At 36.3% G+C, this 66725-nt stretch overlaps 1 protein-coding gene and 1 long non-coding RNA gene across 3 annotated transcripts; one reads left to right on the top strand and one right to left on the bottom strand.

The window, feature by feature from the left end:
* Positions 1–18174: 18174 nt before the first annotated feature.
* Positions 18175–23073, top strand: LOC145576527 (uncharacterized). Of its 2 annotated transcripts, XR_014098421.1 has the most exons (4): positions 18175–18685; positions 21027–21476; positions 21947–22320; positions 22407–23073. XR_014098421.1 is itself a non-coding variant. In XM_081634273.1 (2 exons), exons 1-2 carry the CDS (start codon positions 18356–18358, stop codon positions 21498–21500), a joined length of 804 nt encoding a protein of 267 aa, XP_081490399.1. In that variant the 5' UTR covers positions 18175–18355; the 3' UTR covers positions 21501–21770. The 2 variants fall into 2 exon arrangements, 1 of the variants encoding a protein (XP_081490399.1); XM_081634273.1 differs by lacking the exons at positions 21947–22320; positions 22407–23073 and having other exon boundaries at positions 21027–21770.
* Positions 23074–39734: 16661 nt separating this feature from the next.
* On the bottom strand, positions 39735–48735 carry LOC145576526 (uncharacterized). Its single transcript, XR_014098420.1, has 4 exons — positions 48433–48735; positions 45986–48289; positions 45650–45724; positions 39735–40100 (listed from the first exon to the last, which is right to left on the bottom strand). It is a non-coding gene; the product is annotated as an uncharacterized LOC145576526 (long non-coding RNA).
* Between the last annotated feature and the right edge of the window lie 17990 nt (positions 48736–66725).

Here is a 66725-nt window from a genome sequence, read left to right as displayed (position 1 = left end):
TAACCTTGTATATGCATGATAATGAGTACACTTAGGCAATTTCAAACTACAAACATGTTAGTTTATATACAAAACAAAGGATTTGGGTCAAATACAAGCTCATTTATGTCATTTATGGTCATTTTCTCCTACTTATGCTCCTATATACATGATAACTAAACTATATTTGCAATGAAACCATTACTAACTTTTAATCATACTACCTCAATATGAAATTCCTTCGTTGTGGTCTGATCGCATATAACCTGCTTCGTTGTCTATGTCATTTCGTACAACAGGTCTAGGAACAGTGAAAGGTGCAGAATCATCAAACGCATCATATTCTTCCTCATCCTCTCCAATGCCTAGGATTCTTCTTTTACCAGCTAGCACTATAGACCATTTTGAATCGACTGGGTCAGTTACGTAGAACACTTGCTTAGCTTGAGATGCAAGGATAAATGGTTCAACACTATCATTCAAGTGGCCAAGATCTACAAGAGTAAAGTCCTCATATTTGACGTTACACCTGATATTATCAACCCACTTACACTTGAAAAGAGCAACCGTGAAGTTACAATAATCAAGCTCCCATATTTCTTGAATTCGACCATAGTATGACAACTCTGCATCGACAGGTGATTTATCCTTAGCACTTGCAAACTCCCTTGACGATGCCACAAGCGTTACACCGCTATTTTGGGTGGAGGAAGATTTCAAATCACGACCCTCGGTCCAAATAGTGTACCCATTGATGTCATACCCCTCAAATGAACGAACATCATCCCTAGGACCGTACGCAAGCCACCGTACTATATCGATCACATTAGTATCATCCAATCGACTCATTACTCGATCACGAAACCAATTAACAAACCTCTTATTATGCAACTGCATAAGTGCCCTTTCACCTTTCGATGGAAATTCGTCACGCAAACTAGCCATGTGCTCGTCTAAATATGGGTGCACATCTGAAACATGGTGCAACACATAAAGGTGTGCTTGTAAGAACTGATCTCGGTCAGGTGACATTCGTTTCGACCCAATTGTGCCATGACCATCAAGTCTACCTTCATGTCGAGAAGTAGGAAGACCAATAGGTTGAGCAAAGGCTATGTAGTCCGCCACAAAGTTACCTATCAAGTCTATCTTGTAATGTACTCATGTGTCTTTCAAAAGGGTAGCACCACCTCATGAACACTGGACCGCACAACTTAATCCCACGCACCAAATGAAGAACCAGATGAACCATTATGTCAAAAAATGAGGGTGGGAAATACATCTCAAATTTGCACAAAGTCACAACCACATCTGCTTGCAAAGCATCTAGTGTACAAGGATCAGGCACTTTGCTACAAATTGTATTGAAAAACGAACAAAGGCTTGTAATCGCTTCCCTCACGTGCTTCGGTAGAATACCACGGATTGCAATCGGTAGGAATACTTGCATCATAATGTGACAATCATGGGATTTCATACTTGTTAGCTTCAATTCTCCATTCAAGGTTACAAATCTTTTCATGTTAGATGAGTATCCTGATGGAACCTTAATTCCGTACAGACATGCACAAAACATACATTTCTCTACCCTTGACAATGTACAGCAAGCCGGGGGTAAATAATTATTTTCATCCTTCCCTTTACCCTCAACTGTCTTCTTTGACGCATCTGTGGCCTTTCCCTTTCCCTTTCCCTTGCTCTTCTCCTTCCCTTTTTTCGAAACATTTTCATCTTCTTTTCTCGGTTCCTTCCCTTTTCTAACTTTTCCCGAGGCCACAATTCTGGACGAATCCCCATCTCTTTCAAATCTAACCGTGCACCCTTTCCGTCCTTTGTTTTGCCTTGGATATTCATAAGCGTTCCCAAAAGAGCATCACACACATTCTTCTCTATATGCATCACATCAAGACAGTGCCTAACGTCATGTTCTCTCCAATGCGGAAGCTTCCAAAAGATTGATTCTTTCTTAAACAGAGCAGCTGAGACCACAGTTTTTTCTGAATTTCCAAACACCGTTCGTATCCCTTTCACCCGAGCACAAATCTCAGCACCAGTCAATGGTCTAGGCGCAGTATCCTCTTCCACTGTTCCATCGAAAGCCTTTTTCTGCCTACGGTACGGGTGATCACGCCTAAGGAACCTTTGAGTCCGCAAGTAGACATCATTGCGAGAATGAGTAAGGTATACGCTTGATGTGTCATCAATACATATGGGGCATGCTTTTTTCCCTTTGACCTTGTACCCACACAAGTTGCCATATGCAGGGAAGTCATTCATGGTCCACATAAGGGCTGCACGCAATGTGAACATCTCGTTCTGATGAGCATCGAAAACGGAAACCCCTTCGTCCCACATCTTTCTCAAGTCGTCAATAAGCGGCGCAAGATAAACATCTATGTCGTTTCCAGATTGCCTAGGCCCCATTATTAGCAATGAAAGCATTACATACTTACGTTTCATGCACAGCCAAGGAGGCAAATTATAAATCACTAAAAGTACCGGCCATGTGCTGTGTTGGGTACTAAGAGTGCCAAATGGATTCATCCCGTCCGTGCACAACCCAAGCCTTAAATTTCTGACTTCATCACCAAATTTCTCAAACTTCAAATCAATGTTCTTCCACTGTGGAGAGTCAGCTGGATGCTTCAGCATTCTGTTTTTCTTTCTTCCCTCTGCATGCCACCTCAAGTTTTTAGCGTCTTTTGGTATTGAGAACAGACGCTTAAACCTTGGAATAATGGGAAGATACCACAACACCTTAGCAGGAGGTCCCTCCGTACCAGGATTGCAACTCATGCGCTTGTAGCACGACCGCTTGCATCGTGGACACTCCTACAATTGTTCATACTCATTTCGATACAGAATACAGTCATTAGGACATGCATGTATCTTCTTATACTCCAAACCAAAGGGACACATGAGCTTCTTTGCGTAATAGTAAGACTTAGGAATTTCATTCCCATCAGGCAACATATCACTTAATGCGGTCAACAAAGAAGTAAAACTAATGTCCGTCCACCCATGCTTCGACTTAATGTTGAAAAGTGTTAGCACGGCCGATAGTTTGGAATATTTTTTGCACCCAGGATACAAAGGCTTTTTGGAAGCCTCCGATAATAACTCAAACACTCCACCTTCAACACCATGCAACATCTCATCCACTTGTTCATCCTCGGCCTCATCCGCCTGATCATCATCGGCTCCATCCTCACCATTATCAACAATATAGTCATCATTCTCATAGTCCTCGTCCACATGAATCTCATTGCTTCTAACACACACATCATTCCGATCAAGATCCCCACTGTATTCTCCACTTTCTCCGTGCCAAATCCACACATGGTATTTATGCCTAAACCCACGTCATAATACATGATCTCTAATGATTTCAACACTATCGACCACATTCACATTATTACAATCAGCACAAGGACAATAAAGGCCTTTGCCACCCAGTTTGCGTTGATAAGCTAAAGCCCTCTCGTAAAACTCTTGAACCCCATTCCAAAATTCCAATGTGCGTCTACCATACATCCAACCACGATCCTTCTCCATTTAGTAAATTGTCTCTAAACATATATAGCAACATATAATGAATAATGTGTAATTGCTACATATTTTATGTAAATCAAATTCAAGTACAAAACGTGAATATACCATTCATATAGTGAAAAAATGCATGTTTCCAAAGGGTCCTTATCACTCCAACCTAACCCATCCTTGAATGTCTACTCTCACTAGTGAATGTATGTCAACTTTCCAATTTTAAGGAAAATCCGGCTGCATTTCCCCCTAGTTCTCCAAGTACACGATGTAGATAATTAATTACCCACATATGTACCCAGAGAACATAGTGAGGAAATGGTAAGCCAAGATGTTCCTTAAAATCGAAAAGAAAACATACATTCACCACCTAAGTGAGAGTACACATTCAAGAACAGTCCCAACCGGGGACTATTCAAGACTTTCTCCTAATGAGAAAGCCTTGAACGGGTATCTAGGCATATGTTGATGTAAGTATTCTATATATTGTTGTATTTATTTGCAATTAAACAATACACAAGTTGCAATATCATGAATAAAATTTTATTAAATGGATAAATAGAAAGAAATATAGCTTAGTAAAGTTTATAAGTCATACTAATATAACAAGTACAATGAATGTACAGTTATGAACTACCCACTTGAGCTCAATATGTAGTCCTCAAGCTAAACTCGTGCTTCAATTCACATATGAATCTATTAAAAAAAACACAAAAATTAGCAACGTCACTAATTCTCTAATATATTCGCAATTCTCTAATGTATTCACAATTCTCTAATTTATTCACAACTAATTAAGTGGCAATGTCACTATTTCTCTAATTTATGCACAATTCTCTAATGTAATCACAATTCTCTAAATTATTCACAATTCTCTAATGTAATCACAATTCTCTAATTTATTCACAATTCTCTAATTTATTCACAACTAATTAGTAGCAAGGTCACTAATTCTCTAACATATTCACAATTACCCATTAAAACAACCTAAACTTACACATTAAAACATACCAAAATTAAACTAATTAAGTAACATTTTTACTAATCTCTATTATATTAAAAATTACTCATTAAATCAACCTCAAAATAACCCATTAAAACATACAAAATTTTCAACTAAGGAACAAGGTAACGCAAAATTACTTTAATCTATAATATGTATTCACAATTACTCTAAACATACAAAATTACTCTAATCTATAATATGTATTAAAAATTTCTCAATAAACAACCAATGCAAAAATTAAAAAAATTAGGGTAAAATTATATTCAATCCTTGACTTTAATTTGCTTAACAATAATTGTTCAAAATGCTATTGAAAATAATAGAATTACATATTTCAAAATAATTGTTTAATTTTTAACAAAAAAATAAAAACTTACCCTAAAGTAGTTGGAGGTGGAAGAAGCTAAGGGGAGAAGAGATTGAGGACGACCCTTGGTGGTGGAGGCAGCGCGGCGGTGGAGTAGTGGAGGCGGTGCGCACTGGTGGAGGCAGCAGCTGTTGTTTTCGAACAACGCTGGTGGAGGTAGCAGCTGTGAAAGAGAAAGAAAGGGGAAAGAGAAGGGCAAGGGAGACTTGAAAGAGAAGGGCAGTGGTTTTCGACAATGCTGGTGGCCGGTGAAGGTGGCAGCTGTGGTGGAGGGAAAAAGGGGAAGGGTTCGTTTCTGAGTTGATGAAACAGTGAAGGAAGTCGAAGAAGAGAAATGAAAGAGAAAGAGAGGAAGGAGAAGGTAAAGGCGGGTTTTTTTTTTTTGAAAAGGCACCGGTTCAAACCGGTGGTGTTTTGGGTAAAATTACCCTGCCGCATGGTGGCCTGAGATTAGGACACTTGTCCGCCCAGCATTGGTTTAAACAAGACCAATTAAATGTTGACAGGTGGACCCCACTGTCATGTCATGGAATGGCGGCTTTCAGGCCCAATTCCCCATAAACTTGTCATAGCCCACCAAATTTAGGTCACCTGACCTAGAATAAGGGCACATTTTCCCATGACCCTATAAATAGGGAGAGATTCCCCATTATGGGGGGGGATTCAATCATTTATTACCTCACCTACATTTCTCTCACATCAGAGAAAACACCTGATCTCGGGATCTGTAAAGATCTCATCTTTATCTTTTTCCGCACCTTTTACTCACTCCAACACGTTCTAACTTGATCGTCGAAGGCGAAACTCCAACCAACAGCAGTTTCCGTTGTTTTGCAGGTACAGGCCGCACCGGACCAATCTTCGAGCTGTAACTCTCCCGAGGGACTAAAAACACCAAAAACATTTGGCGCCGTCTGTGGGGAGAGTACCTCAAGATGGTTCAAGAGTCTGTACCACCTCCTGATCCTAGCAATCTACCACCGGTTATCCAACCGGTAACCCAAGAAAATCCTCAACCGGTTACTCAACCAGGAAGCTCTAGTATTCCTCAGTTAGTCAGCCAGCCTCAGCCATAGGTCGTCACTGAGGATGAAACTGATGATGATGATGATGTGGAGACGTATGTAGCCAAGGACGGCTTCTTCATCTCCAAGTACAGACGTTCTAGGGACCAGCTGGAACGGAATATCGACCATGCGGGTCCAAGCAAACGGCCCCCTGGAAGGTCAGAAGGGAAAGCCCCTAAAAGCAGAGGAGACACACCAGTCACTCGGGAGGAGCTCATGAAGTTCATGAACTCCTTCAAGGGTGAAATCAAAGAAATGATCAGTAAGCACAAGGTTGGTTCTGGCAAGAGCCAACTGGCTAGAAAGACTCCTCCCTCTGCGAAGAAGAAGCCAGTCAAGGATAGGCAGCCAACTCCCCATCCCAAGGAGAAGGCAACCGCACGACTTGACTGGACTAAGATCCTCCTGCCCATTGGGCCTCAGAGGAACCTCCGGCATGATCAGCCGGAAACCAGTAAGAAGTCATCTCATGACGCTCGGCGCATTATCGAGCGGAGAAGAAATCAGCAGCTGTCTGAGTCAGCCTCAACCTCGAGCTTTCCAGACAGCTTCAAGAAAACCTCTGTAAGGAACTCTCTTTCCTTACATGAGAGTAGAACTGGTGGCAAATCCGCTCAGCTTGGTCCCTAACTGATCGGACACGCCCCGCATGCGTCTCAGGCGCAATATGGTCAGTATGACCTTCAGTTCATGCAGCCGGCCCCCTTTGGAGGTCAGGCGGCATACGTCCAGCCTCTAGACTGGCAGCTCCGTCTGCTAAGACTTGGTGAACAACCTTCTGCGTTCACTAGGGATATAACCGAGGTGGTTCAACCTGCCAAGGTTAAGAATGTGTTGGTGGGTACTTATGATGGTACTGCCAACCCAGAAGACCACCTCATGGCGTACACCAACCTCATGTATTTGCAGGGGTTGGATGATGCCACTTGGTGCCGTTGCTTCCCGGCCACATTGAAGGGCATCGCCCAGCAATGGTTTGGCAATCTGTCAGCCGGATCCATTGATAGCTTCAAGAAGCTAGCCTTCTTGTTCGCTTCCAACTTCTCAATGAACATCCCTGCAAAGAAAACAAGTCTAGACTTGAGCACCATTAAGTAGGGTGAGAAGGAGGGCCTTCGCTCGTATGTCAGGCGGTTCAACCTGACCCGGATTCAAATCCAGGGGTTGTCTGACGACGTAGCTTTCACGGACTTTTTTAAAGGTCTGAAAGACGGGTCAACGTTTAAGTTCGACCTAGTCAAGAAAGGGGCATTCACTCTACAGGCGGTATTGAGGGAGGCCGAAAGCTTTATACAGGCGACCGACCTCTGCTCGTCTGGCAATCAGCCGGACTCTAAGAAGTCCGACAAACCAAAAGACAGCCGGCCTAGCCAGCCGGCAAAAAAGAAGGAAGAGAACAAGAAAAGAAAGGAAGTCTGGGCGGTGGATGACTCTGATCAACCGTCCCAGAAGAAAAAGAAGGAGTTTAAACCGTACGTCCCCAAGTACGAGTTTAACAAAGATTGCAACTCCATTTTCATGGAGATCAAGGATCGGCTAACCCTTGAGAAGCCGAATCCTATGAAGAGTTCCCTGTAGAAGCGGAACAAGAACAAATTTTGCCAATTTCACGAAGAAGTTGGCTACGATACCAACGACTGCTTTTGTCTTTAAAGGGCGTTGGATCGTTTAGCGGACAAGGGGATGTTGAAGTCTTACATCTCTAAGTCCAAGGGGAGCAAGAATCCAGGACAGTCGTCAAAGAGCGTCCAGCCTACTAGTAGCACGGACACTGATAAGGATCCGGTCTACACCATAGCAGGTGGATTTTCCTGTGGAGGCCCTACTATTTGGGGCACCAAGAGCCATCTGAAGAAGATGGACTTGGCTGCTGATGAGGAGCAAGCGTCTGCTAGCAGCACCTTCCCTGATGTCCTGATTACTGAGAAGGACAAGGGCAGGGTCCGCCGCCCGCACGACGATCCGGTCGTCATTGAATATAAAGTCGCCAACCAGCTGGTTGGACGAATACTTATAGACACCGGCAGCTCCTCAGATATCATCAGTTACAAGTGCTTGCAAAAGCTGAAGTACAAGCCTAGCAGCATGCACCCGGTATCCCACCCTGGTTGGTTTTGGGGGGTAGAATGGTGTACCCAGCTGGCCGAATTGATTTACCCATCCGGCTGGGAGAAAAAGGAAAAGGACGACATCTGGTCGTCAAGTTCTTGGTCGTTGAGGAGTTGACCGCCTATAACATTATTTTAGGTCGTCCCACCCTCAACGAAGCCAAGGCGGTAATCATCCCTTCACTCATGCTTATCAAGTATGAAAAGGATGATGGCTCTATTGGTTCTTTGAACGGAGATCAGAAGACGGCCCGGGAGTGCTATCTCTCGGCTGTCAAGGATACAGTGGCCCCAGATGGTCAGGGGCATGAACCAATAGACCTTGACGATGTCAAGGATATCAGCCAAGCCCCACCAGCAGCCGGAAAGAAAAGAAAAGTGGCTCAGCTGGTGGTGGTGAAGAAAGAAAAGAAATAGCAATCACTGACCAGAGAGCGGTCAGATGAGCTCCGTCCGCAGCCGGCTGGTGAGCATATTGATCTCGTTCTAGACGATAGTCGTCCGGATTGAACTGTAAAGGTTGGGACGACTGCTTATGCTAAGTTGGGTGTAGACTTACACCTTCTGTTGAAAGAATTCAAAGACATCTTTGCCTTTGAAGTGGAAGAGATGCCAGGCATCAGCCCGGATCTTGCTGTCCACAAACTCGCCTTGGATCCAAAGAGGAAGCCCATCTGACAGAAGAAAAGAAATCACGGCGAAGAAAGAAGTCAGGCGGCAGGCGCCAAAGTTAAAAAATTGTTTGACGCTGGGTTCATTCGGCCATGTAACTTCCCTGATTGGGTTGCGAATGTTGTGCTTGTGAAGAAGCCGAATGGTACCTGGCGCATGTGTGTTGACTATACGGATCTCAACAAGGCATGTCCCAAGGACAGCTACCCTCTTCCAAAGATCGACAGCCTTGTCGACTCTACAGCCGGTCATGCCTTGATGAGTTTCATGGATGCCTACTCAGGTTTCCACCAGATCCCCATGTGGAAGAAAGATCAAGAGAAGACGGCCTTCGTCACTGATCAGGGGTGGTTCTGTTATACGGTGATGCTGTTTGGTTTGAAAAATGCGCCTGCTACTTTCCAACGAATGATTAACACGGTTTTCATAAATCAAATCGGAAGGAATGTAAAGGCGTACATTGATGACATGATAGTCAAATCAAAGTTACAGGCGGATCATCTTGCTGATCTCCGAGAAACCTTCACCACACTCAGGCGGCATAAGGTTATGTTAAATCCCAAGAAATGTGTTTTTGGTGTTGAGTCTGGGAAGTTTCTCGGATTTCTAATTTATCAAAGGGGAATAGAGGCTAACCCCGAGAAGATACACGCGATAATCGACATGAAGTCACCCCGCACTGTTAAAGAGGTTCAAAAGTTAACTGGTTGCCTGGCGGCCTTGGGAAGATTTCTCAGCCGGTCAGGCGACAAATGCCTTTACTTCTTCCAAGCAATCAGAAAGAAGACTAGGTTTGAATGGGGTGATGATGCTGCGGCGGCCTTCCAGAAATTAAAAGAACACTTGCACTCTTTGCCAAAGCTAGTCAGCCCTCTGCCCAAAGAGATGTTATTCATGTATCTAGCTGTCTCTGATCATGCCCTCAGTGCCGTTCTCCTTGCTGAAAGAGATGGCATCCAGCTCCCGGTCTATTTCGTTAGCCATGTTCTTAGGAATGCTGAGCTCCGGTACCCCATGGTTGAAAAATTTGGCCTTGCTCTTTATATGGCATCCAAGAAGTTGAAACCCTACTTCTTGGCACATCCAGTTGTTATATATACAGACCAACCTCTCAAGCGGCCAATGTCTACCTTGGAGTCATCCGGTAGAATGTTAAAATGGGATATTGAAATGCAAAGTCTTGAAATCACTTACGAACCAAGGAAGGAAGTGAAGGGTAAGGCGTTCGCCGACTTCATTGTTGAAATGACACGTCCGGTTCCCCCGGATAACCCCAATCAGGTTTGGAAAGTGTATGTAGACGGGAGCTCTACAAAAAATGGTTGTGGTGCAGGCGTCATCAATGAATCTCCTGAGGGAGACAAATTTGAGTATGCACTACGATTTAAGTTTCAGGCCTCAAACAATGAGGCGGAGTATGAGGCCCTACTAACTGACATCCGTATGTGTAAGGCGGCTGGGGCAACAAAAATTGACGCCTACTTTGATTCGCAATTGGTTGTTAGCCAGTATGAGGGTATCTTTGAAGCAACTCATCCGGCTATGATCAAATATCTCCAGGCGGTCAAAGAAGAGGCTGGGACACTTGATTCCACTTGAGACAAGTTCCTAGGTCAAACAACAATCAGGCGGATGCATTGTGCAAATTAGCGTCGTCCGCCTGCTGTGACACACCTCGGTCAGTCTTTTGGGAAGTTCTAGAAAAAAGAAGTATACATGAAGAACCCATTGGAATTCTTGACCGAAGTTCCTCCTGGATGGATGGCATCCGGGCTTACCTTACTGATGGAACGCTTCCGGATTCACCCCAGGAGGCGGCCATCCTGAAAAAGCGAGCTGCAACCTTCGAGATGAGAAACGGAGAACTCTTCAAGGTTGGTTTCCTTAAACCTCTGTTGAAGTGTGTTACCCAGAGAAGGGGAAGGAGATTCTCGAAGACCTACTTGCGGGGTTCTGTGCCTCTCATATAGACGGCAGGTCTTTGGCTGTCAGAGCCAGGCGATATTACTTCTGGCCAACCCTTGAATCAGATGCCATGGAAATGGTTAAAAAAATGTGACAAGTGTCAAAGATTTGGCAAGATAATTCACCGTCCGGCAACTGATCTGACGACAATTCACAGCCCGGTCCCGTTTGCTAAATGGGGCATGGACATTCTTGGTCCTTATACGCCTGCTCCAGGCGGAAAGCACTACATTCTGGTGGCTGTGGATTACTTCACCAAGTGGGTGGAAGCAGAGGCGGTCAAGAACATCAAGACAAAGGATGTCATCTCTTTCATTTGGAAGAACATCATCACCCGGTTTGGGGTACCTATGTCTATGGTGTTTGATAATGGCCCTCAGTTTGAAACACCTCAGCTCACAACTTGGTTGGGAGATTAGGGAATCTCCAGCTACTTTGCTTCAGTCGGTCGACCCCAAGCAAACGGCCAAGTTGAAGCCTTCAACAAACTCATCTCAGACGGCATAAAGAAGAAAATTGAAAGAGCCGGTGGTTTATGGGCAGAAGAATTAATCCATGTCCTATGGGCCATCCGGACTACTGCAAAGGGGGCGACCAGCAAAACCCCGTTTCTCATGGTTTACGGTGCCGAGGCCGTTTTGCCCATTGAGCGCTATGAGCCTACACTAAGAGTCATGCTATATAATGAAGAGGCAAATTGGAAGGCCATGCGGCTTGCATTGGACTCCCTCCCGGAACGCAGGGGCAATGCTGCCCTGCGTCATGAGATATACCGTCTGAGAATGACCAGAGCCTACAACAGGAAAGTGCACAAGCGCCCTTTGAAAGTAGACGATCTTGTGTTGCGAAAAATGGAGGCAACCGGTAGGGCGAATGAACTTGGAAAGTTAACTCCCAATTGGGAAGGTCCCTACCGGATCTATGAAGAAGTAAGAGGCGGCACCTACCGCCTGGAGACACCAGACGGTAGGCGGCTGCCCAGAACTTGGAATGTAGACAATCTCAAAAAGTACTACTTCTAAGCATTGTAAATTTTTTGTAAATAGTAAGCCTATGAATGAAAAAGTTGCTTTTTGTTTTCAAATTATGTTTTGAAGTTATTTATCATGCTATTTACTTGACATACATGCGCCCTACTATGTAAGTTATCTGCTTAAAACACAGATAGAACCGTTTGATCAATACAGATCTGAGTAAGAGGCCAATGGCCAGAGATCAAACTAAGCACAAAAAGGCTTAGTGCTATACAACCGCCCTTCGAACAGGGCATGAGGCTTTAAGCCGGCTGGTTGAACATTTTATAAATTCGCATGCTCCAATGCGAAACATGGCGTCCGGCGACGCCCCTCCGGGTGTTATCGTCGCAGAGGGCATTCTATTGTTTGCTCTACCAACACATACAGACGGCAAAGATTGAACGGTCTGATTGACCAACTCATAGCCGCCTGCCCTTAGTAACTTGAAGAACGAATCGGTCTCACAACTATTTTTTTATTGGTGTTGTGAGATTGTCTTGTGTGTTGTCTGTCTTGTTCTCAATGACCATTTGTGTAGAGAACAGTGTTCATTCCTTAATATGGTTACACTGTGTAAGAGTCCCTCATTGCTGCTTGTGTATTACTCAGTAGGGAGTCCACTTTTATCTGAGTACCTTGTTTATGTGTAATCCATATGATGAAGGGACTCCATTGAATTACAATTTGAACAAGTAATTTGCTCCAACAATCTCAGTAAAGGGATTGTTGTTGAGGTAAACTTGTTTGACTTGCTGTATTCAACATTCAAGTATTCCTCTAATAGATTAATTGTCATTAATCATAATGCCTTCATTACTTTCATTCCATTCAAAATGTGGCTACAAAAATCATATTACATTAGCACTAGAACTTACACATCACTGCCTTAGTGGTTTATCACATCCTAACACACAAAATACACCTAACCACCTAGTCAATAAAAAAAAGAAACAATAAAAAAAATTGAAAAAGGAACTAAACACTTTAGGTGGTTATGTGTGGCAGTACATGTTGATGTTCTGACTCTTTATCTTTCCCTGACTTAGTTTGCATCCACCATCATGTCCTCTTCTGCATCATGATTTCCTTGAAGTGTTGGCCTAAACATTGTGTTTAGGTACTCCATAGCCTCAATCACTACTTCCTTCTGAACCTTCACTATATCTGGCAGGATGCCCAGATTTTCAAGTTTTTTCTTGTTCATGTGTGGGATTTTGTACTTGTTCCCACCTTGTGCCTTGAGTATTTTCATCATGCATCTCTGTAATGTGACCCTTATGTACTTGTTCACTTCTGGTTTGAATGTGTTGTAAGAGTTAATAACTTTCTCAACTAGTTCATCTAGATTCTTGGTAAAAGACTGATACTGTAATGACTGAATAGACCTAAACAAACCTAAATCCAACACATTTAAATCTAGTGATTGTGCTGGTTGGAACACAAATTATATGTTGAAGCCATTTGCTGTTGTTGCTGCAATAAACTCTTCATCTCTTGGTATTTGATGTGGCCTTGCATTATCCAATTTGCAACTATAGCTGTTATTACTTTGTAGAGTAACATGTCTCTAATTACTTCTCTATTGACATTCTGGAGTGCCTTTGTCACCATTGTCCCTACTGCTCTGTTTTTACTTGATTTCTTAGCTCTTTCTTGGACTGTAAATAGGGAATATCCCATAATTCCCATCATGAATGAGATCCCCATTAGGCCCATACAGTGGCTTTCCAATTAGTGTCATGAACATGGCCTTTAACTTAAACCTTCTGGACTGTTGTGCCATGTATGAATCTTCTTCACTTGGTAGGAGATAAAATCTCCTCTTGTTTGGGTTCAGATAGAACCATTTATCATCAATGTGAATGACTTTTTTCATATCTTCAAATGTAGGGTCCTCATTTCCTAAAACAGGGTTAATATGAGAAAGAACCCATTTCATTCTAGCTACCTTATGGTCTGATGAAAGTGTTGGCTTGTTACTTGCTGTATGCGTTCTCAGCCTTCCCTTTTTCTTCAAATAATGAAGAGTGACATGAGATATCTTCAGAGCTGCTGCATAAGACCTTTCAGTCTGCCTTAAATGAAGGGGCACTCACTGTAAAAATTTATCTGTGAATTCCCTTGGATTTGAACCTGTCCTATCTATCTTCTTAGTCCTGACATCAATCAAATTCCCCTGAGCCATCTGTTTTTTAATGTCAGTGAATATTCTTGTGATAGTTGATTTGTGAACACTGAATTGAACTGAAAGTTGCACTTTATACCCTCTTGGTAAGTTTCCATCTTGCATGTTTACCAACATTGCATCAACAATCTCCCTTCTTTTTTGCATGGTGTAGGGAATATTTCAAGCATTACGATCCCAAACTTGAACCCCACTGTGATCATACACTAAAGTATGGTGGCGTTCCAAAGGGAAAGAAAAGAGAGCAAAAGAGTCGCCAACAAGTTTTAGGAACTTGTAAACCCAAAAGACAATCCAAAAGGACCATCAAATCCATAAGGTCTTGAACCAAACAGGGTCCGGGGATGAGGGTACGAATCCAATCTACAAAAGAAAGGACTCGCCCTATAAAATAGGCCTCTACTTTGTTCTGCTCGTATTCATGTGCGCTTTTCGAATAACATACAAACATTATATTGAACCTAACCTGTTTATCTATGTTGGTTGAATATTAATGCACAAATAAACTATTATTGGCGATCACTTGAATTAAAATCACATTAGCCTAAACCAAATTAATAATTATCTTATTAAGCGTGATTTCAAGTACAAATTCCCTTAAACAATCATAAAAGGTGTGATCAAGCAATAACAATAAAATATATCAAGCAACATAATAATAATAATCAATAACAATAATGATGATAATAACATGATAAGGTATAATAAAGCTTAATAATAATAGCAAGATCCTAGGCATGATACTAACAAGATTAATAACAACTCCTAGCATGTCACTAAACAATAAAGATCAAAGCTTTAAACCTAACATGGCGCTAACATGCTATTAGAAATAATAAAGGCACCCTAAACATGATACTAGAAAGCATAAAATAACATCCTAACATGATACTAGGAAGCATAAAACAATAATAAGCATGCAATCTACATTGTGAAAGAAATAGAGAGTAAGCTAATCTACTTACTTTGAAGCCTCGTACCTCTTTCTAATAACAAAATACACGAGTTAGTAAACTTCAATGAAAATAATAAAGAATAATTAAAGAATCAAATTGAAATCAAATTAAACAAAGTTTTGACTAGTTTTGGACCAAACCCTCAGAAAATATTAAACCTTGCACGTCTAGGGCGAAGGCAACTTCGAACTTGGCTAAGTGATTCTAAGATCTTGTGAATGCGGAATTGTGTTTGATAAAAGGTTGGTTTAGAAAGAGAGAGAAAATAAGAATTAAGCAATATTGCTTAGAGAGAGAATAGAGAGAATTCATTGAGAATTGATGAAAGTAGATGAATAAAAACAGAGGTTCGGGGACCCTATTTATAAGGAAACAGTCCGGAAAATCATAGAATTTGATAACAAATAAAACTCCACTCTGTCGCTAACAAACCGACCTTGTCGCCAGAAATTTATCCTGTCGCCAGGCGACAGAGTTTGTCGCGAGGCGACAAACCTGTCGTTTGGCGACAGAGACAGTTTTTGCGGATTTTGTTTTTATCATATCTTTTGATCTAGAAGTCTAAATAAGTCATATAATATGTCGTTGGAAAGCTCTTGAAGTCTACTTTCTAATGCAATTAGAATCAGATTCAAATATTTTGTAGATAAAAAGATATGGCCGAAATAGTGAAAGGGTGTCAGTTTTGGATAGAGTTTCGTATATCTTTAATATCTTTTTCGTTATAGCTCGGAATTAATATTATAATATATCATTGGAAAGATAATTTCAATATCTATCCAACCACATAAAATTTGGATAAAATATATGAGGCACGAAAATAATATCTGACTATCTTTGAACATCTTTAAATCCGAATAGAATTAGGAAAGTTTTAAAAAAAGAAAGTTTATATTCAAATCAAATTCCATAATCTTATCTTTTCAAAAAAGGATAATTAAGATATTTTAGAAACTTATAGAAGATTCTAATCAATCCTAATTAGTTTAGGAATAGGATTAAACCTTTGGACCCTCCTCATGATCATTGGGTCGTAGGTAAAATCCGATTTGGGCCCAGTTTATTATTTTGGCCATAACTTCCTCATTAATTCATCGGAATTGGGCTTATAATATATCGTTGGAAAGGTCTTTTAAAGCCCCATCCAACTACACCATTATTGGACTCTTATCATGGACCAAACTAAACTGGATTGGACGTTTTTATAAAATAGAGTGGGTTTTCGAAAACAGAAAGAAGGATTTTAACAAAAACTAACCGCAACACTTGACTTTTCACACTTTCACCTTATTCGATTATGGTTCGACGCAAAAGGTATTCATCACTGGGTTTGGTTTTGGGGAGACACAAATGGGTGTCTACACATGGTAAGTTGTTTTCTATTAATGCTATGACTGCCTGGTTGTTCTTGTTGCATGGCTTCCAATTCAGCCTCTGCTTCTGCTTCATGAGTCCCATTTTCTATCTCTTCTTCCTGCTGCATATTTTCATTTTCAGAGTCATAATGCTCTAAGTCTTGATCTTACATCTCCTCCTCTACATCAAAGTACAATTCTGCCAAATTTTCCTCTGTCAATAAGTGATCAACATCAAAGTGTAGAGATTCATCAAGACCTGCCATGGTTGCTCTGTTTTTTGTGTGTTTGCAGATTGCTTCTGATGTTGAAGGGCTAGCTAATGATGGTTTTTGAGAAGATGAAGCAACCTTTCCCTTTTGTGTAGATAATGAAGGTTTCTAAGCAATGCTATGGAAGGAATTAGAAGGAAGATGTGCAACACTAATTAATTGGTGGGGATAATTTTTTGGGTAATTGGGGGCTAATTTAGGGTAATTAGTGCTAACTTTTGTGAAACAGTTTCATGATTTGGAAAACTGAATGTTTGTAATTAATGGCTTGAACATTAAATGCTTTTGGATGTTGGGGGTTGGTATTTATAAGCCTCTTAAATAGTGAATGGAAGATGTGAATGATCTTATAAATTTGAATTGGTGAGCAGTTTTTTTTTTTTTTTTTTTTAAATGTTGAAGGGAAAGGAAATCCCACCCCAAAATTCAAACCTTTTGAATTTTTGATGAAAATTTCGGTGGGAATGAGAGTTTCCTCTAAAGGGGACTAATATCCCCACCAAAACACATGGGGGTGGCCTACCTTCTCTCTCCTATCACTTTAATTAATTTATCAAATCTTCCCCTAATCTTTGGCCCTCAAATTTTGCTTTGGTATCCATAAACCCTCCCAAAGTTGCACAAACCAATTAACGGAGGTAGTATTATTGTGCACTAATTTATAAAGAGGACTGCCCAATTCTTCTCACCCCTCTAGTTTGGTACCCAATCCTAACCGTGATAATTTTATAAAACTTATCAAAAGGCAAATTGGTAAATACTCATTTTCATTCTAGTTTGGTACCAAGCGAGCTTTAGTTTGATAACTTAAGTTTAGTAGAGTAAGTACCAATACACAACTTTGTAAGTACCAAAAAAAATTGTTGCCAAAAAAAAAAAAAAAGAAACCAAATAAAATTTGTTAGAGCGATTTACATGAACAATGTGAGAAGAAAACAAAAATCCATAAATACGCTACATTTTAATAAAATTCCCGACGTACTGTCCACGTTAGCAAGTGTAATTATTATTATTTTTTTTTGCCAAATTTAAAACAAAACCGCTAATTGAATTAGCGGTTTTATATAATGTAAAACCGCTAATCGGGTTCATTTGACATTGCTGTGGTTTTCCGTTTTTTGGTTTTTTGTTTTTTTAAAGCATATGATATATGTCCCATAATGAAACAAAAATTATTTAAACTTATTAAAATCATGATAATTTTGAAAACTGACAACTAAAAAGTGGAAACACCTTTTTCTTGTTTCTTGTTTTTGGTTTTTGGTTTTCAAAAAAACAGGAAATTGAAAACCAAAAATGATGCCAAACAAGCCCTGAATTAGCTGTTTTATGTACTGTAATATTGATTGGCTTGTTTGAGTAAGTGGTTGAACAAATAAACCGCTAATTGAATTAGTGGTTTAGTTTAATGAACTGCCGATTCAATTAGCGGTTTCAATTTTTTTTTTAAACAATATCAGGTTTACAAAAGATGACGTGGACAGTATGCCGAGAATTTTATTACAATGTAGCGTATTTATGGAATTTTATTCTCTTATAACATTATCTATGGAAATCGCTCAACATGTTATTACAAAAATTTCCAAAAAAGCCCCTTGATACAATTATGAATTACTGTGTAGGAATTTTCCAAAATAGATGCATCCAGATTGTTCAAAATCTCCTCATAATAACCCCTATCTCTCTTTATACGATCCTCCCACCCCAACTAATTATATTTATTATGCATTTATAATTATGTCTCACTATCTCATCTAATCAATTCAATCTTGAAATGAATTCTAACACTCCCATAGTCCCATTTCCAATCCTTCAAATTAGCCAAGTTTGACAGAAGAATCATCCCCCAAAATAAAGAAAAAAAATGAATGTGTTGCAGAGCTTCCTATTCCCACCACCACCATCAATCTATGTGACAACTATGTCAATCATAAGCTTTGGTTCACTCGCAAATGCAGGTTTCTCTGAATTAAGGGGAAAACATTTACAATACTCCAAGTTTGTAAATTGGAATGTTCCTAATAAAATCCAACAAAAACAGATTATAATTTCTAGCAAAGTTGGGATGGCTTTTCTTTATACTCCTGCTTTTTTATTTGGGGTTGCTTCCTTTTTCATTTTCCCTGATGAAGGTTTCAGGTTTTTGTTGCTTCGTTCGGCTCTTACTATCCATTTTCTCAAGAGGGTACTTGAGGTAATTTTTTTATATGGATTCATTTGGTTATATTTTATCTTCATTACTATTTTTATATCTATATCGTATGATTTCTTATGACAATTTATGTTAACCGACTCCAAATCATTTTGGGACTAAGGCTTTGTTGCTGACCTTGTTGTTGTTGTATTGATTTTAGTTTATTATAGTCCTAATTCTCATGTGAAATTGTTAGAATTTCATAATTTTTATATTTCTTTTTTGGGTATTAAACAATATAGTTCTACAGAAGTGTATATCTTTTCTGCAATATGTGGATGAGTGACTTAAGCCAAATCTTGTTACTATTAAAGGTTATATGCCGTCCGTTTTTAATTGTTTGCCCCATAGCCCCGTCTTTAATTGTTTGCCCCGTACTCATATTTTATTAAGTTTTGATAGGACCTTAAATAATTTATGTGGGATTATATAATTTATATTGGTTGGTCCTCTATAAGCCGTATGGGGAAGGACGGCCTAAAATGGAAAATGAGCTCGAAAAGGAGCATACAAAAATAAATAAATAATAATGAGTGCGGGTGTACAAGGGATATCCTTTCTCAAAGTTCAGTAACTCAATAATAAATGATCAAAGGTCTTTGATTTATGAATTGTTAAGGGGGTATATAATTGAAGTTCACATAACCCTTATTGTATCAATTATTCACCAATCACCATATTAGGTGAAATTCATAACATTAGCAGTTAGCTGTTAGTCTAATTACTAATTAATTTTTATTGTTTAAAAATTATGTCATTCAACAAGACAACGAATATTGGTAAGAATGTAGCCCATTTTACACAAGGTGAGGATGTAGCCTTTGCTAGATCACTTGTTTATGGTGATAGGAAAGCTTCATTAATGTTCCAAATTTAACTCGCAATTTGTGCTCAGTTGACTGGATGAGTTTAATGTATATGATGATCAGTATAGTTCCGCAAAGGGCTAGTATATGTCATGGAAAATATGGGATGAATTGGTCTCTCCAAGTATTAACCCTATTAGGCAGTGATGAATTAGTTTGTGATGAATCGGTCTACATTAAGTGCAGGTATGATATTTAGGAGGTTCATATAACGATGCACGTGGTGTGGGGCATGAAGCATAGACGACCTATGCATGTTGTAATGCATTTTTTGTTACTGCATTTTAGGGTAATCAATTGGCTTACAGTGTGTTTGGATTGAAGGAAATGGAGGGAAAGGAAGGGAAGAGAAATGTAGAGATGGAGTATTTTTCATTTGGATAATAAACGAGGAAGGAGGGGAATTGGAGGGCAGAGAAATGGAAGGATTAAATTGTGGGAAATTGATCCCTCCAACAATGGAGAGATTTAGAAGGAAAACTCACCATTCTTCCCTCCCCTCTTCTTCTCCCCCCTCCCCTTCTTTTCCTTCCCCTTTCTTTATCCAAACACACTATTAAACTAAGGTGGCCTTTCAAAATTTTCAGAAAAAATTGGAATTTTGTTTATGATGTGGTATGAAGCATAGACAACCTTGTATGTGTTCAGCCATGAGTGCATCATAATCAAAGCTCATTGTGTTCCGAGCTTCTCTGCAATAACATGGAGAATATGAGTTTATTGCTGCCTCTTAAGTTTTTGCATATGATAAGGGTATCACCTGAAATATTTGCTGTAGTGTTGATCGTAGTTCTTTTTTTTTTTACTCCCACTTAGATCCGAGTACACTACTTTTCTCGTTTGATTAAATAAGAGTTTGCTACCCAAATTGAGATTTGCAAATTCCAAAACAGTCAAAACAATTCTTACATCTAAATTGGTGCTGCTGTAATAATTCTATGTACTACATAGTAAACCTGATATGTTATACAATATGCTATTTGCTCTGAGAACTACACATATCTATTCGCTATTGTTTGGTTCATGTCCTACTTTATGAACTAATCCAAGAAGTTCTCGTGGTTCATTTGGTTTACAGTTGTTTTAATGCATATTGCTTACCATTATTTTGTTAATAAACAATTGTAGAATAACTATGAGCAGCAATTATTTCTTCCCTAATAAAGGGACTAGACAGAAATTATTGGCTTGTATTCATGTAGCTGTCACCCAAATGCAGCGTAAAAGAGAAATCTCTTAATCTCTTTGCAGGCTATTAAATCTAAATGATGTTTGTCTTGACTATTAAATCTAAATGATGTTCGTCTTGATGCTGGTAATTATAAACAACTATAAGGCAGTTATAACAGCGTTTAATTGTAATTTAACTTTAATAGCGCTTTGATTATCATATGGATTAGCTTATGCACATGTAATGCCATTGGTCACTAGATTGTGATTTTCCCTTCTAATACTACATGTATTGTGCTTTGTAGGTGTTGTTTGTTCACAGATTTGGTGGTAGTGGGGTTGCTCTTCATGCTGCAATCCCAATTGCTCTTAGTTACTTCATCTCCACAGTGACAATGATTTATGCACAACACATATCGGGACAATTTCCAGAGCCATCTATCGACCTGACATATCCTGGAGTTGGGTTGTTTCTACTGGGTATAGGTGGCAACTTGTACCACCATTACATCCTCGCTACACTGAGGGGAGAAGGTGAAAAAGAGTATAAGATACCCAAGGGCGGCTTGTTTGACTTGGTGCTTTGCCCACATTATTTGTTTGAGGTGTTGGGATTTGTTGGTATTTCTTGCATAGCTCAAACACCATATACTCTCGCTTTCACAGCCGGAACAACCTTGTATCTGCTGGGTCGGAGTTGTTCTACTAAGAAGTGGTATATGTCTAAGTTTGAGGACTTCCCTAAAGATGCCAAGGTTTTTCTTCCTTTTATTTTCTAGTTTTATTCAAGAAGCAGAGTTATGGCAATTGGTTAGGTTATGTTTGCTGAATGACAGAACAACACCACATACAACACCTCAATTATTTAGGTGCTATTGTTTCGTAGACACACACACACACTTCAATAAGCTTGCTTTCCTACGTTGAATCACATGTTCGAATCTTCCCTAAGATGTACTCTCTATATCAGTTGGATATATCTGATGTAATTTTTTTCTTTCCATTCTGTAATTTCGTCTCTATCAATCTATTGCTGCTCATTCCAACTAGATCAGTGTTTGAAATTTGAACAACAAAATTGACGTTGCTTTTTTTTTTTTTGAATTATTTTTTCTTTTTAATACTAGGGCTTAATTTTGCTAGATCGCGCAAAAGAGTGCTAAATGTTATTTATATTTGCTCTAAGTAGTGTACAATTTTCATCTTATCTGTTGTTTATATACAGAGTACAATGGATTTCTAGGCTTAACATTACTTGAAGATCATGCTTTTTGATTGCTTTCCATTGAGTGGTAAGCTGGTGGCAAAAGAATTCCATAAAACCCCCCAAAAGTACAATAATGTGGGCGTACATCAAACAGTTTTAGGGTAGCTTTAAACTTGGATAATATGATTACTTTTACGCATTGTGCTTTGATTTTCCATTGAATAGTGGACTTTGACAGTATGCAATGGATCAAATGTTTTAGCTTCCAAGCTTTTGCAGAGGATTTAAAACTATATGCCAGTTTCGTTCAGAAAGAACAGGCATACCATCCATGAGCATCATAGGAAAATCAACAAAGTCTGTTTTCTGGCAGTCTCTAGAGAAAAGTTGTGGTAAATGCTACCTGAAAGTAACTTTGTTTTATCAATTAAAATTCATTACATGAGTTTCATATTGTCTGAAACTACTGTCCTTGCAGGTGGTCGTTATGGCATACATTACAGATGTATCAAGACATTAATCCTCTCAAGTGTACTACTGATTACTGATGTGGGATGAATCTAAAAGAATTGATTAATCGACATATTTGATTGGCTGAGGTGACGAAAGACTGAACATTCATTTGCAGACAACTTACTCAAAAACTACTGTGCAATATACAAGACTCCTAGAATAATTTATTTAATCAAGAATAGATATAGGAGAAGTGAAGGAGGTTAAGCAAGGATTTTCATCAGGAAACTTAGGAGAAAACTGCTGATTGCTGACAGAGCTTCCCTATAAAAAAAAATAGTAAACTGGTAAAGTCTAGCATCAGTCAAATTTCCCGCTCCAGTGCTACCAAGACCCCATATAGCACACTTGCAAGAGCAAATCTTGCCCGGAGGCTGTAAATGGCATGATCCATGGCGTGGAGGTTGAACCATTAGATGGAGAAGCCATCTGAGGCAGTATGGAAAACTGCGATGTTACTACAGAACAACAAAGTTAAATTCTCCGGTGCTCAACGTATTAACAATGCACTACGCAAGTACGCAGTCCAAATTTAGGCCAAATAATTGCCTTGTATATCCAATAAGCCTCTGATTCTGCAATGTGTAGGAACTAATTTACTAAAGCTGTGTTAGTTTTATAATCAGCTGAAATTTGATATTGTTCAAAGGGTTCTTTAAAAGCTCAACCTGATCCTAATTAAGATAATCAAGGATGGAACTAAATGAGGCGGAATCATCTCCCCCCTCTCTCTCCCCCCCCCCCCCCCCCCCCCTTCCCAACAACAAATCATCTACTACATCCCTAGTTTGCCCCATCTGACCAAAAAGGGACTGAAGGAGTGTGTAAAATCGACAATACTAAAAGAAACAAACTCCCATCGTATCATAACCAAAATCTACTATATCAGTCTTTAAAACAAAAAGCATTATAAACTAAATTTTGGTCCTGAACAGGCAGGTAGATACTATCATACTAGCACAATCTTTAGTATAGGGAAAGTAACCTGAGAGTTACTAATGATCCAATCACGTAATTTCTGATAGTAGCAGGAAAGACAGTAACACTCCAAAGATGTCATCATGCTATAAATTATACACATTAATCATCTAAAATTCTCATGTGTCCAACCAAAGCTGGTGGAAATCATATTCAATGGCTCACGCAGTCACACCTCATGGACATGTTCAGATCGATACATGAGCTGATGGATGACTGAACCCTCATTTTCAGACAACCTAACTCAAAAACTACTGCATGCTCAGGATAGTTTCCTAAATTTAGAGTAAAGATGAGACTACGAGTATGAACTAATGACGGGCGATTTTGACAGGAAAGTTTTCAAAAGGGATTAAAACAAGATGCGAGTTCCATTGGGTGATAACTGATAACAAGCAGGCAGGACAATCCTAGAAATCAAAAGGACTAAGTTACTACATGTAATACTAACAATGTCTAGTATATATGCTGCTAATGAGAAATTGAAGGTATGTCACATGAGAGTTAGTTTCAAAGGTTCAACCGTACTAAATATAAGAGGTTACCTTTTGAGAATGCTATCAATACATGTTCAGATATATGACATGATGGAAGACTAAACCAAAACGCCCAAGACTCTGTAAACAACTTAGACTAGAGATTGCAGAGGCAACTGAGATTTTACATAAGTATAAGACTTGTTCTCTTCACATTATTTAAATTGAATTGAAATTATTTTTATTGAAATAATTTTTACTGATATTACATTATTTATGCTGAACTTAAATTATCTTTATTGATTAAAATTTATTTTTACTGATTCACTATTACACTTGTTCTTTAAGGTGCTTATTTTTGCTACACTTAACTTATACTACCTCCGATTTTTTTTAGTTGCAACTTTGGAATATTTTATATCTCACAAATAATACTCCAAAATTGCAACTAATAAAAATCGGAGGTAGTATTATTTTCACTATATATTATTATTTTAAGGTGAAGAAAATATGGCCTAAACATAAAAATAGCTATTTAGAGAATGTATAATTTTACCTTTCAGTCTATTATGATATCACCCATTTATTTATTTTATTATTTTTTTTATTGAGGGACAATATCACAGAAAATGGTTGAATTCGCTACTTCTCATTATAATCGATACCCTCAACCTAGAACGGTCTAGGGCAATCACGTTGTATCGACGACAGGTGGGGCATTTGATTTATTTGTCATTCACTAGACCTGATTTGGTTTATACAGTTCAGAATTTATCTATCTCAATTTATGCAACAACCTCGTCAAGATCATTGGGAGGCAGCACTTTGTACGGTACGATACTTGAAAGGTTGTCCGGGTCAAAGGAACCTTTTGAGTTTAGATTGCGATCTACATTTGACAGGTTGGTGTGATTTGGATTGGACTAGTTTCTCTTTGACGAGACAGTCGATTTCTGGTTGGTTGGTGTTTCTTCTATTTCTTGGAAGACCAAGAAACAACATAATGTCTCTAAGTCTTATTCAGAGGCAGAGTATCCTTCTATGTCGGCAATACTTCAGAGTTGAAATGGTTAAAGGCACTACTTCTTAGTTTGGGTGTCTCGCATCCATGTGCGATGAGCTTATTTTGATATAGTCAATCAGTGTTATATATTGCGTAGAATCCGATCTTTCATGAATGCACTAAACATATTGATTTTGATTGTCACTATGTTCGAGATGCGATTCAGGAAGGGGCTATTAGTCCATCTAATGTGAAGACTAATGATCAACTCATGGATATATTCGCTAAGGCCTTAAGTAAACATCAATTTATGTATTTACTTGCAAGTTAGACATTTGTGATTTGCAAGCTCCAACTTGAGGGGGGGGGGATGTTGAGCCTTATATTGTATAGCTAATGGGCTTAGGTTACCTGTAATACTCCGTATTTATATATATATAAATTATTTATTTTTTTTTTTTAATGATTCATTTAATTTTTAAAAAGAAATTTATTATTTAAATAATATGTAAGTGCGTATAAATTAAATGAGTCATGAATTGAGGCAACAAAACCATTTTTAATTGGGTTAATCTTATTTAAATGATTAGACCAACTTATTGGGAAGTTAAAGAAACTTGAAGGCCCAATAAGTTGGCCCTAAAGGAAAAGTTAAAGAAGAGTAGGATTTAGCAATGACAATATTGTAATTATGAGTTTTTGTTTTAAAAGGGGAGTATAAATATCTCAAAACCTCAAGATTTTTCCAATCAGTATTCATAATTTTCAGATTTCATAAAAATTCCAAAGGTTTTTTCTTTATTTTCTCTCTCTCCTTTTTCTCCTTATTTTTCCTCTCCTTTTTCTCTCTTACCCACGCCTCTTTCTCCCTCATCTCCCCCTTCGCGTCGGCGCCACCGGAGGACCATCGGCGTCACCATCGACGGCAGCAGCACAAGCAGCCACCCGGTCAACCATCTTCTCTCTCCTCTCTCCTCTTTTGTGGTTTGGTAGTATATTAAAAAAAAAAACTCTCTTTCTCTTCCTAATTTAATTCTATTGATTTATTGTTTTTAAAGGCATGATTTTAATTATGTTTTGGTATTGATTTTGGGATTATGATGTTGTTAAATTATTCATATAAATTTCAGATTTTTATTTAATCAAGAACCCTAAATTATGAACCCTAGAAATTGGGGATTTTATGTAATTGGTTAGGGATTGATGCTAGGTTTTTGTTATTGATTAATTCATGATTTAAACATGTTTTTAATGAGTTTAAATCCCTCAATTTAATGCTACAATTTAATTATGCACACTACTTTTTAATTATTGAGTTAGATTTAATTACCCATAAAAAAGGAAAAAGGTTTTAATGATTTAGATATGATTTCTTAGTCTAAAAGTGATGTATTATATTAAATAAGTATGCTGGAATTTTATTTAAGTCATAAAAACTAAGGGGCCGTTTGGTTGGGGGTATTCATTAAAGGGAATGAGAATCAACTACCCTCATTCCCTTTGTTGTTGTTTGTTAAACTATTTTTTCCATTCCCTTTATCGTCTCCATTCCCCCAAATTCCTCTAAGTTGATTCCCCACCCCCCTAGGTATTTCCATTCCCATTCATGAGCCACTACCTCACCACCATAGCACCACCCTCTTATCAATCCTCACCACCGGAAAGTCACCCACCGCACCGCCACTCCTCCCCCGACAGTAGCCGCACCTCCTCCGCCCATCCCCTGCTCGTCGCCGCCCTTCCCCTTGCCCGGCAAATCTGCCCCCTCCCCCGTAAAATTTCCCATAGCCCCTCGCAAAACCCTAAAAACTCTTCTCCCTTCCCTTAAAACCGTCGTCCGCCTCTCCCACCACCCTCAAAACCCCAGGCGCTAGGGTTTTGATGATGGGGGAGGGCTAGTCGATGGGTTTTACGGGGAGTGAGACTAGTTTCTAGGGTTTTTCTTGCCTAAGGGAGGTTTTTCGAGGGAGGGATGAGCCGCGTTGGGGCCAGCGAGGGGTGGAGGAGGGCTGGCGAAGGGCGGTGAGTGGTTTGGTGGCTGGAAAAGGTGGAAAGTTAATGAAATATGTGGTTGTGTGGTGGTTGTGGTGGTGGTGGTGGTGTGGTGGTGGGATTATTTCCCTTTGTTTTTAAAACAAACAACAAAGCAAAAATAAGGTATTTTCATTCCATTCTCTTTGTTCATTCCATTCCGATTATCCGTGCGAACCAAACGGCCCCTAAGTCTTTTTAAAAGGATTTAAAGTACCCACTTAAAAAAAAGGTTTTATGGCTTTTATGTCATTAAATTGGGTTGATTATTAGTATGGTTTAAAGAGTATTATAGTTTCTGGAAATTTATGAGAATAGTGGATTACTTATAGTTATGTATTTTTATTCGTAGGAAGCTTCGAGTTAGGTGAATTCTAGCGAGTGTGGCCGATTTTAGGCAATATTCAAGGTATGTACATGCACAAGAATATTTGTGTATGCGTAGTATCATGTTAGGATTGTGAATTATGATTTAAGTGATGAATTAATAGTATGTTTGGTTGATTATATGCTTGGAATTGGTGTTGGATGAACATGAATTATTATGCAAGCATGGTAATATGATATTTGAAGCATGATACAAGTTTAATATATCTGAATCATGGAAGTATGTTTTATTTTAAAGTATCAAGAAGGCATGAAATTTATAAGCAAGATGTTTAAAACAACTATATTTAGAATTATTATTGGAGTTGAGTCAAGGAGTTAGTTTATTTATTTACTCGCTCAGGTAAGTTGAGATTGAGTCAATGAAGTTTATTAGCGCATTTTATGCATCAAGGTAGTAATCGTACAATTTTGTGCACAAAATTAGGCAAGGAACCTTAATTAAAATAAATAGTATGTGCTCACTAATTAATTCAAGAATGAATTGGAAGTATGTGTTGATTGTTGTTATGTTTATTCTTGATTGATTGGTTGGAGTCATCACATGTGAAATTGGTAAAACATGAGAGGATACGCACCAAAACTCTTAGAATGTATACACCTTGAGTATGAACACATGGGGGGAGTTATGTGACTTTATATTTGAGCATAGCTTCTACAGGGTACAGGACGCTGTACTTTCTTTTATAATTAATGCGCTGGAATCACTAGTGGAAAAAAGCCTATTCGTAACGTGCAAAAAAAGCCCATTCGCAACGAGCAACGACCGTCACGTATGTGGCCATTAAGGATAGCAAATGTTATTTTTAACGGGCACTTGCCCGTTACAAATAAGTAGTTATTCGTAACCGGCAAAAAAAGTGCCCGTTACAAATAACCCCGTAATTTGTAACGGGCATTTCAAACGCCCGTTACAAATAACCCCGTTATTTATAACAGTCAGCCAAACGTCCGTTACAAATAACCCCGTTATTCGTAACAAGACATGTTTTGCCCATTACAAATACCTACTTATATGTAACAGGCATAAAATCTGCCCGTTACAAATAGTGAATAATCCAATTTTTAAAAAAAATCCAGCAAATGCTGGATTGCTTCCTCACCACTTAACATTTAATGAGAGATGTTTATATTTTATAAAAATATAGTGTACAATTAATATACAATAAACTAATAACTAAAACTTAAAAGAACAGTTGAACCAAATCTCAAGTACACTTGTTTTCTCTCTAAAGGCATTATGTTTTACTTATGTGTCTTTATCACCAGATGGTGCAGCAGCAGCCTCTTCCTCTACCTTTTCCTCCAACCAATATGTCTCGAGAATTTTCACTGCTTTCTCATAAATCTCATTGTTATCATGACTTTGAAGATTTTCAATCTTTTCCAATCCCTCAGCTCCATCTATCATCTGCGCATAAAAATTAACATCTCCGGTGGTGCCCCAATTCTTCTCTGCTTCACCTACCTTCAGAATGTTCTTCAACCCTTCCAGACAGACTGATGATCCTTGGATCAGGGCACACGAGTAGATCACATAATGGCTTTATTCACCCCTTATTTACAAGAAACCTAGAACAAAAATAGCCAGCTTAAGGTTACAATCTTGTACACAACATAGATGAGAGCATAATGCCCAAGACAATAAAAACATACTTTATGCCATTATGTTTTACTTATTTGTCTTTGAACAGTTAATTTTATTCCAATAAAACTAGATACATAAAAATGAAACACTAATTTTTTATGCATTACTCTATACCAAATTGTGAGCTAAGTCAACGATTATATTGTGATTTAAGTAGATACATAAAAATAAAACTAGATACATAAAAATGAACTTCTATTAAGCATATTTGGCCATTTAGGTAGCTTATGATTATATTGTGAGCTAATGGCTGATCAGCAATGGACGGTTTATCTGGTATAATCAAAAGGAACCACCTTTACAAAGGATAGTCAAATCCATTTATAATCAATAGAAATGCAACTAGGTTGCAATTTACCAGAAGAATGATCATTTTTCCAACCAAGAGAGCAGCCAGTGCCCAGTACCACACTAGCTACATGAACTAGACCTAATAGGAGATGAATCTTTTACTGGAAAGACTAAATATGCCAGCATTGAGTTAACAAATAATATCATATTGTACCAGTACATCAGTTAAAGCCGTCTAGTCCTTGCTTACATAGTCTAACATTCATGATAGTAGGTATGAATGAAGGAGGAGATCTTGTGAGGATGCATTAACTTCAGCACAAAACTTCAATAATCCCAACGACACCTTGTGAAGATGCATTAACTTCAGCGCTAAAATTAAGTCATTCCACTGAGACTTTCAACTTGCAAAACACACATATAACACCACAAAAGTCTTAGCATAAAAACCTAGGAGATAACTAGAAATGCAGCATTGCTGCATTGGCTAAGGAACAATCAATCACATAAACTGTTAAGTTTATCACTAAAAAAACTTCATTTACTAATCACAATTCACAACTTCGATTCTAGCTGACATAGTTATTAATTTATAATGTTAGTTGACAGTTATTAATTTATAATGTTGGCTGACATAATACTCCGTATTTTATTTCTAAAAGTCAGTTCAAAGATTTATCTCAATTGTTAAAGAATGGAATGTATGTCTGACAAGTTCAAAATGACATTAGACAAAATATATTAATCACCCCATTATAGCCTAAATCATCTACCCTCCCTCGACTTACTAGAAATAAATACTCCTTGGCAGCCAAACAACAATAAATAAAGTAGATGAATTTATATTTGTATTTTGAATTTTTTTTTAAATAAATAAAAGGCTTAAAACGACAATGATATAATCTCCAACCCATGTTATGTGACAAGAAATTGCTAATACATAACAATTGGTAGCATAAACAATTCAAGCAACAAATCATATCACATCAAAACACACTACTGATGCACACATTTGAAGATTGATAAAGATTATTTCAAACAAACATAATCTCTGCTCCTCATAGATCTCAATAACACTCTAATCAAACATAATCGCCATTGTTTCGGGGTATTTTTACCCCCTTTTATAGACAAATAAGAGGCCAACAAGTGGCCCAATTATAGGCCGACACGTGGCATCCTGCTCAGCTAAATAAAAGCCAATAAGAGCATGACATGTGGCCTAAAGAGAGATATCATAAAATAAAGGGCTCAAAGCCCATTAAGGAAACATGCCTAGCATGAAGGAAACCATAATACACGTGTCAGTCATGTATAGGGCAGCCGATCTTCCTAGGTTATGAAACCCTAGGAGCATGATCTCCCATTTTCCTATAAATACCCCATCATTTCATGATGGAGAGGGAGAATGCACAATTCCCAAAGGCACAATGCCCAAAATATGCTCTCACTTCTCTCTCTAAAATTCCGTTTTCCGGTCACTGACTTGATTGTCGGAGGCGGATCTCCGGTAAACCAGAGATCCGTTGTTTTGCAGGTGTTCAGGTTGTACGAGTGTTGCATCTCGGATCTGTCTCCCGCGGGAATCCATACCCCCCTTTCGGGTTATCCAAAAAATCCCCGAAACATTTGACGCCGTCTGTGGGGAGACACATATGGAATGGCACTTACCCATCTCCGAACACCAAATCATGATATAGAACTCTTCCTTACAAATGTAACCCAATGTGAGGGCAAAACTGTAATTCTTCTAGATCGTCTAGATTGTCGTCATTCTTAAGAGAATGAGATGAACTCCGGTATGAAGATAAGACTTGGGCAACACTAAAACCCAAAGTGATGATCATTATTATGATTATAAAAAAAATTCAAAAAAAAAAAATTCAAATAGAATTTTCGTCAGGCTACATTGTTTGATGTGTGCCCGCGAGCTAGTCAAATGACTTGTCAAATGGATGAGGAAAAGCGTCCGAGTAAAAGCGTCCGAGGAAAAGCAAGAAACTCGTGGACGTGAGCATAGCTTCTTGTACAGGGCAGCCAAGCAGCCTGTACGAGCCAAGTTGAGAAGCTCCTGGACACGAGCATAGCTACTCGTACAGGGTAACCAAGCAGCCTGTATGAGCTAAAATCGAAAAGCTTGTTTATACAACAATAGCTACTCGTACAGGGAAACCAAGTAGCCTGTACGAGAAAAATTGGAAAGCTTGCTTACACAAGCATAGCTACTCGTACAGAACAGTCAAACAGCCTGTCCGAGCAAAATTGGCTACTCGTACAGGGCATGCGAAGGCGTACGAACCCTTAGAAATTTGCAAGTTGAGAAATAGTTGAAATTTCATGAGTAAGTCCGAGAGATAGCGTCAAAGGACGGCTCAATATCAAAAAAAAAAAAAAAAAAAAAAAAAAAAAAAAAAAAAAAAAAAAAAAAAAAAAAACTTTATAAAAAATATATATACAAAAGTATATAAGCCGAATGGCCAAGAATATTGAACAAGAAAGGATTTGTATACAAAAGTGGACGACTTCACTAAAAGTCGTATACAAATTCAAGTTCAATACTTAAGCCAATGTGTGTATAAAAGATGAATGGGCGGTTAGTATGCATGTACAACAAATTGTTAGGCCATGCATATGATTTATTGTTTAAAAAAAAAAAAATACAAAAGAAGGGAAAAGCCGCCCTAATAATTTTGTGAAAATATGGTGCCAGCATACTCATTAGCACTATTATTATATTTATATATACTAGGGTATCCTACGCGCGCGATGCGCGCGAAAAAGTTAGCTCTTGCATAAAAGTTGTATTAGCGAGTAGTTACACCTTTGGTTTGGGTGGTAGATCTGGTAGTTTTAATACGTGCTATTTGGTTATGTGCCTATATAGTGGTTTTGTAGAAATATAAAAAAGCCACCAAATTCTTAAATGATAATTATTTTTTAAAACCCTCAAAAGTTTGACATTGTTATTTCAAAATTACTATTAAATAATATTTTATTGATTTGCATCCCTTCATATCTTAATCTAGTTTAGAACTTTAATTGATTTGCATGATTCAATAATACTTAACGTATTTTTCTTCAAACGAATTTTTTGTGAGCTTGGTCATACGGAGTAATAATATGTGAAATGTTCGTTGTAGCTAAAAACTTAATAATGTAAGTTCAATGTTCTACGGCAATCTAATATCTATATCTATATCTAATAATAAAGCAATAACCACTTAGTTATATTTTTCCTCTTAAATTCTCTCCATATTTAATACATTTTTTTTTTCCTATCATCGATTCCCTTCGATTTTAAAATTTTAAAGTTATTTATATCTCTTGATAACATCTGCTCAAATATCATTATTTAATATGAATGTCATTTAAATTCCACGTTGTTTATGTGCGTATCATCAAATAATGTACAATTAAAAAGCTAATAAACAATAACAATATTTGTAATAATTAAAGGACAACAAAATTGTAAATAAGAAGAGCAACCACGAAGGAGTAAAAATAAATCATTTCGTGGTAATAAACAAAGTCTTCGTACATACATTTTTTTTTCCTTTTTAAATAATAATAATAACATATGAAGTACAAAACATTATAATTTTTTTATTTAAAAAAAGGCATTACAAGTTTTTGTTAAAAAAAACTTTGTATTAATTGATGGTATGTTTAATGAAAAAAAAACCTAATTAAATATATTAATGACAGTAAACATATTAATAAGGGTAAAAAAGTAAATATACATTTTTGTACATAATTTTGTACATATTTTTGAGGGTATATTTGATAGCACACTATTACTAAGAGTTATTTTCTACTTTTTATAAGGTAGGGATAATAATTTGCATGGCACCCATCTCTACATATGCAAATATTAGTGGCATATTTACTTCATTGCTACCTGCCCAGCTTTATTAATACTTTTCAATTGGGCCCCAAAGCATGCAAGTCTTTGCAAGCTTAAGTTGTCACTATTTCTCTAATTAAGCACGTGTTACTAAGACTGTGCAAGTAATTAATGAAAGCTTCGTTGATCCGGTCCGAGAAAGCCAACAACACCAATGTGTGAGAATAAGTGCAGCGCCATACAGCCCAGGAACCAAGTGGCTATGAAAGTCATCTAGCCCCTGTCCATACGGCACTAAGGCTGCTGAGCCAAGTGAGATTGCTTAGCGTTCATGCAGGCGGCCAGCCATGTATGTCACGCAAACAGTAATGGAGGCTACAAATTCCGAAAGAAATGCAAACGTTAGTGGCTTAGAGGCTAGCTACTCGGTACCTCCATTGTGGACAATAATACCGAATGAAATGAGAGCCTTGCTGGCTCAAAGAATAGCACTTTGCCACCTCTATATTCAGCAAACAAGAGAAGCTCTATGTGAAAAAGAGTTATACAATGTCGAGTAATTATGTAAGCTTGTACTTAGAGGCGAGAGACGGATTCCACTCTTAGTGACATAAAAGGAGGAGCATGAATGTATGTACTATATATTACTCGGCAGCAAGAATGCCGAGTGAATTATCGAAGCTCCCCCTTACAAGCATAGCAGCTCGGCATGAATGCTAAGCTCCTCATGCCGAGTGAAATATATTTAAAGCTCCATCAAGCAAGAGTCCAAGATGGTCTTCATCCAAGATGATATTCTCCCAAGCTCGGCATCAATAGAGCAAGTGGCAGAGTTGGACCTCACAGAACTACCACCTCTTTCCCTTTTGTGCGGACATAAGCTCGGCGGAGTGGAGTGTAGGCCAAGAGGGGGGCAAGCTGGCCGAGTTCAAAGGCAATACATGCCCTCCAAAGCATAGATGCTCGGCCTTAACTTAGAAGAACGTATGATGCTGGCCGAGTACACTAGCAAATAGTCCGAGCATCCATGTGTCCGAGCTGCCCGTCCGAGTAAAATGGGTAAGCTCACCCTCACACGCAATGATGGTCGACCAACCAGAGCTGGGTGTTCGAGTTGCCATCAAGCAAAGCTCCATGTTTCACATTTTATACGGCCAAGGCATCCACGGAGCGGCCGAATTGAGCTGGACGAGTGAAATAGGTAAGCTCACCCTCAAGAATATAGCAGCTCGGTAAGCTGATCAAACGGACGCATGAAAGTGAGAAGGCCGAACTCCCTATGAGTGTCGACCCTCCTTCCCAAATTCACACGGCAACTAGTGAGTCAAGCTTGGTGGCCGAGTTGCATATGAGCAAAGGCCAACCTCTTTGTTTCCAAACGACCATCTTGGCAGAAGAAATGGCAAAGCTTTCATGATTATATGATTTATATCATACGGAAGCTAGCTGGGCAATGAAAGCAACAAACTAAAAGCTATCATGATTATATCATGATTGCCTAATACAAACATAATTATTTTTAATCGGGGAAATCCATGTTAATCTTCATGATTGACAAATTATGTCAATCTAAGGGCTTTATAGGTATTTTGTTCGGTTTAAGTGAGGATGCATTTGTAACTTCCTCCATGTGACATGTACAAACTGCCACATCTAATGTGATAACACTTGCCATGTCAGTACACGCCGTTTAAACTTGAGCTAACTCAATCTACGTCCATTTAACCCTGGTTAGGGTTTTCAAAAACAGCACATCCCAAACACGTTCTCTCTCCTTCGACTATCGGCGTCTTCAATTTGGCAAGATTTTCTGAATTTTGTATAATATGTGTTGTTGCAAATTGTCCTTAATTTATAATCAATTTATAAAATGGCATAGTTTTGGACTTATTTAAAGAATGGGACAAATCGATTTGGGAAAAAGGAGGCAGCCGCTGCATAACGAAAGTGTTGGTGAAGCATACGAGGAAGAGCATTCTGTAAGTCGTTATTGCGAATTAGTTATGTTAAATTGTTTTTAGAGTTGTTCATAATCGTTAATTGCAAATTACAATTGTATTATAGGTCCCAATAAGTTATTGTTGTTTGAGTAATCTTAAATACTTCACTTGGGGCGATTCCAATTGGATATGCAGGCAAGCATTACCGAACTGATTTCGGTGACTATGGAATACTAGGGGTACATGTACTGTTACAATGTATGATTGATTTTGTAATTTGGGAATATAATTTGATTTGAATTCATCTAAAATATTATGATTTGAATTAATGGGATCAATATGATTCCATGAAGTGATGAAATTATTTGCTAATTGCTAATCTAAAGTTATAAGTGGCCGAATTTTCTTTTACTGTTTATCATGCAATTCCTTAGTCCATATAAGGTCACTATACTATTCAAAATTAAGAAATTAAAAAAAAAAAGGTCACTATACTATGAGTTTGCAAATTTGGGAATAGACTAGTTTGGTTTTGATATTAACACTGCAAATTTATTGGTGTTTTGTGTAGAATTATGCTTAATTCATGGTGTTATTGAGTATTTCACGACTTATTAGGTGTGGTTGATTTTATCGGAGCCGTTAGAGGCAGTTGTGGTTCCTTCTCTGCTTTCAATCTAGAAAACTAGGATAAAACTTTCATTTGCTGGAAGAGGGTTTAAGGGATGCATTACTCTATATCATGTGCCTAGGCATGAGGATAGGCCTTGCTTGAATATTAAAACAAAAGCTACTGTATAGTCAAGATTATGCTCTAAGAAAAATGAATTATATCCAGTTCATGGAACATCAAAATATCTAGTTGAGTTAATAATATCTAGTTCATGGAGTAACCATGTGAAAATGAAAATGAAAATGTGAAAAATGAAAAGGTGACATATTTACTCAATAATATATCTAGTTCATCGAGTAACCATGTGAAAATGAAAAGGTGACATAATACACGTGCTCGAAAATGGTCAAATATACTTTAATGTATGTTTTGATGTTTGGTGACAATCCAGGAACATCTACTCTAGCCTATTAGCTCAATTGGTCGAGCACTGTGTATATTTATTATCACAGAAGATGTAGGTTCGAATCCTACATAGGCTAATATATAGACATTTAGTGACCCTTTTTAGCAAATACTTACCTTTTTCATAGTCATTTTTTTTCCACATATTGTGACCCCTATATACATATAATTACTTTTTTAAGATATAGTGACCCCTTTTATAGATAGTAGGGATTCTTACGCGCGCGATGCGCGCAGATGGCTAGCCTTTTAAGGAGAATTATTATTGGTGGTTTTTATATCTTATGCATATTTGCATGGTATTTTATTATATCTATTTGCATAGTAATTTTTTAAGTACTTATTGATAAGACGAGTAACATAAATTAAACAAGTCATCATATAATTATATATTTTTTAAAAATGGAGAGTCTAAAAAATGCTTTGAATATTGAAATAAAAACAAATAATTAATTAATGAATTTTGGTGATTCAAGAGATAATTTTAAGGCTTTTGAATTCAATGGGGGTAAATATGTAAATGACTAAATGGAGAGTCTAAAAAATGCTATGAATATTGAAATAACACAACTAATTAATCAATTTAATTGGGTGATTCAAGAGACAATATTAAGGCTTTTAAATTCAATGGAGGTAAATATGTAAAAGAACATTTTTAGGGATATAAATGTCCATCCACTATTTATAAGAGTATTCTCCCACTTTTTATAAGGTAGGGATATAGTTATCATTTTTGTAATTACCGAATTATTACATATAGTGACTCCTACTTAAATTAATCCCACCCATTTTTAAACTTATAGTGACCCCCTTTAAATATAGTCATTCTTATTGAAATAAATATAATCACCCATATTCACACATATAGTGACTCCAATATATACAGTCATCATTTTATGGTTATCTTTAAGGGTAGTTTTATTTTTGAACTTAACTAGACAAAAGCCTTACTTGTATAATTATGTATGCATAAATGAAATACTACAAAATGAAATCTAGAAACAAGTACAAAAAAGGATTAGCTTCCAAAAACAATAAACAGAAAATTATACGACAGTAGTTAGGGGCTTGAAGACTTAATGTACCTTGTATGCACTGTAAACCATAAAATGAAATACAAATAGAGTAGGAACACATTTGGAAAAAAAAAGTAGAAAAACATTTGATAAAAAAAAAAGAAAAAAAAGAAAAACTGTAAAATGTAGCGGAAAGAATTGAACCTGGGACATAATGGGATAGCTAGCACGCTACGAAGAAGTATAAATCAAGGGTCGTGAGACAAATGGAAGTGTCTCACAACTATTAAAATAACATAAAAGTAAAAGGAAGAGAGAGAAAGGAGGAGAGAGATAGAAAGAGTAAAAAAGGTGGTGTGGGTCCCACTAAAACTTTTCAGACATGTATCACATGTAAAAAAGGACAAAATTTTTTGGGGACCACTACCACTAAATTTATATTTTGTTCCACTAAAACTCCCGTGGAACTTTTTAAAGCACCACTGAGACTATATTTTGTACTACTGAGAGTGTATTTTGTACCACTGAGCTCTCATAATGATATTATTTGATAACCTAATGAGACATTTGAATCATTTTTTACATACCACTGAAATTATATTTTGTACCACAGATAGTGTATTTTGTACCACTGAATCTAAAATGGCAAAATATTAATCCCGCATGAAATGACCAACTTACCCTTGCGAGACACTTCTAAATCTCTTTCAACCCTCCGTTTATATTACCTCGGCACGCTACCATCTGAGCCCAACAACTACCTAGCTAGAACTAGATTTATTTCACTACCTTCCAACTTTTTGATATAAAACATACTCTCACCATTTTATAACTAGAAGCCTATTTCCCATTTTTCACGGGAACAAGGAAGTTTGTTGGGAGTACAAATATGCATGTGTGGTTAGAGAGAGATCGAAAGAAAGAAATAAATGGTTGAGGATTATTGAAGAGCCGGAGAGAGAAAGTGTTGGGGATTGATGCCAAAAGTACAAAAAAACAAAAAGATAAAAATGACAAATCATCAAAAAGAGGGTATTATTGTAAAAAAGTACTATCTATAAATAGAAACAACTTCTAATCAAAAACCCAAAAAAAGAAAACTGGCTTCTAATAAATGAAATGGTGACTTTGTGATTAACTTCGATTGATTAGGTTATACTACCTCTGTTAACATTTAGTTGCAACTTTGCGGTATTATTTGATAGACATAAAATATTCCAAAGTTGCAACTAAATGTTAACGGAGGTAATATATGATTTTCTTAATTCTAATGAATTGAATTTGATCTGATTTTCTGCAATTTTTTTTTTTTTTTTTTTTTTATATACTTCCTCCGTTTTCTTTTAGATGCAATACACACTTTTTCACGGTATTTAAGAAATGTTGGGTTCACATGATATAATACACTTTAAAATGGGATGAGTGATTGTTAGGAGTGTAATTTAGTGGGCCATGTGCTTTAGATAAGGGAAATAGTATAATTTTTCCCTAAAGTAACTTTCCTTTTATAGTGTGTTGCAAGTATTGTGACATTTCCTTTTTAGGGAAGTGTTGCAAGTAAAAGAAAACGGAGGAAGTATATATCAATGAACATAATCATGCAAAATATGAACACATGCATAGATCCCCTTAAATGTGAACATTAGCTTTTCAGAAAATGAACATAGGCATAAAAAATATGAACTTATGCATTTCAGAAAGTGAACATAACATTTCAAAATATGAACGTAAGCATTGGTTTTCTTAAAGTGAATAAAGCAATTAAAAGATGAACATATACTCAAAAAATATGAACATATACATTTAAGTAAGATAACATATGCATAAACAGATTTAATTAATATTTCATGAACAACACATATTTACATTATGAATATTTGAAATTTTATATGAACATATAAAATATTATTATGAATACAATGCATTTAATTATGAACATAGAAATTTGAAGAAATAAAAATACTATGATTATGAAACATATGCATTATAAGTATTAAATGTTCATTTTTTTTTACGTGTTCATTTGTTATTATTAAATGTTCATTTTTTTTTTCATGTTCATATTTTTTAACTAATTATCCATTTGTAGAGCGTAGTCTTGATTTTGACGGATCGCGGATTTGTTGTCTGGGTTATTAATTTGGGCCACGTGACAGCAACACTTAGCATTCTAGTTTTTCGCCAAGTGTCGTATCATGTAGGCGACAAATAAATATTATTGTGACTGTATGACACATGATGCTAAGTAAGCTAATTTTGGATAGATTTTTTAAGATAAAAATGTTACATAGAGTTTTATTATCAATATACTTATAATATTTCATATATACAAAATTAATCATAACTTTTAATAAATATCATATGACTCGGTTTTATTTCCATTATAAAATCCATTTTAAAAAGTTCTTTAATATAAGATCCATTTATAATATATTTAATTTTTTCAAAAAATAATAGAAAACCTGAAAAAAAAATAAGTTTTTTAAAAAAATAATTTTAGTTTGGTAAAAATACTTTCAATTCAATAAAAATAATTTAAGTTCAATAAAAAAAAAAAGTTAACCATTAAAAAAAATCAAGTTAACCATTAAAAAAAAAAAATCAAGTCAATAATAATATAGATATCTATTTACAAATTACAAACTACAAAAAGTACACAGTTATATTTTATCCTAAAGTTTTTATCAACAATCCAGGCATCGCCCGCCCGGGCACTAAACTAGTTATATGTATATAACAAATGAGGTTTTATAAAAAAAAATTATGTGATGAAGTACAAATATAGATTAAATTAGTTACAATTATTGTTGTAAATAAAGGAGTAGTCTAGTACAAACCTTATAAAAATATTTAAGTAAGATAAAAAAAGATAATCCTGACCGAGTAACCCGAGCAATCCCTGACTGAATAACTCAGGTACACCCAAACAAAATAACTAGGGTAGCTCCTGCAACACGGTGTGGCTTGCTGCATCAAAAAGTTACTAAAAAAACTTACCCAAAATGAAAATGTGGAGAAATAAAAATAAACTTTCTAAATAGGAATACTTATCAACTAAAAAAAGTAGAGGTAATAAGTATATATCAATTTTCATTGGTAAGAATTACACAATTACATCAATACATATAACAATTAACCTGATCATTTTAGTTGCATTCCTTTAATACATTGAAGTTTCATTAACATAAAATGACACATTTGTAGTTAAAAATCTACCTTTGTCCATTAATGCATTCGTCCCTTTGCATGGCATTATTGTCAATTGTACATAAATTTACTAATCATAAATCAAATAACACTTACAAAGAGTAAACATACTCATGTTCCAGTTATTATTTTGAAACGGGGTAAGTACGAACAAAATGATTTTTGGATATATTTAAGACACGTTTCTTTAGCCATGTCTCAAATGAATAACTTTATCTATTCATATATTTACTAACTCATAGTCCCATACGAAATAATATACAAAAAAGTCAACTCTGAAAAATATATATGTTCGTACAAGGTCATGAACGCAATAGACTTATAGACGGTGAAGTTTGATGATTGCTACGTACAAAAACTTTGTAAAACCATAATTTAGAGGTAGTCATGTTAATCAGTTCATTTATAGCATTCAGTTACATGCAATAAAATAAAATTTATTTTAAAAATTATTTTTATACAATGTGATTATGTGAAGGTAAATATCTAATTTTTTTCATATTTTATTTCACAGTTGTTGCATTTAAGTTGTAGAAATAGTCAGTAGTATTGTTGATTTGACTACTCTCTATCTACCAACTACCTACAATAAAAGCCCGTCAAAAAAAAAAAAAAAAAAAAAAAAAAAAAAAACCTACCTACAATAAAAGCTTTAATTAATATCAGCCTTCACCCTAGTGTAATTCACTAACTCACCAGCTAACTAATGAATTGACAGAAGTAAACAACCAGCGTTAAAATAAGGCTTGCCTACGTGTAGCTTCATTCGGCTGACTCATCTTCTAGTAACTCAAACTGCTGATGTGGCATCAAAGATTGACATAGTTTGTCAATCAAGAAGATCAACTGGGCACTCCCCAATACTATTACCTATTATTTTTTGGGCCTTATTTATTTATGACCAAAAAATACAAACGTATTTCAGATTTTTTTTTTTTTTTAAAAAAAAAAAAAAAGTGGGCATAACTTCATATATATTTTTGTAATGGCACAGGGCCCCAAAAGGTTTAAAACGGCCCTGCAAAGAACCCCCATGTTCTTAAATCTGGGCGGCCTACAACCTTGCCAAGTTGCCTGTCCGAGTGAAATGGGAAAGCACACTTTCACAAGCATAAATGGTCGGCCATCTCGGTGTCCGACTTGCCTTTGAGTGAAGAATCACCTATGCACTTTTAGGCGGCAAGGTGGTAGAGCTAGGCATCTGGCCAAGTAAACCATTGAGTAATCATGAGCTGCACTACTTTTTAGCATGAGCATGATTATTATTATGCTTGTGATATATTATGGTAAAAATATTATTATAATAATATAATAATATACAATTATTATTGATGTGTATAACTGTATAAGTGTTAGTCGGCACTTTCATGAGAAATACACATGAGTGGCAACTGTCTAAGTGACAAGCCAAGTGTCATGTTATACACAAATGAGGCATTAAGCGACACTATAAAAGAACATAGCTGGCCTAACAACCTCTGGCAGAACAGTCATGTGATCAAGCAGCCATCCGGCCAACAAAGCAGTAGCAGCCTGTCCGAGCTGCTATAGAGCAAGAGCCTATGTTCCTTAATTCAGACGGCCAGTAATATGGCCGAGCATAAGGTGCCCGAATGATGAAGTCCCCGCAAATCATGAGCCATTAATTTGGCACATGCCTTTGATTTCGGTGGAAAAATCAAGCATCATTATTATGATTGAGAATGATGATCTCAAAAAAAAATAAAAAATAAAAAATAAAAAACTGTCCGAGCTTCCTGGTCGAGTGAATAGTTGGTCGGGCCCTGGATAGGTGTCTGAGTTGCCATTGAGCAAGGGGCCTCCTAACCAATTTCAGGCGGACAGGTTTTAAGTCGGCCATGGATAGGTGTCCGAGTTGCTATTGAGCAAGGGACTTCCTAACCAATTTCAAGCGGACAAGTACTAAGTCGGCCATGGCTGGGTGTCCGAGCTGCTATTTAGCAAAGGATATCCTAACCGCTTTGAGGCGTACATGGAATGAATTGGCCAACGTGCCAACTGAAGTTAGATGGTGGCCGAGCTGCTACTTAGCAAACGATCACCTTCTCATTTTTGTGCGGCTAACAGCCTGACCGAGCTAGGAGGCCGAGTTGCTATTAAGCAAAGGAAACTCCTTCTCATTTCTAGCCGGCCTCTGCAAAAGAAGTTAATCAGCACAAACAATTCGGCACCAAGGTAGAACGACTAGCTACTGGTTACCTCGCCAAATATGGATATGACGCCGATCTGGCCATAAAAATGAAGATAGCTTTGAGAAAATAGGCTGCAAGAATAATATTTCCAAGTGGGCAAGAGTTGAGACCGACCAACATCTTGTCCAAGTAGACGTTGCGTGTCATCCCTCGAAGATGGGCATGCAAGATAACTCTAAGCCAAGATCATAGCTACTTATGGACGACCCTCCTCAAAAGACTAAGTGATCGACAGCTGACCAAGTTGTAGGCAGGCGATTGTTGAAGAATGAGCAGGGGCTAGACGGCACACATGCCGAGCTTCCAAATGTAGAGTCCTAAGACTTGTACAAGGGGCATCAAAAGAGTCACCCAGACTTAGTACGCTCCAACCGAATGGCATCGGTGACGAGTATCTAGCAACATAGATCAAGGGAAAGGCATTAAGGTCCTAGCCAAATCATGCAGCCTGCCGTATGACGACATGCAATATTTGAAGTGGGGCATCTAGAGATTCGTCCAGCAACAAAGTGAAACTGAGCACCAAGATGAGGCCTGTCCGAAAATAATCAAACGAACATGAGGCTAACCAAGCGTAAAGTCCTAATGGATAGGGGCAAGTACGCAAGTGACAACAAAGCAATTGATCGAGCTGGCCGATGCATGAGCCGAAAGGCCTAGCTTGAGAAAACAATCTTCCTTTTGGAAGATAAATTGGAAGAGTTAAAGTGTTGACCAGCTAAATAGAAAATAACCTTCCTTTAGAAGGATAAGCGGCACTTGTGAAGAGCCAAGTGGACGAGGACCATTAGGCCTCGACTTATTACCAAAAACCGCAAGCGGCAACAAATTTCTAAAGCCTAATGCAATTAGGGCGAGTAGGCCCTCCATGAATCCAAGATTCCTACTTAGTGTCCGACCATCTACGCAAGCATTCATTGCTCACAAGATAGCTTCAAGGTCGAGTATCGTTACAATATAATTAAGTTGATAATCGAAAACAGAAGAAAGCCTATCAAAAATAAGATAGGGCAGCTCCTTCTAGTTAGCAAATGGCCTAATTACTATACCAAATGCTAAGCCGTCACATTTTATTCAAGTCTTTGAAAGACAAGCCACCCCATTGGGGCAATAAGGAAAGACTAAGGTCCAAACGTTCCTTATTGAGTAGCCACTTCATGAAATTAAGGACAAAGGTCCCCTAGTATAAGGCTTCAGCCCAATAAACGTATTAATACCTTCGGATAAGCCTCCCTTAATAGGGCAATGTAGAGATCTTTATATGGTCCGAGTGTACATTGAATGGCTCCTTCATCCGAACAAGTACAGAAAACTCTAGAAGCGGTTGTGCTGTTCATACATCACCATTCCAAGTATGAGTAAGACTTACCATATAAAAGAGCAAAATGGCACATGTGCCGAGCTCCTATGCAAGGAGAAAGCCAAGATGGAAGATACATACGGAAACATTGCCAAGTATAATTTCCAATACGATGGTAAAACACCGAGTATAATCCCGAAGATTTACTTGGCAAAACACATTGTATAGCTTAAACTCCCAAAGTACAAGGATTCTAGGGCAGAAATGTCAAATAGAAATCTCAAAGGTACTCCAAAATGCAGGAATTCTAATCCTATGCGCCAAATTTGATTCCGAAGGCAAGGGCAAGAAGTGAAAGATGGTCATCTTTTACCCCAACTAAGTCCGAGCCCAATTGAGTCATAAGTGACAAGGGCATAGGATGAAACATCTTGTTAATAAGAACTTGAAGTTATTGAGAGGGCCAAAAAGATAATGTCAATTGACCTCTCAAAGGTTAGTCCAAACGACTAAGAAATCGTTGGACGCCTAAAATAGACAAAGGAAAATTCATCCCACGTGGCGTAGAGACGAGACTAAGAATCTCGACAAATGCTATATCTAATTCGGCACAGACACGAGGCAAAGCCCCTCGGCAAGTGTTAAATGTTTCTCGGCATTTTCCTAGACTAAGTTAATTGAAACCTTCTACACTAGATGCCGAATGAATGCAAAAGAAGCCTATAAGCCTAATTAGCCATTAAAGAAAAAATTGTCTAAATGACAAATGTCTTTTAACAAGCCTAGGTCCAAAAATAATCCTTAAAAAGGATAGACCAAATAGGGTGTAACGCCCCGACCTCTAACTCGGGTATTAAGGTAATCTAAGCAGCGGAATTAACCTAATTTGGTCGAGACGTCACTGCCGTAACTCCCACACGAGAGTTACAAGGCAACATTCATACCTTAATTCGTAAAGTATAGAAATCTATTCAGTACAGGAATTAATCCTACTTCAATAATAGAAGATCTTATTTTAATAAAAACTTACTAATGTCTTACTTGCTAATTAAATTAATAAATCATTCTCTTAAAACTATAAATATCTAGTGAGCTTCTTAAGATAATTAAAATCCTCGCCACTACATGTTCCCTTTGTTCCAGCAGTACCTAAAACAGAAAAACATCAAAACGGTGAGCCGAAGACTCAGTAACGTACTATTCTAGCAGCGTAACATCATTTCAATTCATTTTAGTTAATAAAACAGGGAGAGCAGAATATATTAAAACAGGTAATAAAACAACATTTCAGTAAGCCTTCGTTCATAACCTTTTTAATAAATCATTATAATCAATATACATATAACAGGGGTAGGACGTCTCCTACTAACAGGGGAAGCCAGTGCTCCATGCATATCAGGGGGAGCCAGTGCTCCTAACAGGGGGAGCCAGTGCTCCATAACAGGAATGGGCCAGTGCCCTCAGGGGAGCTATTGCTCAATCATATCAGATTATATTTATATTTTCTTATAATTAATAGAAATCAAGAAATTTCCAATCATTCAGAATGCTTTTATAAAATAGTATAACATCTTTATAAAATATTTACAGTGTATTATAAAACTCATCATTACATTATCCTTGTGATTCCTCAGAAAAATCATATATTTCAAGGAAAGATTTCAGACAAATCATAGTTATAATCCCGCAAATCATAAAATACATTAAATACATAAATCACTTTCGATTCAATCGTAACATCATACTTTAATAAACGTATTTCGAAGGGAATTGCGGGTACTAGCAATAGCCGTTACCTCGATTTACAGTCCGATAACCTTCCTGTTAGCTTTTATCTTATCGTTCTCACTGAGCTCCGAGGTCCGATTCTTCTTGAAAATATAAATTATTGCATTAGTAGGAAAAATGATTTAAACTATACTCTTTAATTATTTTAGTATAAAATCAACAAACTTATTTCTAAATACAAGTAATACCATACGTAGCTTTATGACTCAAAGAAGTCATAGTTTTTCCACTAAATCATTAACTTAAGTATAAGAATTATTTTTGTATTACAAGAAAAACAATACTAGATAACAAGATTTCTCTTTAAAGAATAAATATGAACATTGAAACAATACTACTTATACCTTGGGCTAATTAGTAGTATACGAAGCAATAAGGTAATGGGTCTTAGAAGGCCATTTTCATTAGTTTGACAAGAAAGTTTACGAAAGGAGAAAAGAAAGTATATAATGAGTTAATGACACTAGTGAACGGTGATGACGTTTTATATATACATAGAGTAGTATGGTTGCTAGAATGAACTTGAAAGAAAGAAGAAGATAAGATCAAGATTTGCTAAATTGATAATCATGGGGTTTTGAGTGACCAATTATATGGAAAGGCAACATTAGACTTTGTATTATAAAGCTCTTAACCGTGAGGAGAATAGAGAAGCAAGAGTTGGGTTTTGTTTTCTAGTTGAATGAAGCAAAGTTTATCCTTTGCTCTTTTGTTTCTTAACGGTGAAGGATCAATAGCTTACAAGAAAAGATTATAAAAGTTTATTAAGTGATAAGATTATCACAAGAATTAGGCAACTAATGGTAAAGGGAACAGTGAGAAATGAAATTATCAATTCTTTTCTTAGTGGTGAAAAAGGGATGAAGTTAGGAGGTGGATTTTGTCTCTTATGATAAGTAAGGGCATTTTGGTCATTTTATTTTCTCGGGTAAAAATACATATTTTGATACAAATCTTTAAACATTTTACTGACCGGAAATAAGCTGTAAAATAATAATTTACTTTTCTTAAAATTAGCTTCTGAAATAATATAATATTAAAATAAAATTCAAAACTAAAACATTAGTTCTTGTTAATATAGAGACAAAACCTTAATTAAGCTAATAAAATAAATATTAGAGTATAATAAATCAGGTTTTAAATTCTCGGGTATTACATAGGGCAAACCTCATTCAAGTGAATAAGAGGAGTTTAAAAGCTTAATAGCCAATCAAACCTTGTAAGAAGGTATTTTAAACAATCCATTAGTCGTGAGACAATCAAAGTGGGGCTTAAAAGCATAATGATCGACATCTGTCTAGTTCAAGGGCAATCATTATTATGATTGATTATCTTAGAAAATATCATACCGACCAAGGTATAAAAATTTTCCAAGTTAATCAAACCTTTTTTAATTGAACTAGACATGATGTCGAATCCAAAGAAATTATAAAATTCATTTTCGAGAGGTATAATCCCTTTTGAGAAGAGATATCACCCCTCTCGAGGGGCTTATGTTTCGGGGTATTTTTACCCCCTTTTATAGAGAAATAAGAGGCCAACAAGTGGCCCAATTATAGGCCGACACGTGGGATCCTACTCAGCTAAATAAAGGCCAATAAGAGCATGACACGTGGCCTAAAGAGAGATATCATAAAATAAAGGGCTCAAAGCCCATTAAGGAAACATGCCTAGCACGAAGGAAACCCTAATACATGTGTCAGTCATGTATAAGGCAGCCGATCTTCCTAGGTTATGAAACCCTGGGATCATGATCTCCCATTTTCCTATAAATACCCCAGAGGGAGAATACACAATTCCCAAAGGCACAATGCCCAAAATATGCTCTCACTTCTCTCTACTTTCTCTCTCTAAAATTCCGTTTTCCGGTCACTGACTTGATTGTCGGAGGCGGATCTCCAGTAAACCGGAGATCCGTTGTTTTGCAGGTGTTCAGGCTGTACGAGTGTTGCATCTCGGATCCGTCTCCCGCGGGAATCCATACCCCCCTTTCGTGTTATCCAAAAAATCATGTCGAATCCAAAGAAATTATAAAATTCATTTTCGAGAGGTATAATCCCTCTTGAGAAGAGAAATCACCCCTCTCGAGGGGCTTATGTTTCGGGGTATTTTTACCCCCTTTTATAGACAAATAAGAGGCCAACAAGTGGCCCAATTATAGGCCGACACGATGCTCTTATTGGCCTTTATTTAGCTGAGCAGGATGCCACGTGTAGGCCTATAATTGGGCCACTTGTTGGCCTCTTATTTGTCTATAAAAGGGGGTAAAAATACCCCGAAACAGCCATTTTGCATTAATTCCAGTAAAAAAAAATAAATAAAGTAAAAAAATCGCCAATTATCCACATAATTATACTACAAATTAAACTGAAAAACCCTAATTATATAAAAACACACTAAAAAAATTTCAATTATAACAAAATCAAGGAAATAGGAAAGTGAAATAAGAAGATCTAAATCAGTAGAAAAACAGGAGTAGAGAGAAAGAGGACCTCCAGGGAGAGACGCTTGCGGTGACCGCCACCAAGGGGCGTATAAATCGACGAAGACATAATCGAAGGTTGAAATCGAAGAATCAAAGTTTTAATTATCCAAATCGATTACTTCTCGATCCATGTTGAATTGTTGTACTTTACTTAATCAAATCCCTAGATTTCACACCAAAAAATGATGATAAACGGTTATATTAAAATATAAAAACCCAGAATTCTATCCAAATAACAACAATTTTTGAAAATGCAAGACCAAAAAATTACACAAAAAATAGAAAATATCATGAAACCAAACTCACCCATAAGAAAAAGTAGATAATGCTTCTTTGCCCCTTTTCAGCTTTGATCTACCAAATCATCGCGAGCAATTCACCAACTGGACCTAGAACCACAGCTGAAACAATCAATTTCATCAAGAAAACATCTTCCGTCAGAGCAGTCAAGGCACACACTTTTCTCTTTTTTTTTTAACATTAAAAAAAATGGAAAAAATCAATTTCTAGCTTGTTCATTGTTCATATATCAATTGAGAGGAAGAAAAAAATGGAGGAGATTGAGGGAGGAGAAGAGAGAGAATGAATGAAATGAGAGAGGAGAGAGGAAAGAGAGGTGGGTTTGACGGCTAGTAGATGTGTGAAACCCTAATAATAAGTAATGGGCTTCTCTTACTAAGTTTAAACATTTGTATCGAGCCATGGTGACTGTTACAAATAAATAGCTAATCGTAACAGGCACCATTTTGCTCGTTAAAAATAATTTAGTTTTTGTAACGGGCAAGATAGTGCCCGTTACGAATATTATATACTTGTAACGAACTGTCATTTTGCCCATTACAAATATGCTTTATGTAACGGGCATAGCTTTGCCTGTTATAAATAGCTCGTTATAAATGATAATTTTCCCACTAGTGAATTCAGTCACCAAGTGTGACATAGTAGGTGCCAATTGGGGGTGACTCCCTGATTAGAAGTTCCATTTTTAATGGTCTATTTTTAAGGAAAGAAACTCGTTCGATGCGTAATTCAAAGCTATTATTTAATAATTAACATTGTAAATTATGTGTCAAAGGTAACATGACTTGTATTGTATGACAAACATGTTTTATGTATTTATTTATTGTCTATTGCTAGGATATTCATGTTAGTGTGATTATTCCTATTGGTGCATATGTACTCAGCTTTTGTTGATTCGTACTTTTGTGTTTGTGTTTGGCTTTTCTTTGGATTTTCCCTATTATGACCCATTTTATATGGCGAGTAGTGAAATTGAAATAAAGAGAAGTACAAGTAGAAGGAGCATATCAAGCATGATGGGATTGCGCAAAGAGGGTTATATGTTTATTTGTTATTATTTATTGTATTGAATTGTTTTTGTAATTGTTGACACTAACATATAATTATTGTTTTGATATTTTAGGTTGGTTTTTAAAGGGCCTTTAATGGTTCCAATTTATTAGTTTAATGTAAGTTGGTTTTAAAGTTGAGTTTGGTTTTATCAAACTTTATTTTATTTGAGTTTTTAAAAGTTAGTCTTCCGCTGTGTGACTTTGAAAATAGCCTTAGCCGTTATCACGGTGGCGGTAACACTTTGGATATTTCCTAAAAATGAGTTTTATTTGGAGTTAGAAGGTATTTCAAAGAAAGGATATTTCCGGGGTATTACATAATCGGCCCTAATCTCTTGTATAAATATCACGTGCATACAATAATAGAATACACAGAAAATCATACTCTCTATTTTGACAATTCATTATAACTCCAACAAGTACCTACAAGACTATTTTTTTCTTATGTATAAATCACAAACATTAGTCAAAGTAAAGTGAATAGTGAAAAAGGGAAATTATCAATGATACACTCCAGGTTTCGACTTTTATCAATGATACACCTCATTAAACTTTGATTATCAGCGGTGTATCTAAACTTTTCTCTAATTAACTACAATAACCTTAACGTTAATTAAACGTTAAATTTGATTACTTGGAAACATTTTTAAGGGTAGGAGGCTAAAAATACTGAATTGCTCCTCTCTTTTTTTTTTTGTGAAATTTCCCCTATTTATACACCTTCTTGTTTGTATGCCCCTTTTCATTCGTACTCTTTTTTTTTTTTTGCTTTCAATTTTTATTGTTTGAAAATTCAATGGCTTCTTCTGGTAGGGTTTCATCTTTAAGCAATAGAAATGGAAGAGGTGTTATCTTAAGAAATACAAAATTTAAACCTAGGTTAAACATTTAAAAAGTAACTGCAAACATAAACACAGCCATATCGAATTATATATCTAAAGAAATACAAAATTTAGCATGTAAACATGGTCATATGGAAATCCAACAACAGTTACAAATTGTACTCGTAATCCAACAAATTAAACAAAGATACATTCATTAACTTAAGCCTAACAATTTAAACCAAAAAATTCCAAAGAGAAATAAGCACTAGCCTTTTAAAATCCTCAAAGTATCGCTAAATCCTCAAGGATTTTACTTCACTCGAGCGTCAATTAGGAGTTTAGAGAAGAAGAAAAGGGGAGAGAGTGAAGGAGATGACCGATTAAATTTTGGTATTTAATGTTGTTGGTTGGGCTTGGAGAGAGTGTTAATAAGTGGGGGGCATTTTAGTCAAGCCAAGTCAGACCAAAAATGTTATCAACTAATCATATTTAACGTTTAATTAACATTAAGGTTATTGTTGTTAATTAGAGAAAAGTTTAGGTGCACCGTTGATACTTAAAGTTTAATAAAGTGTATCATTGATAAAATTCGAAACCTGGAGTGTATCATTGATAATTTCCCAAATCCAATTGTGCACTTAATAGAGGGAGTAAAGGAGTGTGTGAATATTTAATAGTGTAAATTCTTGATTGTTGTGATTAATAAAGGAGGAAATAATACCAATTACTAATATCCCCAAGGTTTTGGTAAATACTAAATTGAATGCACACCACTAACATGATAATCCCTTTCATTTGCAGCCAAATTCACATAAAATTTCTGCTTGATATGCACAAGACCCCTACTGAGGGAGGTCAAATTTATTTTTAACTGCCACCAAAACTTCTCATAGGCACGAGCTAACCTCACCCTAAGCCTAACTAAAATAAATTAAGGAAAAATTGACAAGAAAAGGGGGAACTTTCCACCTCCTTCAAAGAATCATCATGTTGTAAAAAGATAAAAATATCAAAATCCTGTTGAATCATGAGCTGATGGAAGACTAAGCTATCATTTTTAGATTATTCGACTCAAAAATTATTACACATGATGCACAACACTGTTGGGGACAGAGTAGCGGTTAAACACAACAACGTCGGGAAGAATAATAAAATACGGAACAACAAAAACAACACACAAGAATTTTACGTGGAAAACCCCTTCTCAATAAGGGGAAAAACCACGGTATGGATCTTCATGGACGAAACAACTTGACTAGCAATAATTACGGGAGTACAATGACCACCACTACAATTACAATATTAGATACAATGTATTTTAAAATATTCTACACTAAGTACCCTTAACATTGGTACTTATACTAATCCTAAAATACCCATCACACTAATATTGCATTTGCCTATCGTCTGTTCCTCCCCCACTACTACATCTATTGTGCTCTCATTTACATTGAGATGCACTCACTATTTCTACTCTCAATTTCTAGCTGCTACATCTTGCTAGCTCCACTTCCTCACGTTGTGTGCCGTCTCACACATACCCTTCTTCTTGCTAGCCTCACTTCCACGGTGGTGTGGCTTCTCACCCACACTCACACTTCTTCTTGCTAGCCTCACTCTTCTTCACGGCAGTGTGGCTATTTCACACACACACACACTTCTTCTTCTTGCTAGCAAACTACATTTTGCTAGCCTCGCTCTTTATGGTGGTGTGGCTATTTCACACACCCCCCCTTCATAAATGCAAGAACATCCATTTTATAATTGCACTGCTGACTTTTATTTAATGTGGAATGCTATTCCACATTAAACCTTCTGCCATGCATTGGACTTTTTCCACAAACTCAATACCCTAAAAGTCAAATACAAGTAAATGTTGTCTTACAAACATTTAATCATCCATTCAACTAACTTGGACTTTTACCCCCAACCGTCCAAAATGCATTCACCCTTTTTTTCTTTTCATTTTCTTTTTCTTTCTTAACTACAAATATTAATAACAACATTAGTAATACTACTTAACTAACTAATTGTGATTTGGGGAGAACAAACCAACAAAGACTCCTAGTGTAATTGGTTAAAGGAGATGAAAGCTGAGATTTAGCAAGGTTATTCATCAAAAAACTTGGAAGGACATTTCTAATAGACTTCCCAAATGTGGTGACATTGGAAGTTAGAACACATGTTACTCATAGGAAGCTAAAATTTGTTTAGCTTTATACTATTGCCTTCCTAGAGTTCCTAGGATGCAAAGGTTAGTGAAAGTGGACTTTAACACTATAATTATCCGTTCTTGCATGTAAGTTGGGGTTCAAACTAAAATGTTGATTTCACTGGAAGATAAAAGGTAGTCAAGCCATCCAGCAACCGATAGGGAAGCACTAGTGTGATATTAGAAATCCCTCATATGTGGCTCATAAGAAAAATGGAGGGAATGGAATGCCACATGAGATTTACTTTGCTTCAACAAAGCAACCATGTTAAATTAGAAAGGTTACTATTTTAAGATATTTATCCTAGAAGGTCGATATTATTGTGCTTGTATGTAGATATAATAATCCTCTCAAATACACAATAAGCCTTTGAAGACACCCCTCAGGTGGTAATAATGCCTTACATATGTTTTGTTGCTTCTTTTCTCCTGTTGCTACTTGCTGACTTTTGGGGAGTACAGGGAGGTGATGGTGGTACATCTCCACGAAGATTTTCTTGCGGATATTGCTGGAAGATTGAGAGAGGTACATTTAGTTGGATCAAATGTTGTATTGACTTAATTGTAAGATTTGAATATCTGGAAAATATTGTACTCCCCCGGTTTCTTTTATTTGCAGCATTTATCTAGATTTGTAACAAATGTTTCCTTTCCTTTTTTGCATGTCATTTTACTCTTTCTCTCTCTTCATCACCCCTCACATTCAAAACAAAGTTTAGTCTGGATTCCGTGACAAGTAGTTAGTTGCAAATAAAAAGAAACGTAGGAAGTATCTTTTGTTGAACTTAACAACCACCTCCTCCACAACTGCCTTGCTATCCAAAAGCAGTAAGAGAGTGTTTTTTTTAATTATTTTTTTTAATAGTGTAATCTAATAAAGAATTGCTTAAAGCTAATTCCATGTTATTGTATGGTCTGAGTCATGTTATACTGTTGACTCATTGATTTTTTTTTTTTTTGGAAATTCCTATTTCTCATATTGAGAAACGAAATTTGTTTCTCATGAGGGCATTTTCGTGAATACATCATCAACTTTTTCATTATTGTGGGCTCCACAATTGAATAAAGTTGTTGGTTTATTTACGAAAATGTCATGTGAGAAACAAATTTTGTTTTTCACTATGAAAACTGGGGCATCTCCTTTTTTTTCCACCTTTCACCTTGGTCGTACATTTTGGTGGTCTAATAAAAGCTTTGAGCATTTGAGTAGAGTGCTGAGTGGTCTGAAAAATATGTATGCTCCCTCTTCAATTTATCATTAACACTATCAAGAATGTGGAACTAACTTCACAACTCTATCCGACGGATGCCCAAGTCTTCTATACCATAGCTCGAAAGCGGACAATTCTGGAACTTGCACCGCACATACTGTAGGAATTCGCTGAAAATAATAGAGTCCATACGTCCTTCTGTTCACCGGCTCCAATTAGGCTCCCTGAATGTTGGTCCTATATAGCACATGGAGAATTAGTGAAACGAACAAAACAATGTGAATCATCAATCATTTTAGACACTGATATCAAATTGCATTATAATTGAGGAACAAATAAAACATGCTCCAAGATTAAGTCACCGGTCAAATGAACACGACCCTCCTTTAAGGCCACTGCTTGTTCACCATTAGAGAGACCCACGGGACATGGCGAGATCAAACACACATCCACCAAGCAGGATTCATTCCCGGTCACATGATAAGATGCCCCCGTATCAATAATCCAAGAAGAAGACAAAGGCTCACCTTGCATTCGTTTTTGGTTATGGTGATTAACCATGTTTAGCAAGACCCGAACATCCTCGGGTTTGAGGTCAGCCAAGAACAGGTTGTTCGGACCAGCCTGAGAAGAACCAGTGAGTGCGTGGGCTCGGAAAGTAGGGGAAGCAGAGGCAGCAACCTGCTTCGGTTGGGCAGCAGCAGGCTTCAAAGGCTGACATGAACCAACAACCCCTTTCCTAGTGTTATGCTTCAATTCAAACCACCATTCGAGATAACCGTGCAGCTCGAAACATCCTTCATTATCATGACCCTATTTCTGGCAGTGGGTACAGTACAAGGTTGCACAAATACGGATACGGGTACCAAAACGGGTACGAGATACAACAAACTTAAAATTCCCAAAAACTGGTACAGCTAGGATACGACAAAAAAAATTCAGCAAAATGTAAATCATTAAAAATGTTTATTTTTATTTAAAAAAAAATCCATAAACTCATAACAACAATTCATAAACTTACATGGTAGAAATCACATTCTACCTACTGCCATCAGCCATCTATATTCTACAGTAATTTTAAATTGAAAAAAAAAATATCAAAGTAATCACATGCTTATACAAAAAAATCACTCCTTTATTCACATAAAGGAAAAAAAAAACTCAAACTGTTTGAAGAAAGAGAAAAAAGGTTTCAAAAAAAAGAGAATAAAAGGAAACCATAAGCACAAATGTTGAATTTGGCCTGTTGCCGGTGTTGGAGTGGTCATAAGGTCTCCGCTTGCCGCAGATGGTTGAATCATGCCGCATAATCAACATACGCAATTTTAGGGTTTTTGATAATTGGGGGAAATCGACATTTTGGTGAGTAATTTTGGATTTTTTTAAAAAAATATAGGATAGGCTTAAATGGAAATGTCAGAAAATGGGCTTCCCCGTCCCTGATACGTTTCCAAGAAAGAGGCTAAACATCCCTAAAATTGCTTAACGTACCACTTTTGACGGGGACAACTTGGGGACGTTTCCATGGAGTATCTGTACCGTACCCGTAGCCGAAACGTATCGGGTACGGGAGACGGCAACGAGATGGCGTATTCGCACAACCTTGGTACAGTATAACTTGGATTTATCTCGGCGATCAAAACTCCCCTTCAAACGAGCAGGTGGAACATCAAACACATGGGCCTCCTTCACCTTATCTTTCTCGGCTCTCCCTTTGGCAATTCCACGAGATTCCTCCTCTTGAAGAAAAGCTTGATAGGCACGATTTAAATCATCCATGGGTTGTTGCGATAGAAAATTTGTTCTCACTAATGCATATAAATCATCATCTATACCAATTACAAATTGGTGCAACACTTCCTCATCCCTATCAATCGCATATTTCCCGGCAACATCACACATACACTGACCACATACGAAACCATGGGGAGGTTTTATTCGCGTGAGTTCCTCAAACAACCCCGTTCATTTGGTATAGTACTCCTCGACAGAAATGCCTTTGGTTTATTTGCAATTTGTGATTTTTTTCCCTTAATTGTTGCAACATAGGACCATTAGAGACACAAAACCGTTTCTCCAAATAGTCCCATAGCTTTTTTGCCTCATCAAAATAGGGTAGACTCGCTGCTACCTTTAAGTCCATAAAGCGTAAAATCCATGAAACCAATATCGAGTTAACAGTCTCCCAATCAAGCAACTTCTTTTTCTCATTCGGCTTTGTGATTGTTCCAACGACAAAGACGAATTTCTCACGAGACCACAAGGACAATGTGATTTCCCTTGACCACGCCAGATAGTTATCATTCTTCAAGATTACGTGAGTAATCAGATTACCAAGTTGATCACCCACGCCTAAGTAAAACGGAGAAGAGGGATCAAGCTTTCCATCTTCAGCCATGATTGAATTTGATTGTCAGTAGAGGAAAATTTAGTTTTAAGGGTTTAGTAGAATTGATACCATGTCAAGAATGTGAATCCTTAATCGTATTACTGTGTGAAGAGTGTTTATATACAACCTAGAACAAGGCCTAAGCATCGACCCATTAAACAACTAAATACAATATATTAGGCTTAACAAGCACTTTGTTTGGATATAAAAAAATGGGAGGAAAAGAAGAGAAGAAAAAGGGATGGAGGGGGACAAATTCTCTTGTTTGGGTAAAGTATTGGGGGAAGGAAGGGGAAGGAGAGGGAGGGATCCATTTTCCCTCTTCTTTTATAAGCATAATCCCTCCAAAATTGGAGAGATTTAGAGGGAAAATGGAGCTTACCTCCCCCTCTCTTTCTTTTCCCTTCACTTCCTCCTTTTCCCCTCCCCTTCCTTTCCTTCCTTCTTTGCTATCCAAACAAAGTGTAACTTTAACTATCTTCATTCTGGAGGATTTTATGCTCAGTTTTTCAATCTCCTTATCTACCGTGAAGCTTCATTACAAGAATATATGTTATGTAATAATAGTTAATAGTTGATAGTCTGTTAATTGCAGTTTGTCCTGGAAGAACTAAATGTACGATCTCTTGCTTCCTGTGGCGATCCGTTGAAATATGCTTCCCTTCATGTTGAATCGAATTTTAGGTGTGCTTGACAGTTTCCCCTCTTCCTCTCTCTCAGTGTGTTTTTACCAAAAGGAAAGGGTTGGAGTTGAACTGCTTTTGTACTTTTATACTTTGTCTCGTTACCATAAGACTTGTATGTATTCTCCTAGTGTGCTCGGCAAGAGGCTTAGGTAATCTGTGGGAGTAGTTGTAAAGGGAATTAAGGCCGGTTATGACCCATAATGACATATTGGCATTTGAGGAACCTGGAGAAGTAACCATAGCTGATCAATGTTTGAAGTCGACTGACATTAAGATTTGTTTCTGTTTTAAATCTCAATGTGTCTCGTTAACAACCTAAGAGAGTGATATGAAAGCTCTAGAAGTCTAGAGTTTCCAGACATTGTACAAAAGAATGATATGACTGGTTTCTGTGTAAGTCTGTATCGTAGGAGTCATTATTTTCACATAACATGAAGGTTATAAGTCCATAACTATGATATAGGTATCAACCTATTTATGTAAATAGGAATTATTAGGTGTATAAGTGAGTACCCTAATGAAGTACTTGACGTGACGTAGATGAGGTCTCCTTTACATCCCTTTTGTTGAATAATTAAGAACCTTGTTTAAACAAACATGAAAGCTAGGTTTGATAAAAGCACATGTGAATGTGGGATTGTGGTTCACTTATGTTGGTATATGGTAATCAGCCTTTTGTATACTTTACAATTTGCATTACTTGGGTATTTGCATTGTAAAAATTTAGCACAATGGTGTATATATGTTAGAAATTTTTTTTCCTTATCAGGGATATAAGCCTTATCATTGGCACTTGTCTTCATATACCTGATGAAGATGAGGTTTTTTGTCACTTAGTAAGAGCAAGTTTATAACATCATTGAACTGATTAGATTTGATTATCTATTGAAAATTCAAGAGAAACAAACAGCAGCGTTTCCAAGTTCAATTTAAACTAGCCAAATGTGTCACCTAAATGTACTTCTTACTCTCATTTATGACCTTTCATATATTGAGAAGCATCCTGATAGCACAACTGAAGATGAAATTGATGCTGCTGGAGATGGTAATAATTGTTGTACAACTATTCGTTGGCGGACTTGTTAATATGCATAAACAAATTTTATTGTTTCAATGCACTACAAAGGTGATGTCTGAGGATTTATGTCTTCGTCAAGTGTAATTACTAGATATATAATGGATCAAATTATGGAGATAATTTAGTTCGTTATTTTAGGTTGTCATTATCTGTTGCTAGACGTGATCAATGATCTTTGGGCTAGTCAAATAGTCCAAAGCCCAATAGAATGGATCCTATAAGGTCACACAAAAGGGTGCTGGATTGAAAAAAAGAAAGAAGCCCATTATTGGGCCTCATGGAGTGGCCGGCCATATGGGATTGAAGAGAGTGTTGTGGGCTTGGTTTGGACTCTAAATATACATATGATGCATGTATAAATAGTGGCCTTGCCTAGGGTTTGACATACAACACTTAACCAGTCAATTGAGAATTGACTAGTGATCAACCAAAACCCTAGCCTCACACAATCTCTCTCCTTACTCTCTTCCTCCCGTCCGTACAACCGTACGACCCCCCAAGTGCAAGGTGGCGCACGGTGGTGGTGTGGTGGTGTTCGTGGTCGGTTTTCTCCTCCCCTCTCTTTTGAAGGTGGTTTGAAGTGTTCGTGCCCAACTACCTAGCAGTAGTGGAGGTTTAATCCTATCCCGTGGACTAAATAGAGGAGCAACGCTTGGGGCTCTATTATCTCCCTAATTGACAGTCAATCGCTTGTGGAAATCACGCGTCAAAGGTATGTATTATGTGATTCTTTATGTGTTATGCTTGTAGAACCTGTTTAGGTGCGAACGAATATGATTCGTGAAATTCCGCATTAAAGTACCTAAAACCCTACAGTGGTATTAGTTAGCCCCTTGCATTTACGCATATTAATCATAAATCTTTGATGTTCACAAATTTTAATTTAATTAAGAGGGAGAAATCTAATTGTGGTTCAATCTTTATTTTAAATGGAGATTTAAAGGTTTGGAATTATTTAAATGTGATTCAAATTGCTCAATTTTTCCTAGCAAAATTGGAATTAAGCCATAGTTTTTCGAAAATTTTGATTGAAAGAAAGCCCTAAATTTTTATTTTTGTGCTTAATTTTGATGATTTTCGAATATTTTATGCTTCATAAATTTAATTGGATTGATTTGAAACATAAAATATGATTTTTTGTATAATCAATAATATGATTTAAGTGTTAGATCAAATTTTGAATTAATTTTATGAAGAACCCTAAAATTGAAATTAAATTCTGAATTTAATTTCAAAATTGAATTAGGCATAAATGTTATGTTTTAATTCAAAAGACCTAATTAATTTAATTTTACAAAAGTTGTTTAATTAAATTAAATCTAAAAAAAAGGATAATTTTGAGAGGGGGCAGCCGTGGCTGGGTGGTCGGACCACCGTCAAGTGGGCCACGACGGCTGTCCAGGTGGTCGAAAAGAGGGGAAGTGAGAGCGGTGGCTGGTGGCGTGGCTGGGCATTTTGCCTGGTTATGTGGCTAGCCGCGGCTGCGGCAGCTGGTGTTGTTGAGGCTGGGCTTCAGCCTGGTCTTGGTGGCAGGGCTGCTGATCCGGCTAGGCTATGAGCTTGGCTGCGGCAGCCGCATTCACCTGGCTCGGCAGCTAGCTCAGCCACAGTTCAGCCCTATTTTTTTTTTTAAAAAAAAAAAGGAGTTTTTTTTTAAATTATTAATTTTATGTTAATTTTGGATAAAATATGATTTTATCTAAGATAATTTTAAAAGTTAAAAGATAATTTTAATATTACAAGATAATTTCAAATTTTAAAATTTGTTTTAATCTTTGAAAAATATTTAAAAGGATAATTGAGCAAGATTCTAAAAGATAAAGATTGACTTGATAATGTGATTATCCATAATTAGTTAGGTAATTGATTTAAATTTTGTGATTGGCTAATAATTAGGATAAAATCTCCTAATTTTGTTAGGATAATCTTTGAGGATAAATATGATTTATCTTTTAAGATTAAAATAAGATTTGATTCTATCTCATGCCTAATTTAAAATGTATGATATTTTATTGATGGTCATGAATAATATATGATATTATCTAATTGCAGTAATTAAAATATGAGATATTTAAGTGCCGTGTTTCCTTAATTATGAACATTCGATGTTGTAGTTTAGGAAAGCATGATGAGTGATTTATTATGTGGAAATTTTATAATATATGATATTATGTTGCTATATAATGACTAATATGGCCCACTAGATTGCTAAATACGATCTGCGCATCGTGATGTATTTTTGTAATCTAAGTACGGTCTACGAACCGATAAAGTATTTTTTGTAATTTTATTTATTTTATTTAAGTAGTAAATAGAATAGATTAGAATTATAGGTTGCATTTAATCTAAGAAGCTCATGAAGTAAAGGCCCAAAGGAGCGAGGTGGATGAGATCCATGAAGGCTCAAGTGAGAGCATTTACTTTATTAGCTTTCTTAGGATTAGGGGCCATGCTATGTCTTTTTTATGCATTCAGTATTTTATGCATGTTAGATTTTATTGATGTTTGTGATGATGCGCTAGAGTTCACTAAATTAATCACAACATAATGAATCTAGGTCCTGGTAATGTTGAGGTTGCTTTTCCAATTAAAACCCAATAAACCTTTGATATTTATGATAGGTCATGCCAAAGCTGGGTGTCATTTTATATCTTGGGAGAGTTGGGATAAATCAAGTTTTACAATTTTAATTGATTATACTCAACAAGGTTACCTAAAGCGTTTAGAACCTTGAAGCAAAGGGTAATAATTAAATACGTGATGGTTAATTATTCAACCAAGAGTTACAAGAGTTGTAATCAGTAAAGAGTTTACTCACCTTGAAAATGTAATGGTTGATGGTAGGGCCAAAGTCCAGTCAACTATTACACGAATAAAGGGTCTTAGAATCACTTAAATTCAAATTGGGATCATTTAAATTGAATAAAGTGTTGAAGTAACCTATAATTTTAATTTAGGTACTTCAAAGATAAACATAATTGAATTTTGCATTTATTAAATGAGTAATATTTCGTTCAAATTTTATAATTATATAAAATCTCCTCGATTGAAAATAAAGTTGAGAAATGTTCTGAAAAGGTTAAAAGATAATCCATAAGCCTATATTCCAATTTTGCTAAGATGGTTCTAAAAGGCAAGTTTTAGAAACCCATGTCACATGTCTAAGGTTGGTTTTTATTCAAAATGTTTGAGTAAAATGCCAACACCATCATCATTTTGAAAAGTATTTCAAGGGCTATAATGAGATGGGAGGTACAAACCTCTAAAACGATAAGTATAGAAGTCCAATAAAATCTCTTATCTTCAATATGATTGAAAATAAGAAAGTGATTGGAAGTCTCTATGATCAAAAGTTGATCAAATGACATTATTCTTCATCCATTTCATATAGAGTTAAATAGTTGATTAAATTCAAATATGAATAATGAATGAATAGACTTAGCAAAATCATGAAAAGTGCTTAAAGTTAAGCAAAGCATCATTTTGAACTTAAGAGAAATGTTCTAAGTGTCTCAAATGGGAAAGGTTTAAGAATATATGAGGATTGCATTATGAAGTTATAGGCAAAGAAATGCAAACAAGTTGCTACTTCTCAAACCTAGAAATACTTACATGCTAAAAGTTGTTATGAACAATAAATGTTTCCAATTAAATGGACCAATTCCAATTGATTAGAAACTACCTCATACAGTTGGAAGGTAAATGAATGGAAATGTTCCAATTTAAGAAGTATATTATAGAAATTGATTTAGCATATTACTACTTCTTGGATATGTGATATCATGTTTAGTTCACTCTCTTTGAGAATGTGGTTGAACTAAATGTAGAAGTATAGCTAAGGGAGAAATAAATCTACAAGTTTAGAAGCAAATGTTGCTACTTCACAAGTACAATCTACAAGTCTAGAAGCAAAAGTTGCAGCTTTACAAATAAAAGCTTATTTTCACCTTACCTACTTATTAGCTAGAATTAAATAAATGTTATTTATTATTTCCATTATCAACACACCAATCAAAGTTAGTAATGACTAACATTGAAGATTCAAAACATGGACTAAATGTTAATCTATGCTTTATTGAGTCACAATGTGTTTTGAAAAGCTAAATAGGTTTAAAGTTCTATATGATAGAAATAATTAAACCATTTCTATATATATATAAATTGTCTCTAATATGTCAAATGATTCGAATGAAAAATGAACATTGCATGCGAAAGATCCAAAGGGATGGACTTTCAATATCATTAGATTGTGAATCTATTGATATATGTGAACATCATTCTAATTTGAAAATTTTGACGAAGTCACCATTTAGAGAAATGATGATTTGAACTCAAGGTCGAATACATATCGATGTAAGAAAACCTAAGGTTCAACATTTGGAGACAGGAAATGAAACTTCATTTGTGATATGCTCACTTGTGCTTAGTTGAAGCTAAAGTGTGAAAATTTTGAAAAGTTCAAAAGGTTTAGTATGAAGTTCAGTATCAACTTGACAAGATAGTGATTACATTACAATATGATTGTAATGGTGAAAATTTGTGTCAAGACATTTACTTGGCAATGTATTCAATTTATTGCGATATGATCGTGACAATGAGAATTTAAGCCAAAACCTTGATAGACATCCAAGAGTTGTGAAATCATTTTACAACAAAATCCGATAGAAAACCTTATGAAGTGTTTATAAATGAGCTATCAATCTATATAAGATATATTTGATAATGGATGAAAATTACCTATCTTCCAACCATTATTCAGGGGATATACTTTTAAGATAAGTTATAAAACCAAACAAAACTACATATGTCAAATCAAAATGTAGCAAAGGCTTCATATGTGATATGGATAAGAAAAGTTCTTATAAAGTCTTTCTACAAAGTAAGGAATGAAAGTTGTATTAAATCGTTTAATGCACGTACAATTCCTATATAGAGCACGGGGTACTACTACACAAGTCATACTTAGCACAAAATGTTTGTTGCTTAAGTAGATGCCCTTGTGGAAAACATGTCATTTCCAAAAGGTCAAGTGGGAGTAATGTAAATCTCGAAAGAGTTCGAGAAAAGCAACAAACAAACATATTTCAAACCGTAGTTGGTTCACCCTATGCTAAATTGGCCTCTTCAAAAGGCAAGTGGGAGTATAAGAATCTCGAAAAGTTCGAGAGCCTTGAAAGAGTTCAAGAAAAGCTATGTCAAAAATCTTGAAGAAATTCGAGAAATAATCGAATAAAAGAAACAAAATGAGCATGATTCACCTCATGTTACAAATGACAACGCATGGTCTCATTAAGTGTAATGTGAATAATAACCATATGTCGAAGGTAGTACATTCCAAGTGCACATCCTCTATTGTCGTTTCTCATTGAAGACTAAACAAAGTTGTTGTATAAGTTTAAATTGTTGCATAAAAACCCACAATGATGACTAGCATACGTGAAACTTAGCCAAAGAAATATGATTTTATATTGACTAAGAGTTCTAAAATATTTATTTTGGAACATGATGATTATGCAAGTAATAAAGATGATATGACAAGTTATAATTCCAAGTGGTTTAAAAACCATGGAAGTCTTAAATAGTTTCTAAGTCTACAAGTAAGTGTATGACACTTGATTAATTTGCCTATTTGGGTAAGACTCATTATAAGAAAACAGATGAGAAAGAAAAATGTTTTCTAACCAAAGCAAAGACATGTTAAAGGGTTCAACAAATTCTTAGTATGACTATGACTACGATGAAGTCTTTACATTAGTCATGTTGCTAAAGATCTATTAAAGATATTTTAGTGATATGACGAGGTTAAGTTTATGGGGTGCCTTATGCACTCAAGGTGTTTATACACCAAGGTAGTTAAAGGATTTAATAATAAATGTTGCTTGTCACTAATAAATCAAGAATTGAAATTTGAAAGTTTGCTTTACTTGATTGAACTGATAATGGATTGATTGTGTTGTTTGCAAATGAGTCATCACCAAGTCTAAACTTGTAAATCACGTAAAGTGCAAGATGGATGAGCAATAAAACTCTAGATTTGTGCACATGTGGAGTAATAACAATCACGGGTTGGGGTACACGGGGTATTAGTCGTGCACTTTTCTTGAGGCCGTCTGATCTACGAGTCTCTTATTTCAAATACTTTTCAAAACTAGGGGTTAGATGAGATCTCATACTAGCTATGGTCACGAAGTCGTGTCCGTGGTCGTTAGATGTTTTATTGATGTTTCCGAAAGGAGACATGGGGTTTTTCTTTTATTGATGTTCCAAATGGAGTATGGGTTGGACAACCTTGTCTATTGCTTAATCCAATAAAATAAATATAATGAGCTAGCTACTATCAACTAGTGAAGTCTTAATAAAACTAATAGTTGAGTCGTGTGTTGGGTCTATAATTTAATGATGCATGTTGAGTGATTAGTAGTAGCAGGTTAGGGATTTCTTATTTTATTTCGAAGCTTGTATGTACTCAGCTTTGCTGATTGCGTGCATTTGTGTGTCTTTTCTTTGGTCATGGCCTTCGCCTTTCAATGACCCTGTAATGATCCAATCTTTACACTTGTAATATTGGGGAGCAGACTCATCACAGGTGTTTACATAGTTTGGACTTGCATCAAGGGGGTGGGATTTTGAGTGGAGAGTTGGTTATTGTTCGCAGTTTATTTCTTTTCATAAGTTTGAATTTATTTAAACTCTGATTTTATTTATTTACTACTTTTGTGGGGTTTTGAATAAGGGCCTTAATGGTTCCAAGTTGTAAGATTTAATTTGGTTTTGGTTATTGGTTTTGAAACTTATTTATAATTGAGTTAGTTTTTCCGCTGCTATTTTCTGATAAAGCCTTAACGTTTGAACACGTGGCGGTAGCACGCTAGTTATTCTCTTGAATATTGTTCAGGGTCCTCACAGGTTTAAAAAGAGAATTATTGGGGTGTTACAAAGTGGTATCTGGCCAAGTGCTTATTTAATTAAAGTGGTATCTGGCCAAGTGCTTATTTAACTAAAGCCAAAATCGAGTTTTAAAGTTTTTTTTTTTTAAAACTTGGCCAAGTGCTTATTTAATTAAGCAGTGTTAAAGTAAGTTCATTTAAATTTTTTTTTTGTATTTATTTTAGGAATGACCAATTTTTTTTTTTGAAGAAGAAAAAGATGCAAAATGTTTTTTTAATGAAGAACATCCAAAATTTTTTTTTTATTTATTAAGGATGTCCGAATTTTTTTTAAGAAAGCCGATTTTTTTTTTTCAATCTTTTTCGAAGCTTATTTTCAAATCTTATTTTAAAAAGAGGAGTCAAAAATAGTTTTAGTTTGTTCATGTTGCAGGAAAGCAAGGATTGAGGTAAGAAATATGTGTTAAAAGCTTTTATAAGCATGTTGGTGAGCTTGGGTAGGAGAAGAAAGGGCATATAGGCTAGAATTTAATTTCTTTCCTATGTGCATATTTTTTTAAGAGGTGTTCAAGCATGTTGTATGACTAAATGTTTATTGATGACAGCATGTAATATGTGAATCATTATATGTGAGCTATCAAGATTGTTTGATTGAACACCGAACTTAATTTTCTGCAAGAACTGTACTATATGGTTAAGAAAAGGGTTTACTATTGGTAGTTAATTCCGTTTTTTTGTAGGATCCCTAAACCTATACCCTGTGAGTTTCTATGATCACAATCTTGAGGAATGTTAAGGATTTTGAGAGTTCAATTGGTTATGTTGGGATGGTTCGCTTCAATGGTCTTATTTGAGATGTTTTTTTCGAAAAAATCTTGGATGCACGTCATCACATGAGTGTGAGTATAGTTTTTTGGGATAATTTGTTGTTGAGATACCTTGTCTAGTTATTAAGAATGAGTTTTTGAGTTTTGTTCACTTGTGCATGAAGACACCAAGTTATAAAGATAAGGAAATTGATTTTAATGCACATGGTTAAAGAGCTTAAAGATGAAGTCATTTGGGATATTATCTATTTTGAGGAATATGTTTTGTCTTTGAGCACGAGTTTGAATTGGAATCGAAATTGAACAAGAGCCCAAGAGAGGTGAGCATACGAATTGATTAGAGATGAGTAATGATGAAAGTTATTATATGAGCTGAGGTATACTCAATGCGGATCAATTGAAGTTTGACATTTTAAGCTTAGTGACTTATCATCTCTTATGATTAAAGTTATTTAATTTGGGATTGAGAATGAGCATATATATTTTAATATATGATTGGAGTTTTGAGAAGTCATGATCTTGTTGGAATATTGAGGACTCTTGTTATGTTGGACCTTAAATACATTGTCACATGTTCAACCTTGAGAATATTGACATATGTTATTTAGGAGTTATGAGTATTTATTCTATCACTTGGGATATGAGGGTAATTATTTTACTTTAAGGAGTCATTATGTGTAGCAATGCTATCATTTTGGAGAAAATTCTTGAATTTATTCACCTAATCTTTTAGAGTTGTTCAACAACCTTATGATTTCTATTGTTTTCCAAGTGCTACTCATTTCTTTCTTCCCTTTGTGAGAAGCAGTTAATGGGGATATTTTTATTTTTATTTTTGATTGTTTGTTTAACTATATGAACTTTGGTTGTTTATCAATCAAGATTTTATGTATTCGAATTATTGGGAATGAGGACATAAAAATTTTACCTCAAACCTTAATTCGAATTAAATGATAATTGTTTCTTGATTGAGTTTAGTGGTTGGTGTTAGTTGATTAGAAAAAGAGGAAGCTAAGTGTTTCAACCCAACCTATATAGCAACCAGTTTTATCATCAAGAAAGTATGGTGACAAGAAACAATTCCAATAGTGGAATTATTTGAACAAGGTAGTAAGGCAAGCTTGACATATTTC

Source organism: Chenopodium album, chromosome 13 (genome assembly GCF_948465745.1).
Source record: "Chenopodium album chromosome 13, dcCheAlbu1.1, whole genome shotgun sequence".
Classification (NCBI taxonomy): domain Eukaryota; kingdom Viridiplantae; phylum Streptophyta; class Magnoliopsida; order Caryophyllales; family Amaranthaceae; genus Chenopodium; species Chenopodium album.
The sequence above is the reverse complement of the archived record's forward strand: the minus strand, read 5'-3'. Positions and strand labels throughout refer to the sequence as shown.

What these genes read in the sequence shown, in the direction of transcription:
- LOC145576527 (XM_081634273.1), top strand. Translation starts at nt 18,356, where the DNA reads ATGAATGTGTTGCAGAGCTTCCTATTCCCACCACCACCATCAATCTAT. An exon ending in TTCTCAAGAGGGTACTTGAG is followed by an intron (nt 18,686 to 21,026) that starts GTAATTTTTTTA and finishes TGTGCTTTGTAG; the next exon opens with GTGTTGTTTGTTCACAGATT.